The following is a 72,089-nucleotide window of genomic DNA, read 5'->3' on the forward strand; positions in this document are numbered from 1 at the left end:
ATGTCCTCTTTCCTGTCTCTGTTTTGGTGAGGTTCCTGGAGCCTCTGCTAAAAGGCCTAAGGATAAAAAAGTGTACTGGGTGTCTAATCAATGTTTTTTTTCTATTTCACGGTTGCAAATAATGATCTGTGGGTTTCTAAAATCAATGCCTTTCCTGTAATCTATTATTCACAAGGATGCCATATGTTACTCTTTCATGGCTGTTGTTTCTGTTAAGGCTCGGGAGCTCTTATTAAAAAGGCCCTAAGGAAAAATAAGTGTACTGGGTGTCTAATCAATGTTTTTTTTTTTATTTCCCGGTTGCAAACTAATGATCTCTGTGTTTCTGAAATCAATGCCTTTCCTATAATCTTTTTTTCAAAAGGATGCCATATGTCCTCTTTCCTGCTGCTGGTTTTGTTGAGGGTCCCTGGAGCCTCTGCTGAGCATAATAATAAAAAAAAAAAATTATTTAACTTGACTTAATAACTGAAGCATGACTTCAGGAGTCAGCGTGTGGTCATAGGTAGTGGTTGTTAGCCGATTCTTTTAATGCAAATTGCAATTGCCACAGCGTGCATAAAATGTGCGTCACTAGTCACTCTCCAAATCTTACTTTTTTTTTTCATTCTGGATATTTTGGTGACCAACGCCATATTGGAAATGCAAAATGCCAGGTCTCCGTACCCGTTGATATAAGGGGTGACTAGTGCTTTTCCTTCTCTTTGTCAATAGTTGTGATTAACGAGTTGTCCAGTTACTATAGAACTGGTTTGATAACCACAGGGTCCTGGGGGGGTATATTGGCGTCAGCTTTGACAATGACAGCACTATCAGGCCTAGAGAGGCCTCTCAGTGTCGCGGCTAGCTGTAACGCAGTCAGCTGGAGGAACATAGGTAAGCCGATATGAGTATGGTATCTCCAGGCTCCTCTTGGATAGCCCCAGAAAGTGTGACTTTGAAATCCCAAAAAGAAATTAAATAAGGTTGAAACTAACTCCAAAGTAACTTGTAAGACCTGGAGCTCCTCAAAACACACGTCCTACCGCAACAGCTATAGCTCCGCCACCCACAAATCTTAACTTTTTAATGCCAATTGATATTGCCACAGCTGGAACAACAGTAAATAAAATGTGCGTCACCACAGTCTCCGAAGCTGTTGTCGGATGTATACAAAAACACTGATAAAGTATTCCTTTCGGGGCGCTAAAGAGATGGCTACCGGAACACTCCAGGAACTTCACAAGAGTCGCTGTCTTGTGTTTCTGGTGATGTTTGAGACATCTGGGTAGTGTACAGGGAGGCCCAAAATCCTCTCATCTCTGTGCACCAACAGGACAGGACGTCCTTGTCATCCATAAGCACATGAAATTGCTGGCATTTTCGTTGCTTCAAGAAGTTCAGTTTTTGTGGTGATAGTACAGAATCTAAATAAACTTTGGTTTCCTACCCATACTCAAGACAATCTTGTAGTTCAAGCTTCGGACTTGCTGTGGGAAACAGTGGCCTGTACATACCAGGAAGATGATTTAGACAGAAGTAACGAGCTCTGCTTGCAGGTGACACATGTTTATCGTCAATCATCAAAGGGGTTGCGTGCAGAATATGGCTGATGGCCATTCTTACAATGTTTGTCCAGAGCCACAACATTTGCAAACAGCCTAGAAGAAAGGTCGGTTTCTCACCAGCCTTAAGTTGAGCTTCATTTACCAAATGCTGATATTCAAAAAAAATAGACAAACAGTGCCTTAAAATAACACATTTGCGATATGGATTCACCAGAGCAAGGTCATTGCAAGTACTAAGTTCCCACGATAACAAAATTAAAATGCCACAACTACGCAATCTTCACCTTCACATTATTATTGTCACACTCCATTGTACTCCTATGCCCAGCTCCCTGCTCTTGTTTTTGTTGAGGGTCCTGGAGCCTCTGCTAAAAAGGCCTATGGATAATGAAGTGTACTGGGTGTATGTTCAATGTTTTGTTAGATTTCCCGGTTGCAAATAATTATCTCAGTGTTTCTAAAATCAATGCCTTTCCTGTAATCTATTATTCAAAAGGATGACATATGTCCTCTTTCATGCTGTTGTTTCGGTTGAGGCTCCGGGACCCTCTTATTAAAAAGGCCTGAGGATAAATAAGTGTACTGGGTGTCTAATCAATGTTTTTTTCTATTTCACGGTTGCAAATAATGATCAGTGGGTTTCTAAAATCAATGCCTTTCCTGTAATCTATTATTCAAAAGGATGACATATGTCCTCTTTCATGCTGTTGTTTCGGTTGAGGCTCTGGGACCCTCTTATTAAAAAGGCCTGAGGATAAATAAGTGTAACGGGTGTCTAATCAATGTTTTTTTCTATTTCACGGGTCATATAAATGATCTCTGGGATTCTAAAATCAATGTCTTTCCTGTAATCTATTATTCAAAAGGATGACATATCTCCTCTTTCATGCTGTTGTTTCGGTTGAGGCTCCGGGACCCTCTTATTAAAAAGGCCTGAGGATAAATAAGTGTACTGGGTGTCTAATCAATGTTTTTTTCTATTTACGGTTGCAAATAATGATATGTGGGTTTCTAAAATCAATGCCTTTACTGTAATTCTATTATTCAAAAGGATGACATATCTCCTCTTTCATGCTGTTGTTTTCGGTTGAGGCTCCGGGACCTCTTATTAAAAAGGCCTGAGGATAAATAAGTGTACTGGGTGTCTAATCAATGTTTTTTTCTATTTCACGGTTGCAAATAATGATCTGTGGGTTTCTAAAATCAATGCCTTTCTTGTAATCTATTATTCAAAAGGATTTACATCATTTCCTCTTTCATGCTGTTGTTTCGGTTGAGGCTCCGGGACCCTCTTATTAAAAAGGCCTGAGGAAAATAAGTGTACTGGGTGTCTAATCAATGTTTTTTTCTATTTCCCGGTTGCAAATAATGATCTGAGGGTTTCTAAAATCAATGCCTTTCCTGTAATCTATTATCCAAAAGAATGACATATCTCTCCTCTTTCATGCTGTTGTTTTGGTGGAGGCTCCGGGACCCTCTTATTAAAAAGGCCTGAGGATAAATAAGTGTAACGGGTGTCTAATCAATGTTTTTTTCTATTTCACGGGTCATATAAATGATCTCTGGGGTTCTAAAAATCAATGCCTTTCCTGTAATCTATTATTCAAAAGGATGACATATCTCCTCTTTCATGCTGTTGTTTCGGTTGAGGCTCCGGGACCCTCTTATTTAAAAAGGCCTGAGGATAAATAAGTGTAACGGGTGTCTAATCAATGTTTTTTTCTATTTGCCCGGGTCATATAAATGATCTCTGGGATTCTAAAATCAATGCCTTTCCTGTAATCTATTATTCAAAAGGATGACATATCTCCTCTTTCATGCTGTTGTTTCGGTTGAGGCTCCGGGACCCCTCTTATTAAAAGGCCTGAGGATAAATAAGTGTAAGGGGTGTCTAATCAATGTTTTTTTCTATTTCACGGTTGCAAATAATGATCTGTGGGTTTCTAAAATCAATGCCTTTCCTGTAATCTATTATTCAAAAGGATAACATATCTCCTCTTTCATGCTGTTGTTTCGGTTGAGCTCCGGGACCCTCTTATTAAAAAGGCCTGAGGATAAATAAGTGTACTGGGTGTCTAATCAATGATTTTTTCTATTTCACGGTTGCAAATAATGATCTGTGGGTTTCTAAAATCAATGCCTTTACTGTAATCTATTATTCAAAAGGATGACATATCTCCTCTTCATGCTGTTGTTTCGGTTGAGGCTCCGAGACCCTCGTATTAAAAAGGCCTGAGGATAAATAAGTGTAACGGGTGTCTAATCAATGTTTTTTTCTATTTCCCGGGTCATATAAATGATCTCTGGGATTCTAAAATCAATGCCTTTCCTGTAATCTATTATTCAAAAGGATGACATATCTCCTCTTTCATGCTGTTGTTTCGGTTGAGGCTCCGGGACCCTCTTATTAAAAAAGGCCTGAGGATAAATAAGTGTAACGGGTGTCTAATCAATGTTTTTTTCTATTTCACGGGTCATATAAATGATCTCTGGAATTCTAAAATCAATGCCTTTCCTGTAATCTATTATTCAAAGGATGACATATCTCCTCTTTCATGCTGTTGTTTCGGTTGAGGCTCCGGGACCCTCTTATTAAAAAGGCCTGAGGATAAATAAGTGTAACGGGTGTCTAATCAATGTTTTTTTCTATTTCACGGTTGCAAATAATGATCTGTGGGTTTCTAAAATCAATGCCTTTCCTGTAATCTATTATTCAAAAGGATGACATATCTCCTCTTTCATGCTGTTGTTTCGGTTGAGGCTCCGGGGACCCTCGTATTAAAAAGGCCTGAGGATAAATAAGTGTACTGGGTGTCCTAATCAATGTTTTTTTATATTTCCCGGGTCATATAAATGATCTCTGGGATTCTAAAATCAATGCCTTTCCTGTAATCTATTATTCAAAAGGATGACATATGTCCTCTTTCATGCTGTTGTTTCGGTTGAGGCTCCGGGAACCCTCTTATTAAAAAGGGCCTGAGGATAAATAAGTGTACTAGGTGTCTAATCAATGTTTTTTTCTATTTCCCGGGTCATATAAATCATCTCTGGGATTCTAAAATCAATGCCTTAACTGTAACAATTGTTCACAAGGATGCCATATATCCTCTTTCATGCTGTTGTTTCAGTTGAGGCTCCGGGGAGCCTCTTATAAAAAGGCCTAAGGATAAAGAAGTGTTCTGGGTTTCCAATCATGTTTTTTTTTATTTTACAGTTGCAAAAAAATTATCTATGGCTTTGTAAAATCTATGCCTTACCTGTCATCTATTGTTCAAAAGGATGCCATATGTCCTCTTTCCTGCTGTTGTTTTTGTTGGGGGTCCGGAACACTATTCTAAAAAGGCCGAAGGAGAATGACCTGTACTGTACTGGGTGTCCAATTATGTTTTTGTTTTCTATTTCACGGTACATAATAAATATCACCGTATAACTAAAATCAATGCCATACCTGTACTCGGTTTGTTCAAAAGGATGGCATATAAGGTGTTTCATTCTGTTGTGGTTGTTGAGGGTCGTGGCCGTGGGACAGCGTATAAAACGGCTGAAGGAGAACAACCTGTACAGCCTTGCTCCTCTTTTTAGGCAGGCCAGCTCTTTGCATACATGCCCACAGACTCTGTAACGCATGCCTCTTTTAGGGAGAGGTGCAGCCATAATGCAGGGTCAGAAACTCTGCCTGCAACTGTTATACTCTATTTTGCAAAAGGAAGTAAGGCTTACCATGGTTCCCTGCACGCACATATTGTTGTTATATTTTGGTGAGGGTAATCATGATGGCCATGTAGACCACCCACCACTGAGAGTCCTGGAAGTAACAAGGATGAGATGAAAGAGCTAAGAATAGTAGAACTTGAAACAACAGAGTTAGCCATGGGTGTTAGTGCAAAACCGCTTGGCTTTTTTTTGGCTTTGGGTGCGGCTATTCATGCAGGCCATATAGAGCTGCCACCATTCAGTGTCGTATCAGCTATTAAACTAATAAGAACAGTACTACCAAAATACAGCCAATGAAGGGCCTTAGGAAGACTGAGCCAAGGTTGGATTGTAGTATTTGGTTAGGCTAATCATGATGGCCATGTAGACCACCACCACTGAGAGTCCTGGAAGTAACAGGGATGAGATAAAAGAGCTAAGAATAGTAGAACGTGAAACAACAGAGTTAGCCATGGGTGTTAGTGCAAAACCGCTTGGCTTTTTTTTTGGCTTTGGGTGCGGCTATTCATGCAGGCCATATAGAGCTGCCACCATTCGGTGTCGTATCAGCTATTAAATTAATAAGAACATTACTACCAAAATACAGCCAATGAAGGGCCTTAGGAAGACTGAGCCAAGGTTGGATTGTAGTATTTGGTTAGGCTAATCATGATGGCCATGTAGACCACCACCACTGAGAGTCCTGGAAGTAACAGGGATGATGAGATAAAAGAGCTAAGAATAGTAGAACTTGAAACAACAGAGTTAGCCATGGGTGTTAGTGCAAAACCGCTTGCCTTTTTTTTGGCTTTGGGTGCGGCTATTCATGCAGGCCATATAGAGCTGCCACCATTCGGTGTCGTATCAGCTATTAAACTAATAAGAACAGTACTACCAAAATACAGCCAATGAAGGGCCTTAGAAAGACTGAGCCAAGGTTGGATTGTAGTATTTGGTTAGGCTAATCATGGCCATGTAGACCACCACCACTGAGAGTCCTGGAAGTAACAGGGATAAGATGAAAGAGCTAAGAATAGTAGAACTTGAAACAACAGAGTTAGCCATGGGTGTTAGTGCAAAACCGCTTGGCTTTTTTTTTTATTTGGGTGCGGCTATTCATGCAGGCCATATAGAGCTGCCACCATTCAGTGTCTTATCAGCTATTAAACTAATAAGAACAGTACTACCAAATACAGCCAATGAAGGGCCTTAGGAAGACTGAGCCAAGGTTGGATTGTAGTATTTGGTTAGGCTAATCATGATGGCCATGTAGACCACCACCACTGAGAGTCCTGGAAGTAACAGGGATGATGAGATGAAAGTGCTAAGAATAGTACTACTTGAAACAACAGAGTTAGCCATGGGTGTTAATCCAAGAACACTTGGATTTATTTTGTTTTGGGTGCGGCTAATCATGCAGGCCATATAGAGCTGCCACCATTCGGTGTCGTATCAGCTATTAAACTAATAAGAACAGTACTACCAAAATACAGACAATGAAGGGCATTAGGAAGACTGAGCCAAGGTTGGATTGTAGTATTTGGTTAGGCTAATCATGATGGCCATGTAGACCAACACCACTGAGAGTCCTGGAAGTAACAGGGATGATGAGATGAAAGTGCTAAGAATAGTACTACTTGAAACAACAGAGTTAGCCATGGGTGTTAATCCAAGACCGCTTGGATTTATTTTTGTTTTGGGTGCGGCTAATCATGCAGGCCATATAGAGCTGCCACCATTCGGTGTTGTATCAGCTATAAAAATAATAAAAACTGTACTATCAAAATACAGACAATGAAGGGCCTATGAAGACTGAGCAAAGGTTGGATTGTAGTATTTTGTTCGGCCTAATCAATGATGGCCATGTAGACCACCCGTAACAGGGATGAAAGTGCTAAGAATAGTACTAATTGAAACAACCGATTTAGCCATGGGTGTTAGTCTAAGACCACTCGGCTTTTTTTTTGGGTTTGGGTGCAGCTAATCATGAAGGCCAGATAGACCTGCCACCATTTGGTGTTGTAACAGGTATTAAACTGCAAAGAACAGTACTACTTAACACAACCTACTTACCATGGGTCCCAGAGCATATGTTTGGTTATTATATTTTGTAAGGGTAATCATGCAGGCCATATAGACCTCCACCGATAGGGTGAGTAATGAGTAACAGCTATTAAAATGCGAAGGACATTACTAATTAACACAACATAGTTACCATGGGTCGCAGACCAAGAGCAGATGTCTTATTATTATATTTTGTATGGGTAATCATCCAGGCCGTATAGACCTCACCAAATAGGGGGAGTTACAGAGATTAAAGTGCTAAGAATGGTAGTACTTAAAACACAACCTAGTTAAAATTGGTACCAGACCGCATGTCTTATTATTATATTTTTTCAGGGTAAACAGGCAGGCCATATAGAACACCCCCGATAGGGGGGGGGGGAACAGGGATTAAAGTGCTAAGAAAAGTACTACTTAACACAAGCTAGTTGGGTCCAAGAACACATGTTTAATTATTAGACTATATTAGGGTAATTATATATCTAACAAATCTATCTATTTCTCTTCTATCGATTCTATCTAACTATCAATCTATGTATATCTATCTATCCTATCTATCAATCTATCTTCTGTCCGGGATGTTTTAAGACAGCCACTTGGGAATGATAGTTGATTTAGGCCCATTATGGCTTAAAAGCAGACTCTGCATAAACTATGTAATTTTCCATGGGAGTTTTGCCAGGGATCCCCCTCCAGCATGCAACAGTCCAGGTGTTAGTACCCTTGAAACAACTTTTCCATCACTATTGTGGCCAGAAAGAGTCCTTGTAGGTTTTAAAGTTCGCCTGCCTATTGAATTCAATGGCGGTTCGCAAACAGCGCTGTTTATATACTCATATATATATAATATATATATATATATATATATATATATATATATATATATATATATATATATAAGCAAATTGTGGTCACCAAGCACTCACGTTGTACATATGATGCCTAGGTGCAGTACATAAGCATAATATAAACAAAAGCAGAGACCGCACTCATAGGTCTTATTTTTCACCACCACTGTGGACTTTATTCAATCTGTAACGTTTCGGGTTTCCCCCTTTGTCAAACATGACATGTCCACAGTCCACAGTGCTGGTGAAAAATAAGACCTATGAGTGCGGTCTCTGCTTTTGTTTATATATATATATATATATATATATATATATATATATATATTATATATATATATATATATGGGGCATGTGAGTGATGCAGAGGGATCATCTCTATAATATTAAATGTATATATGGTAATGGATGGGGCTGCGTGTGAGGCATTTTCCTTTTGCTCCCATTTCTTTCATTAATTTTATTCCGTACATTTTCCTTCTATACCTTTTAGTTTCATATTTTAATTTATATATATATTATGCTAATTATATGGGTTTGGAAAAGTGGACGGCACTTTAGGGCAGGGGGTGTGTTAAATATTTCCATGCAGGTAATTGATAGGTGCAAAGTGTCCCTGGAATTTTTTTTCAAATGTTGGCAACTATGTGACAGCAACAGAAAAGTGTTGGAATTATCAAAGGGCAAATTGATGAACCACAATGAAGTTTTAATTAAAGGGACAGTGTACCGTAAAATTTCCCATCCTTTATTGTGTTCCCAATGATCTGTTTTAACTACGGAAATGTATTACATTGATAACAAATTGGGGCCTAGTTATCAAGCCGTCAACCTCAAATACGCTGGAATTCCGCAGCGTATTTGTGGCGAGGCTGATTCGCCTTAGTTATCAAAGGCTCGAGACCGGCAAAAGTAGAATTTTGTGACGTAAGCATCGATCCGCCGGACTCAGTCCGACACAGATCGATTCTTACATCACTCCAGATGTTCCGCACACAAGTGCGGCACATTCTCACTACTTTTGCTAGCTATCAAAAAACTAGCAGGTACGCTCGGCACTTTAACGGCCCAGCGTACCTGGTTTTCAATCCGCCACCCCTGGAGGCGGCGGATCCCATAGGAATCAATGGGAGTCTGACCATAGCGAAAGTACAAGTTCGCTGCTGACAGACATCCCATTGATTTCTATGGGAGCTGTCTACACCTAACACCCTAACATGTACCCCGAGTCTAAACACCACTAATCTGACCCCCCCTACACCGCCGCAACTAAATAAAGTTATTACCCCCTAAACCGCCGCTCCCGGAGCCCAACGCAAGCTGCTCTATACATATTAACCCCTAAACCGCCGCTCCCGGAGCCCACCGCAACTATAATAAATGTATTAACCCCTAAACCGCCGCTCCCTGAACCCGCCGCAACCTATATTAAATGTATTAACCCCTATCCTGCCCCCCCTAACACCGTCGCCACCTATAATAAATTTATTAACCCCTAATCTGCCCCCCCTACACCGTCGCCACCTATAATAAATTTATTAACCCCTATCCTGCCCCCCACTACGCCGCCGCCACTGTCATTAAATTATTAACCCCTAAACCTAAGTCTAACCCTAACCCTAACGCCCCCCTAACTTAAATATTAATTAAATTAATCTAAATAAATTAACTCTTATTAACTAAATGAATCCTATTTAAAACTAAATACTTACCTTTAAAATAAACCCTAATATAGCTACAATATAAATAATAATTATATTCTAGCTATCTTAGGATTTATATTTATTTTACAGGTAACTTTGTATTTATTTTAGCTAGTTAGAATAGTTATTAAATAGTTATTAACTATTTAATAACTACATAGCTAAAAGAAATACAAAATTACCTGTAAAATAAATCCTAACTTAAGTTACAATTAAACCTAATACTACACTATCATTAAATTAATTAAATAAACTACCTACAAATAAACTACAATTAAATACAATTACATAAACTAACTAAAGTACAAAAAATAAAAAAAGCTAAGTTACAAAAAATAAAAAAATAAGTTACAAACATGTTACAAATATTACAACAATTTTAAGCTACTTACACCTAATCTAGCCCCCTAATAAAATAACAAACCCCCCCAAATAAAAAAATGCCCTACCCTATTCTAAATTAAATAAATTTCAAAGCTCTTTTACCTTACCAGCCCTTAAAAGGGCCATTTGTGGGGGCATGCCCCAAAGAAAACAGCTCTTTTGCCTGTAAAAGAAAAATACAACCCCCCACCCAACATTAAAACCCACCACCCACATACCCCTAATCTAACCCAAACCCCCCTTACAAAAACCTAACACTAATCCCCTGAAGATCATCCTACCTTGAGTCGTCTTCACTCAGCCGAGCCACGATGGAAACTGAAGAGGACATCCGGAGCGGAAGAAGTTAATCCTCCAAGCGGCGCTGAAGAAATCTTCCATCCGATGAAGTCATCTTCCAAGCCGGGTCTGGAATCTTCCTTCGCCGACGCGGAACCCCCTTCTTCACCGACGGACTACGACGAATGACGGCTCCTTTAAGGGACGTCATCCAAGATGGCGTCCCCCTCAATTCCGATTGGCTGATAGGATTCTATCAGCCAATCGGAATTAAGGTAGGAAAAATCTGATTGGCTGATGGAATCAGCCAATCAGATTGAGCTCGCATTCTATTGGCTGTTCCGATCAGCCAATAGAATGCGAGCTCAATCTGATTGGCTGATTGGATCAGCCAATCGATTGAACTTGAATCTGATTGGCTGATTCCATCAGCCAATCAGATTTTCCTACCTTAATTCCGATTGGCTGATAGAATCCTATCAGCCAATCGTAATTGAGGGGACGCCATCTTGGATGACGTCCCTTAAAGGAGCCGTCATTCGTCGTAGTCCGTCGGTGAAGAAGGTGGTTCCGCGTCGGCGGAAGGAAGATTCAAGACCCGGCTTGGAAGATGACTTCGCCCGGATAGAAGACCTCTTCAGCGCCTCTTTGAAGATGACATCTGACGGATCAAAGACTTTTCTTCAGCGCCGCCTGGATGATGACTTCATCGGATGGAAGATTTCTTCAGCGCCGCTTGGAGGATTAACTTCTTCCGCTCCGGATGTCCTCTTCAGTTCCATCGGTGGCTCGGCTGAGTGAAGACGACTCAAGGTAGGATGATCTTCAGGGGATTAGTGTTAGGTTTTTGTAAGGGGGGTTTGGGTTAGATTAGGGTATGTGGTGGTGGGTTTTAATGTTGGGGGGGGTTGTATTTTTCTTTTACAGGCAAAAGAGCTGTTTTCTTTGGGGCATGCCCCCACAAATGGCCCTTTTAAGGGCTGGTAAGGTAAAAGAGCTTTGAAATTTATTTAATTTAGAATAGGGTAGGGCATTTTTTTATTTTGGGGGGTTTGTTATTTTATTAGGGGGCTTAGATTAGGTGTAAGTAGCTTAAAATTGTTGTAATATTTGTAACATGTTTGTAACTTATTTTTTTATTTTTTGTAACTTAGCTTTTTTTAATTTTTGTACTTTAGTTAGTTTATGTAATTGTATTTAATTGTAGTTATTTGTAGTTAATTTATTGAATTAATTTAATGATAGTGTAGTATTAGGTTTAATTGTAACTTAAGTTAGGATTTATTTTACAGGTAATTTTGTATTTCTTTTAGCTATGTAGTTATTAAATGGTTAATAACTATTTAATAACTATTCTAACTAGCTAAAATAAATACAAAGTTACCTGTAAAATAAATATAAATCCTAAGATAGCTATAATATAATTATTAATTATATTGTAGCTATCTTAGGGTTTATTTTACAGGTAAGTATTTAGTTTTAAATAGGATTCATTTACTTAATAAGAGTTAATTTATTTAGATTTATTTAATTAATATTTAAGTTAGGGGGGCGTTAGGGTTAGACTTAGGTTTAGGGGTTAATAATTTTATGACAGTGGCGGCGTAGTGGGGGGCAGGATAGGGGTTAATAAATTTATTATAGGTGGCGACTGTGTAGGGGGGCAGATTAGGGGTTAATAAATTTATATAGGTGGCGACGGTGTAGGGGGGGCAGGATAGGGGTTAATAGGTTTAATATAGGTTGCGGCGGGTTCATGGAGCGGCGGTTTAGGGGTTAAACTATTTATTTAGTTGCGGAGAGGTGCGGGATCAGCAGGATAGGGGTTAATAATTTTATTATAGAGGGCGACGGTATAGGGGGGGCAGGATAGGGGTTACTAGGTATACTGTAGGTGGTAGCGGTGTCCGGGAGCGGCGGTTTAGGGGTTAATACATTTATAAGAGTTGCGGCAGGGTCTAGGAGCGGCGGTTTAGGGGTTAGTAACTTTATTGAGTTGCGGGAGGCCTCCGGGGGCGCCGGTATAGGGGGGTAGAACAGTGTAGTTTAGTGTGAGTGCTTAGTGACAGGCTAGCAATAAAGCTGGGAAAAAGCCGAAGGGCAGCGAGATCCGATGAGTGATAACTGTCACAGTCCGCTGCTCATCGCCCCGCGGCTTTTTGACAGCTTTATTTGATAACTTAGGCGTATTTTTTCAGGTCCGCGGCGGTGAAGGTAGGCGAGCTTAGGCGGGCGTATTGGGCCGGCGAAGCAAGAAAAGTAGACGGCTTGATAACTACCCCCTATTGTCTTTTTTGCTTTATTTTCTCATTTTAAATAGCTGTTTTTGCCTGCTGTGTCCCCTTAAATACTGAAAACATAAATCTATATACAAATATGTTCTCTCTAATTATACAAACAGAGATTAGATAAGGAGGCTTTGTGTGTGTGTGTGTGTGTGTGTACTAAAAATAATAAGGTAAGGATAATTGATCTCCCTGCAAGCACAGGGACCAAAACCAGCCAGTTCACATACAAAAATAAACGTGAAGCAACAATTTCTCATCCATTTATACTCTCCAGCTGGTTTAAAAAGTCATTGGAAATACATAAATATATATTTATTTCACCCTTTGATGTATTTACGTAATGGATTGCTTGTCTTTTTATACAGTCCTTCCCCTGCTGCCTACAGGACATTTCTCATGTTGCACCCACTCTGCTGAATTCCCTGCTTCGCAAGTTTCAGGGCTTTAATAGTTCCCTAAAAACGCTTTTGTCCTTACTTTAGCCCGTTAATGCCTTTATATGGTATTGCACTACTGCTTCCTCATCTTTTGCTATTACTTCTATCTTCAGCTTGCTCAGCTTCTTTGCTTTAGTCAAGGGAATTAAATTCAAAAATGTTATCCTAGTTATAAAAGATCACTATTTATACAGCTTAAAATATGTGTGTGTGTGTGTGATTTTCCAACTACCAGAAGCTACCAGAGAGTAGGGATGGGCGAATGAAATTTAAAAACGAATTTTGATACATTCATTCGTTCAAATCGAAATATGAATGTTTATATAACATTCTAACATTCTATTTTGAATTTCATTTTCGAATTTTTCAATAATATTAGAAAATATTTGTTTGAATAATAGAATGTTTAGCTATGTATTTTATATCACATTTAATTTTGAAATGTAATATCGAATGTGACATTCGAATTTGAAGCTGACATTCAAATTCGAATGTAACACTCAAATTTGAAATAGTATTTCTAGTCTAAGAGGCCTATTTATCAAGCCGTCAACTATGTTGCATTCGGCGGCACCAATACGCTCGCCAAACATCGCCTAACATCGTGGCTGCGGACCTGAACACGCTCTCCATATTTATTAAAAAAGCCTGCAAAAAGCCACGCACCAAGTATGGGGTGATGAGCAGCGGAATGTTGTTAACTAGCAGTCATCAATCTCGCCACTATACTAAAATGTTTAACCCCTATCCCACCACTCCCCAACCCCGCCACAACTAAATAAAGTTATTAACCCCTATTCCTCCACTCCCGGACCCCGCTGCAACTAAATAAAGTTATTAACCCCTATCCCTCCACTCCCGGACCCCGCCACAACTAAATAAAATGATTAACCCCTAAACCCCTGGCCTCCCACATCACTACCACTAACTAAACCTATTAACCCCTAAACCGTCAGCCCCCCAAATCGCCATAAACGAAATTAAAGCTATTAACCCCTAAACCTAACAACCCCCCTAACTTTACAATAAAATTACCTCATCCCTATCTTATAATAAATTAAAACTTACCTGTAGAATTAAATTAAACTATATTAAACTATTAATTAACTTACCCTAACTATTATACTAAAATTACATTAAACTACCAATTAAATTAACTATATTACATATTAAAAAACCCTAACCTGGGGGCGGAGCCTACAGCTGTTGCGGAAAGACGTGTATATGAAGAGATCCTGACTCCAACTTGGATTTAACTATAGTATTTTCTTTCAAAAATATAATTTTCGTGTCTAGCACCTTATTTAATGTGGCCTGAAATTTGCCCAGTGGAGTTGGTGAGACATTATTATATAAACAGACCTTCCTATGCTCTTCAGCTAGACTGCATAGAAGCTGACTGCGTGGCAAGCAGGCCTGCATTGTGACTCAGTTAATCTGTGCTGTCAAGGCTGCTGCACTTATGACCCCCCCCCCCCCGGGATCCTATTGATTCTGGGTTAATAGCAGCATAATATTGTTGCCCTCACCCTATCCTTTCCTTAACCTTACCTCTAAACATCACCTCAGCATTTTAAACTAGGAGCCTGAGAACGGATCTAGTGTCAGCAATGGCGGCGATGGAGATAGTTTTACAGGAACTCAGCGCACTCCTTGATTCTCACCAGGCAGCCTTCACAGAAATGCTGCATGAAGCCTATAGCTCTGTCCGGAAAGTTATACATAACGGGTGCAACGCATTGGATAAGAAAGTTCATATGAGTGATGACTGCTTGGAGCCCCGCCATTCGCCATCTTTGGCCCCTCACCATTGTGCTGTGAAAGTAGATCAGCAGGTCTCCCAGATTGCGGACGTACTTTGGACTCCCCATAATCAGCCAGAACAGTCCAGTGATAGACCGGAACGAGCGGCCTGGATTATGGAGGGTAAGCACAGTCTCAAAGTTTTGCACCCGACCGAAGCCACAGTATACAGTCATGTCTTACAACATGTAACACATACCGATATGATCGGAGCTGAATCGATACTGCCTTCTGAGTTCCTGATGCCTCAGGGAGGCTGGGGCCCTACTAGCAATGGACAATCACTGACGATCAGCCCACAGACTAAATGTTTCATCTACTCTACAGAGGGTGAGATGCTTACCGCCAATGACAGTTTTGACCCGAAGGGAATGGGACGATCACAGCAACGAGCCACATGTGAGTGGCAATCTCTACATTCAGGTCTACTTGGCCAAGTGAGCGCTCCTCAAGAAGACCGGCATGGAGTGGGCTAAAAAAAAAAAAAAAAAGGTGGCAAGGACTGACTTAAACTTTGGGACTGGGACTACAAACCTAAAGTTTTGTTGTGACAAACATTTATTGCCCTTGAGTGATACTAGTCATCTGTTCCCCTCTCTATCTATATGAAGACATGATTAGTGGATATATAACTTTTCAATCATTCTGCTCCTACATGTGACCTAAGCCTCTTCAACCAGAGCTCCGTCTGCTCTGTTTCATAAGCTAACCTACAGTCCTGACTCTGCTTGTTTGTTACTAAAGAAACCCAAATCCGGGACGCTGCATCCCTCCCTGTCAACCCTGACAGCTTTCACTGTGCAACATTTAAGTTAGTTTCTTGTTATGGAATGACTTCTTAGATAAATGCTATATTCAATGTTTTACCTTCTAAGCAACCTTATTTAGCACTAGTACTGTTCATGGAATTGATGTGTACCAATGTTCTATCTGTCTCCCCTGAGGTCTATATCCCTTCTTTTTCCCACTATATAGCTTAACAATGTCTTATGATCATGCTGTGCCTATTGTGATGACATGCAGGTTTGATAATATGGATGTAGTGGCGTAATGAGAATGATAAGATGACTAGCTAGACATATTATATTTATTATTTAAGGAGTTTAGCTGTACCCTAGATTAGTAAATCAGACCACTCCTGTTACCTGTAGTATAGTATTTAGATGTTTATAATTATCACCCCTAGTTAATGATATATTGGCTACCCGAAAATGAGATCATTAGGCTTAGACATCCTATAGTGCAATCTATATGAGCTACATTGCATTTGTGTATTAAGCTTTAACCTTCGTCCCCATAAGAGTACTAGCTTATAACGGACAAATTGGACGTTGCACTGACAGCGACCGGGTCGGTGTGATGTTCCTAGCAACTACTACTTGGAGCTCCGTTTTAATGTACATAGCGCAGGCTAGCCCTCAAATACTTGACCCACCTCTAGTGCTAGTGACATTCCCGCCCACTACACGCCATCCACCCTAGCCCCCCATGACAGTTTCTATATCCCAACTATATCTCATTACTCTCCAGCAGAGACTATATGCTATGGTTATTGTTTATTAGCTAGAGAATAACAGTATAACCAATTTTGAACACTAGGGAGGTCTAGTTCATCACTCTGGAGCTATGTTGATAAGAGCTTAAGGGGCACCGTACAGATACACCAATGGTCGCTCAATGTTAACCTCTTTAAATGCTAGTTGTCTTTGAGGAGTACTGTATACCACTGACATTGGCATCTATTGATACTTATTATGTATCCGTGTTGGGCAGCTGATATTCCATGTTTGTACAGCAGGTTCCCATTGTTTTGGCTAGTTTTATTCATTTGTCATTCCTACTTTGTTACTCTAGAATGTGGTTTCTCTTACTGTAAGGTTCTATGCTATATCAAGCCCAAAAGTGGCTAGTGATTTAAAATACTTACCTCCAATGTATATGTAGGCTATATCATGGTCCAAGAGTGACCTACTAATCTTAGAGGAGGTCTATATATTCATAAAAATGAGGTTACAGCTATTTTTGCCTTGTTTATTTTGAATCTGTATGTACCTGATTATGTACCCTTTTTTTTGTTTTCTTGTTTGCTGTTTTCTATATGACTGTACATTATATTCCGACATTTGTACTACCCCAGTTTTGGCAATTTTACATATTCTGTACATGTCTGTAATAACCTCAATAAAAAAAATTAAAAATAAAAAAAAAAAAAAAAAAAAACCCTAACCCTACTCAAATTATTTAAATATACTATTAAAAATTACTAAATTACAAAAAATAAAAAAACACTAAGTTACAAAAACAAACAAACCACAGTATCAAAAATAAAAAACAATTACACCTAATTTAATAGCCCTATCAAAATAAAAAGCCCCCGCAAAATAAAAAAAAACCTAGCCTACAATAAACTACCAATGGCCCTTAAAAGGGCCTTTTGCGGGGCATTGCCCCAAAGAAATCAGCTCTTTTACCTGTAAACAAAAATACAAACACCCCCCAACATTAAAACCCACCACCCAACTGACCAAACCCCCCAAATAAAAACCCTATCTAAAAAAACCTAAGCTCCCCATTGCCCTGAAAAGGGCATTTAGCTCTTTTACTGTCCAAAGTCCCTAACCTAAAAATAAAACCCACCCAATAAACCCTTAAAAAACACTAACCCTCGATGATCCACTTACAGTTTTTGAAGGCTGGACATCCATCCTCATACAAGTGCCAGAAGTCCTCATCGAAGCTGGCAGAGGTTTTCATCCAAGCGGGCCGAAGACCTCATCGAAGCCGGCAGAAGTCTTCATCCAGACGGCATCTTCTATTTTCATCCATCTGGCGCAGAGCAGATCCATCTTCAAGACATCCGGCGCGGAGCATCCTCTTCTTCCAATGGTCAACGTAGAATTAAGTTTTCCTTTAAGGTACGTCATCCAAGATGGAATTAAAGGGGGAAAAATCCTATTGGCTGTTGTAATCAGCCAATAGGATTGAGCTTTCATCCTATTGGCTGATCCAATCAGCCAATAGGATTGAGCTTGCATTCTATTGCCTGATTGGAATAGCCAATAGAATGCAAACTCAATCCTATTGGCTGATTGCAACAGCCAATAGGATTTTCTCCCCTTTAATTCCATCTTGGATGGGTAAAGTGTTAACTGACAGAAAGTATAAAAGTTGATTATAGACTAGTCCTTCCAATAGTTTAGGATTAAGGAGACCTGTCAGCTTTCAATATCGTAAACTATCCTTGATGCAAGGAGTAAATAAAACTTGGAAGTTGGAAATACTATATGTAGGAGCATAAAAACCTCAATAAACAATAAAAGACATCAAACTAAGGGGTATATTGCAATCCATTAGAACTGTCAAGTTCTTTTGCATGCCAAGATATTTCCAGTTTATAAGAAATCCTTTAGAAAACCTGTCTGTAGTTTCCAAGGGGCTTGTGCAGATAACTGCATGTTAAAGGGACATTAAACCCATTTTTTTTCTTTAATTAGTCAGATAGAGAATACAATTTTAAACAACATTCCAATTTACTTCTATTATCTAATTTGCTTTATTCTTTAGATATCCGTTGTTGAAGAAATAGCAATGCACATGGGTGAGCCAATCTATGTGCAGCCACCAATCATCAGCTACTGAGCCTATCTACATATATGCATTTCAGCAAAGGATACCAAGAGAATAAAGCAAATTAGATTATAGAAGTAAATAGAAAGTTGTTTAAAATTGTATGTTATTTCTAAATCATGCATAAAAAATTTTTGGGTTTCATGTCCCTTAGTGACCGGACCATTTTTCAATTTTCTTTCCGTTAAGGACCAGGGCTATTTTTACATTTCTGCTGTGTTTGTGTTTAGCTGTAATTTTCCTCTTACTCATTTACTGTACCCACACATATTATATACAGTTTTTCTTGACATTAAATGGACTTTCTAAATATACCATTATTTTCATCATATCTTATAATTTACTATAACAAAATGTAAAATAGGATGGAAAAATCTGTTACACATCTACAACCACCAAAAAACACCCATGCTAAATAGTTTCTAAGCTTTGTCCTGATTTTACAAATACCCAATGTTTACATGTTCTTTGCTTTTTTTTTTTTACAAGTTATAGGGAAATAAGTACAAGTAGCACTTTGCTATTTCCAAACTATTTTTTTTTCTTTTCAAAATTAGTAATAGTTACATTGTAACAGTGATATCTGTCAGGAATCCCTGAATAACCCTTCACATGTATATACTTGGGGTATTTTGACTCTTTTTCATTCAACCATTTTACCACCAATATATGCCAAAAAAAAAAAGAAAGAAAATAAAAATGTGATTTTTTTGACACAAATAGAAATTTAAGAATACATGTACTGAGAACGTTAAGGGTTACTGCCAAAGAACACCCCAATATGTGTTCAGCAACATCTCCTGAGTACAGTGATACCACCCATGTATAGGTGTATCAGGTTCTCAGGGGGCTAAAAGGCCTTATTTTTAGGGGACGCATTCCAGTTTTCCAACTTGGAATTTTCACATCTGTCATCATGCACCCATGTCCTATTTGGGACATTTTTTTAAGCCGGCCAATGTAATTTACCCCCCTCAAACCATATATTTTTGAAAAGTAGACAGCCTAGGGTATTTGAAATGCTGGTATTTTAACATTTTCCATGCACTAATTCAACCACCAGTTTTTGTCAAAGTTTTGGGTAGTCATTTTTTGTGTTATTTTTCACACAGTCTACTTTAGGCATGGATTCCCAGTTCCTGTTGTGTTGCTGCCAAAGAACACCCCAATATGTGTTCAACAACATCTCCTGAGTACAGTGATACCACTCATGTATAGGTGTGTTGGGTTCTCTGGGGGCTAAAGAGCCTTATTTTTAGGGGCTGCATTCCAGTTTTCCAACTTGGAATTTTCACATCCCATGCACTTATGTCCTATTTGGGACATTTTTGAAGCCGGCCAATGTAATTTATCCCCATTAAACCATATATTTTTGAAAAGCACACACCCTAGGGCAGTGATTTTTAACCTTTTTTTGCCGTGGCACACTTTTTTACATTAAAAAATCCTGTGGCACACCACCATCCCAAAATTTAAAAAAAATCACACATTGTAGCCTAATACAGCATATATATATATATATATACATACACACAAACACACACATACTGTATGTATTGTGCTGTTATGCCATGCCTCCTACAAACTACCCCTGCACTGGGAGTAAAAAACAAGCAAAGTTTAAAAAATATGTCACACTGTTGTCAGTCTGCCATGGCACACCTGAGGATCTCTCACGGCACACTGGTTGAAAAACACTGGCCTAGGGTATTTGAAATGCTGGTATTTTAACACTTTTCATGCACTAATTCAACCACCAGTCTTTGTCAAACTTTTGGGTAGTAATGTTTTTGTGTTATTTTTTCACACACATTGTATTTTAGGCATGGATTCTCAGTTCCTGTTATGTGTTACTGCCAAAGAAAACCCCAATATGTGTTCAGCAACATCTCTTGTGTACAGTGATACCACCTATGCATAGGTTTGCTGGCTTGTTTTGGTGGGGGGGTGCAATGCCAAACTTTTGTGATTTTGTTTCATATTCAACATATCTTATTTGCCTATCTTCGTTTTGGGGGCCTTTTTACATACCCCAATTTATTTGCTTGTCATGAACGCACATATATATGAAACTTTGATACCCCAATGTATTGTATATGGAGTGTTTTGATGCTTTGGATGCATCTGTTTTAGCCAAAAAATGGAGAAAGTGTATGGGGGCAATTTTTCAATTTTAATTTTTACACACACATTGCTTTTTTGACTATGATTTAGGAGATGCATAGGTTTGCAAGGATTTTGGGAAGGTTCAGTTACAATTGTATAACTTGTAATTTGAGTTGAAAGTGAGAGTATTTATTCTGATAGGCCTATATTTAGTTTGGGGCCTATTGCATACCCCAGTTTTATTTATTGCCATGAAAGTGTATATATTTGAAACTTTGACACCCCAAGGCATTGTATATGTAATGTTTGATGCAACCATTTTAGGCAAAACAATTGAAGAAAGTGTATGAGGTAATTTTTAATTTTTACACACACATTTCTTTTTAACTATGATTTAGGAGAGCTTATTGTAAGTTATTGCAAGAAAACACTCCAGGTTGTTTTCTGCAAGACCTCCTGAGTACACCCATGCCCCCATGGATAGGTTTGCCAGGATTTTGGGAAAGTTCAGTTACAATTGTATGACTTGTAATTTGAGTTAAAAGTGAGAATATTTCTTTTGATATGCCTATATTTAGTTTGGGGCCTATTGCATTCCCCAGTTTTATTTATTGCCATGAAAGTGTATATATTTGAAACTTTGACACCCCAAGGCATTGTATATGGAGTGCTTTGATGCAACGGTTTTAGGCAAAAAATTGGAGAAAGTGTATGGTGGTAATTTTTCAATTTTCATTTTTACACACACATTGCTTTTTGACTATGCTTTAGGAGAGCCTGAATCATAGTGTGATACCGCTTGAAGCAGTCCCCAATGCAGAGTCCAGGTTGTCCAGAGCATTGAGGACAGTAAAAGGTGGTGTCCTTTCTCTGCCCCCTCTTGGTACAGACTCTGCATTTTTTCCGAGGATTCTGCTTCGCCGCATTAGGGGGGATTTTTAAAATAAAATGGGTAGCCCCAACTCTGCTCTCTCCCATCACCGCCCAGGGAGCAGGTGCATCTTGGTACAAAGTCCCCGAAATGATCTGGAGCATGAACAACAAAAAAGCATTTTGGGTTGCAATCTGCATTAAGTAAATTGCAACCTTTTTGTACCAGGCCCTTGTCTACCACATAATTAGGTAGGGCTGCAGCAGTTGATCTGCCAGATCAACTCCACCCATATGCCAGTTATAAGCCTTGATGCACACTGGCTTTCTTGTGCTCTCAGCTCTGCCATGTATAGAGACCTTCACAGTCCTCTCATTGTGGATGGTGGTAAGAAGGTACACATGCTTCTTATCTCTGTACAACAGCTACTCTTGGCACAGAGCTGAGGTCTCCCCCTTCATAGCCTGGTGCATGCAAGTTGTCTTAGGAAACCTGTGAGGTTCTTTCTAATTGTACCGCAAGCTACTTCATCAAAACAATACAGTAGCTTGAACAAAAGGACACTTGTATATAAATTATCTAAATACAAGTGGTACCCTTTGCTCATCAGGGGTAATATCAGGTCCCAGACAATCTTGCCATTGGTTCCCATATGTTCTGGGCAACCTGAAGGGTCAAGGTGGATATCCTTTCTCTCGTACACCCGAAAGGCCTGAGTATACCCAGTCTCGTTCTCTCACAGAGCTTATACACCTTCACTCCATACCTGGAGCGCTTGGAAGGAATATACTGCTTGAATCCCAGCCTTCCCTTATACTTCATCAGGGATTCATCCACGCATATATTCCTTCCAGGTGTATAAGCCTCTGCAAACCTGGCAGAAAAGTGGGAAATCAGGGGGCGGATTTTATACAGCCTGTCAAACTGGGGATGCTCCCTAGGGGGGCACAGGCTGTTGTCGCTGAATTGCATGAAATGTAGAATCATTTCATACCTCTTCCTCGACATACACTGGGAGAAAATGGGGGTAGAGCAAATAGGTTTACTGCTCCAGTAGGAGCACATGGAGGGTTTCTTTATGATGCCCATCAGCATAGTCAATGCCCAGTTTTTTTTAAATTCTGGCACATCGATGTGGGCCCATTGCTGCTTTGCCAAAAAAGTGTCAGGCTTTGCAGCATGGAACTGAAGGGCATATAAATTAGTTTGGGTGACAATGTTCCCCAATACATCATCGCCCAGAAACACCTCCATAAACTGCTGGGGGCTAAATCCTCTGACATCCACATTGATGCCAGGATTTGCAGTGAAGGGTGGGATATCTGGCCTGAGGCGCAACCTACTTCTCAGCTGCAATGCCAGCTGGAGCAACACGTCTCCTTCTGCCAGGGGGGCTAGCAGCCACAGATACATCACTATCAGTAGGCACTGTATCTAGTGATGTATCCGAGCACCAGGCAGGGTCACTATTATGGTCTGAGTCAGACATAGAGGCATCTGACTCTGACGCAAGGATAGCATACGCCTCCTCAGCACTATATGTTCTCTGTGTCATAATTTATTTTTATCTGTCACGTAAGAAAAAATACTGAAAAAAACACAATTTAAATTAACTAAAACTAGCTAAATGGCTCTGAAAAGAGCCTTTTTGGTCTCACAACACATTAGTAAAAAAAAAAATAACCCCTAAAAAAATGCACATAGAGCAAAAAAGTGCTCTTGTGCTAGTGCCAGTCATTTATCGTGATCACTGGCAAGCTAGGGGTTAATGGCTCTGAAAGGGGCCTTTGGGTCTCACATTTTTTTTACATAAATTAATTAAAACTAGCTAAATGGCTGTGAAAGGGGCCTTTGGGTCTCACATTTTTTTTTACAAAAATCAATTAAAACTAGGTAAATGGCTCTGAAAAAAGTCTTTTGGTATCACAACAAATTACAAAAAAAAATGAACCCCTAAAAAAATGCACAGAGAGCAAAACAGTGCTGCTTTGCTAGTGCCAGTGATTTATAATGATCACTGGCAAGCTAGGGGTTAATGGCTCTGAAAAGGGCCTTTGGGTCTCACAATTGTTTACAAAAAATAATTAAAACTAGCTAAATGGTTTTGAAAAGAGCCTTTGGGTCTCACAAAAAAATTACTAAAAAATAACTCCTAAAAAATGCACAGAGATAAAAAAAACAGTGATCACTGGCAAGCTATGGGTTAATGGCTCTGAAAATAACCTTTGGGTCTCACAATTTTTAACAAATATATAAGCTAAATCTCTCTCTCCTAAACACAGATCTCTCTCTCTCTCTCTCTATCTCACTAAAACACAAGTGAGGAGAGGGAGGCAGATCCACACTGAGCAGAGTCAATATTTACTACTATTGACATGATCAGACAACTTGGATTTTCTTTCCTAAGATATGGTGAGTCCACAGCTTGAGTAATTACTCTTGGGAATATAACTCCTGGCCAGCAGGAGGAGGCAAAGAGCACCACAGTTAAACTGCTAAGTATCACTCTCTTACCCACAACCCCCAGTCATTCTCTTTGCCTTCGGTGCATGGAGGAGGTGAAGTTTAGGTGTCTGAAGAAAAATTTTGATTTCATCTACAAGCAAGTTTTGGGGTATAGCCGTATTCCACGTCATTCCTTGCAGTCGGGTAGTGGTGGCTTTAAAGCAGTTAGGAACTTGTAAAGAGGTACTTACTGCTTTTTCCTAACAATTGCTGCCCTAGTTTAGAAAGCCAGAGTTGGGAACTCTGTTCTTTCTTTTTCAAAGGTCTCTGTGAAGAACTGTGTCTTCTCATACCTTGTAACTGTCTACATGCCGGACAGCGGAGCAGGTAAGTGCTTTTTCTACCAGTTGGGTAGACCATGCACTTAAATTAAAAGACACTTCTTTTTTATTGGGACATGGATAATTCTGTTGTATGGGTTACACTGGGGCATCAAGCAGGCACTGTAGCATGTATGAGACTAACATTTAAACTCTTTAAAAAAGAAAGGGTAAAATGTTTTTATTAGGCTTTATTTTCTAACACATATTTACTTGATAAAGCAATACAAGTTTAAACTGAAAGTAAGGCTGACTTTTCTATTTCAACAGCTTATTAATTTCCACTTTGCTTAAAAATAAAACAATGCAGGGCGCGATCCGATATAGATTGTAGTTTGCGGAGCAAGCGAGGGAACCCCCGCCGCCCGTAGTTTCAGCTTGCAACTCGAGCTATCCAATATACGGCGCCGTCAGATGCTAAAGTGCCGTAAGTCGGATAAACCAGCGATGTCCAGAAATCTGCGTAAGTATAAATTTCTGGAGTCGCCAGTGACTTACGACACTTTAGAAACTGCCGGCGCCTACAAAACCTGACTAAATTATAAAATCTCCCGTACTGTCTAACACGCCTCCCAAACATAGCCAGACACGTATACCCCTCTATCCGCTATCCCCCCTCACTCTCCTAATAATAAAAAAATGTATTAACCCCTAAACCGCCGCTCCCTGACCCCGCCGCACCTAATAAAGTTATTAACCCCTAAACCGCCGCTCCCGGACCCCGCCGCCACCTACATTAACTACCCCCTAATGTGAGCCCCTTATACCGCCACCATCTACATTACCTACCCCCTAATGTGAGCCCCTTACACCGCCGCCATCTACATTACCTACCCCCTAATGTGAGCCCCTTACACCGCCGCCACCTACATTATCTACCCCCTAATGTGAGCTCCTACCCCGCCGCCAGCTATATTAAAATTATTAACCCCTAATTTAATCCCCCTATACCGCCGCCACCTATATTAAATTAACCCCTAATCTAATCCCCCTATACCGCCGCCAGCTATATTAAAATTATTAACCCCTAATCTAATCCCCCTATACAGCCGCCACCTATATTAAATTATTTAACCCCTAAAATACTAAACTATTCCTACCACTAAACCTACAAATAGCCCTGAAAAGGGCATTTTGTGTGGCATTACCCCAAAGTAAACAGCTCTATTGCCAGCCCTTAAAAGGGCTTTTTGCGGGCCATTGCCCTAAAGTAATCAGCTCTTTTACCAGCCCTTAAAAGGGCTTTTTGCGGGCTTTGTCACAAAGTAATCAGCTCTTTTGCATCTAATCTAAATCCCCCTACACCGCCGCCACCTATAATAAATGTATTACCCCCTAATCTAATCCCCCTACACCGCCGCCACCTATATTAAATACATTACCCCCTAATCTAATCCCACTATACCGCCGCCACCTATATTAACTATATTAACCCTAATTATATTAGGGTTAATATAGTTAATATAGTTATTATATTATATATATGTTAAGTATAATAACCCTATCTAACTCTAACACCCCTAACTAAATTCTTATTAAAATAAATCTAATTAATATTAATATTATTAATTAAAATATTCCTATTTAAATCTAAATACTTACCTATAAAATAAACCCATTCGGCTAGATTTAGAGTTTTGTTGGTAACGACCCGCGTAGCTAACGCTGGCTTTTTTCTGGCCGCATCTTTAAAATAACTCTGGTATTGAGAGTCCACAGAATGGCTGCGTTAGGCTCCAAAAAAGGAGCGTAGAGCATATTTAACGCAACTGCAACTCTCGATACCAGAGTTGCTTACGGACGCGGCCAGCCTCAAAAACGTGCTCGTGCACGATTCCCCCATAGGAAACAATGGGGCTGTTTGAGCTGAAAAAAAACCTAACACCTGCAAAAAAGCCGCATTCAGCTCCTAACGCAGCCCCATTGTTTGCTATGGGGAAACACTTCCTACGTCTGCACCTAACACTCTAACATGTACCCCGAGTCTAAACACCCCTAACCTTACACTTATTAACCCCTAATCTGCCGCCCCCGCTATCGCTGACCCCTGCATATTATTATTAACCCCTAATCTGCCGCTCCGTAAACCGCCGCTACTTACATTATCCCTATGTACCCCTAATCTGCTGCCCCTAACACCGCCGACCCCTATATTATATTTATTAACCCCTAATCTGCCCCCACAATGTTGCCTCCACCTGCCTACACTTATTAACCCCTAATCTGCCGACCGGACCGCACCGCTATTATAATAAAGTTATTAACCCCTAATCCGCCTCACTAACCCTATAATAAATAGTATTAACCCCTAATCTGCCCTCCCTAACATCGCCGACACCTAACTTCAAACATTAACCCCTAATCTGCCGACTGGAGCTCACCGCTATTCTAATAAATGTATTAACCCCTAAAGCTAAGTGTAACCCTAACCCTAACACCCCCCTAAATTAAATATAATTTAAATCTAACGAAATTAATTAACTCTTATTAAATAAATTATTCCTATTTAAAGCTAAATACTTACCTGTAAAATAAATCCTAATATAGCTACAATATAAATTATAATTATATTATAGCTATTTTAGGATTTATATTTATTTTACAGGTAACTTTGTATTTATTTTAACCAGGTACAATAGCTATTAAATAGTTAAGAACTATTTAATAGCTAAAATAGTTAAAATAATTACAAAATTACCTGTAAAATAAATCCTAACCTAAGTTACAATTAAACCTAACTCTACACTATCAATAAATTAATTAAATAAAATACCTACAATTACCTACAATTAAACCTAACACTACACTATCAATACATTAATTAAATACAATATCTACAAATAAATACAATGAAATAAACTAGCTAAAGTACAAAAAATAAAAAAGAACTAAGTTACAAAAAATAAAAAAATATTTACAAACATTAGAAATATATTACAACAATTTTAAACTAATTACACCTACTCTAAGCCCCCTAATAAAATAACAAAGCCCCCCAAAATAAAAAAATGCCCTACCCTATTCTAAATTACTAAAGTTCAAAGCTCTTTTACCTTACCAGCCCTGAACAGGGCCCTTTGCGGGGCATGCCCCAAGAAGTTCAGCTCTTTTGCCTGTAAAAAAAATCATACAATACCCCCCCCCCAACATTACAACCCACCACCCACATACCCCTAATCTAACCCAAACCCCCCTTAAATAAACCTAACACTAAGCCCCTGAAGATCTCCCTACCTTGAGTCGTCTTCACCCAGCCGAGCCAAATTCTTCATCCAAGCGGAGCAAGAAGAGGTCCTCCATCCGGTAGAAGTCTTCATCCAAGCGGGGCAGAAGAGGTCTTCCATCCGATTGAAGTCTTCATCCAAGCGGGATCTTCTATCGTCATCCATCCGGAGCGGAGCGGAAGCATCCTGAAGAACTCCGACGCGGAACATCCATCCTGGCCGACGACTGAACGACGAATGACGGTTCCTTTAAATGACGTCATCCAAGATGGCGTCCCTCGAATTCCGATTGGCTGATAGGATTCTATCAGCCAATCGGAATTAAGGTAGGAATATTCTGATTGGCTGATGGAATCAGCCAATCAGAATCAAGTTCAATCCGATTGGCTGATTCTGTCGTCGGCCAGGATGGATGTTCCGCGTCGGAGGTCTTCAGGATGCTGCCGCTCCGCTCCGGATGGATGACGATAGAAGATCCCGCTTGGATGAAGACTTCAATCGGATGGAAGACCTCTTCTGCCCCGCTTGGATGAAGACTTCTACCGGATGGAGGACCTCTTCTTGCTCCGCTTGGATGAAGAATTTGGCTCGGCTGGGGGAAGACGACTCAAGGTAGGGAGATCTTCAGGGGCTTAGTGTTAGGTTTATTTAAGGGGGGTTTGGGTTAGATTAGGGGTATGTGGGTGGTGGGTTGTAATGTTGGGGGGGGTATTGTATGTTTTTTTTTACAGGCAAAAGAGCTGAACTTCTTGGGGCATGCCCCGCAAAGGGCCCTGTTCAGGGCTGGTAAGGTAAAAGAGCTTTGAACTTTAGTAATTTAGAATAGGGTAGGGCATTTTTTTATTTTGGGGGGCTTTGTTATTTTATTAGGGGGCTTAGAGTAGGTGTAATTAGTTTAAAATTGTTGTAATATATTTCTAATGTTTGTAAATATTTTTTTATTTTTTGTAACTTAGTTCTTTTTTATTTTTTGTACTTTAGTTAGTTTATTTCATTGTATTTATTTGTAGGAATTGTATTTAATTTATTTATTGATAGTGTAGTGTTAGGTTTAATTGTAACTTAGGTTAGGATTTATTTTACAGGTAAATTTGTAATTATTTTAACTATTTTAGCTATTAAATAGTTCTTAACTATTTAATAGCTATTGTACCTGGTTAAAATAAATACAAAGTTACCTGTAAAATAAATATTAATCCTAAAATAGCTATAATATCATTATAATTTATATTGTAGCTATATTAGGATTTATTTTACAGGTAAGTATTTAGCTTTAAATAGGAAAAATTTATTTAATAAGAGTTAATTAATTTCGTTAGATTAAAATTATATTTAACTTAGGGGGGTGTTTGTGTTAGACTTAGCTTTAGGGGTTAATACATTTATTAGAATAGCGGTGAGCTCCAGTCGGCAGATTAGGAGTTAATAATTGAAGTTAGGTGTCGGCGATGTTAGGGAGGGCAGATTAGGGGTTAATACTATTTATTATAGGGTTAGTGAGGCGGATTAGAGGTTAATAACTTTATTATAGTAGCGGTGCGGTCCGCTCGGCAGATTAGGGGTTAATAAGTGTAGGCAGGTGGAGGCGACGTTGAGGGGGGCAGATTAGGGGTTAATAAATATAATATAGGGGTCGGCGGTGTTAGGGGCAGCAGATTAGGGGTACATAGCTATAATGTAGGTGGCGGCTCTTTGCGGTCGGCAGATTAGGGGTTAATTATTGTAGGTAGCTGGCTGCGACGTTGTGGGGGGCAGGTTAGGGGTTAATAAATATAATATAGGGGTCGGCGGTGTTAGGGGCAGCAGATTAGGGGTACATAAGTATAACGTAGGTGGCGGTCGGCAGATTAGGGTTTAAAAAAATTTAATTGAGTGTCGGCGATGTGGGGGGACCTCGGTTTAGGGGTACATAGGTAGTTTATGGGTGTTAGTGTACTTTAGAGTACAGTAGTTAAGAGCTTTATGAACCGGCGTTAGCCCAGAAAGCTCTTAACTACTGACTTTTTTCTGCGGCTGGAGTTTTGTCATTAGATTTCTAACGCTCACTTCAGACACGACTCTAAATACCGGAGTTAGAAAGATCCCATTGAAAAGATAGGATACGCAATTGACGTAAGGGGATCTGCGGTATGGAAAAGTCGCGGCTGAAAAGTGAGCGTTAGACCCTTTTTTGAATGACTCCAAATACCGGCGGTAGCCTAAAACCAGCGTTAGGAGCCTCTAACGCTGGTTTTCATGGCTACCGCCAAACTCCAAATCTAGGCCTAAGATTGCTACAATATAATTAATAATTACATTGTAGCTATTTTAAGGTTTATATTTATTTTACAGGTAACTTGGTATTTATTTTAACTAGGTACAATAGCTATTAAATAGTTAATAACTATTTAATAGCTACCTTGTTAAAATAATTACCAATTTACCTGTAAAATAAATCCTAACCTAAGTTACAAATACACCTACACTATCAATAAATTAAATAAACTACAAATATCTAAACTAAAATACAATTAAATAAACTAAACTAAATTACAAAAAACAAAAAAACACTAAATTACAACAAAAAAAAAGATTACAAGAATTTTAAGCTAATTACACCTATTCTAAGCCCCCTAATAAAATAAAAAAGCCCCCCAAAATAAAAAAATGCCCTACCCTATTCTAAATTAAAAATTAACCAGCTCTTTTACCAGCCCTTAAAAGGGCTTTTTGCGGGGAATGCCCCAAAGTAAACAGCTCTTTTGCCTGTAAAAAAAAACACAATACCACCACCCAACATTAAAACCCACCACCCACATACCCCTACTCTAAACCACCCAAACCACCCTTAAAAAAACCTAACACTAAGCCCCAGAAGATCTCCCTACCTTGAGTCGTCTTCACCCAGCCGGACTGAACTCTTCATCAAATCTGGGCGATGTCTTCATCCAAGCGGCAAAGAAGAAGTCTTCCATCCGGTGATGTCTTCATCCAAGCGGCAAAGAAGAAGTCTTCCATCCGGCGATGTCTTCATCCAAGCGGCAAAGAAGAGGTCCTCCATCGGGGCGAAGTCTTCTTCCAAGCTGCATCTTCAATTTTCTTTTTTCGGCCCTCCGACGCGGAACATCCAGCTGGCCCGACGACTGAACGACGAATCCAAGATGGCATCCCTCGAATTCTGATTGGCTGATAGGATTCTATCAGCCAATCGGAATTAAGGTAAGAAAATCTGATTGGCTGATTCAATCAGCCAATCAGATTCAAGTTCAATCCGATTGGCTGATCCAATCAGCCAATCAGATTGAGCTTGCATTCTATTGGCTGATCGGAACAGCCAATAGAATGCGAGCTCAATCTGATTTGCCACTTGGATGAAGACATCGCCCGGATTGGATGAAGAGTTCGGCCCGGCTGGGTGAAGACGACTCAAGGTAGGGAGATCTTCTGGGGCTTAGTGTTAGTTTTTTTTAAGGGGGGGTTTGGTGGGTTTAGAGTAGGGGTATGTGGGTGGTGGGTTGTCATGTTGGGGTGGTATTGTGTTTTTTTTTACAGGCAAAAGAGCTGTTTACTTTTGGGCATGCCCCGCAAAAAGCCCTTTTAAGGGCTGGTAAAAGAGCTGGTTAATTTTTAATTTAGAATAGGGTAGGGCATTTTTTTTGTTTTGGGGGGCTTTATTATTTTATTAGGGGGCTTAGAATAGGTGTAATTATCTTAAAATTCTTGTAATCTTTTTTTTTTTGTAATTTAGTGGGTTTTTTTCTAATTTAGTTTAGTTTATTAATTGTATTTTAGTATAGATATTTGTAGTTTATTTAATTTATTGATAGTGTAGGTGTATTTGTAACTTAGGTTAGGATTTATTTTACAGGTAAATTGGTAATTATTTTAACAAGGTAGCTATTAAATAGTTATTAACTATTTAATAGCTATTGTACCTAGTTAAAATAAATACCAAGTTACCTGTAAAATAAATATAAACCCTAAAATAGCTACAATGTAATTATTAATTATATTGTAGCTATCTTAGGGTTTATTTTATAGGTAAGTATTTAGATTTAAATAGGAATATTTTAATTAATAATATTAATATTAATTAGATTTATTTTAATAAGAATTTAGTTAGAGTTAGATAGGGTTATTATACTTAATATATATATATATATATATATATATATATATATATATATATATATATATATATATATATATATATATATATAATATAATAACTATATTAACTATATTAACCCTAATATAATTAGGGTTAATATAGTTAATATATATAATATAATAACTATATTAACCCTAATATAATTAGGGTTAATATAGTTAATATAGGTGGCGGCGGTATAGTGGGATTAGATTAGGGGGTAATGTATTTAATATAGGTGGCGGAGGTGTAGGGGTATTAGATTAGGGGGTAATACATTTATTATAGGTGACGGCGGTGTAGGGGGATTTAGATTAGATGCAAAAGAGCTGATTACTTTGTGACAAAGCCCCACAAAAACCCCTTTTAAGGGCTGGTAAAAGAGCTGATTACTTTAGGGCAATGGCCCGCAAAAAGCCCTTTTAAGGGCTGGCAATAGAGCTGTTTACTTTGGGGTAATGCCACGCAAAAAGCCCTTTTCAGGGCTATTTGTAGGGTTAGACTTAGGTTTAGTGGTAGGGATAGTTTAGTATTTTAGGGGTTAAATAATTTAATATAGGTGGCAGCTGTATAGGGGGATTAGATTAGGGGTTAATAATTTAATATAGGTGGCAGTGGTATAGGGGGATTAGATTAGGGGTTAATAATTTAATATAGGTGGCGGCGGTATAGTGGGATTAGATTAGGGGTTAATAATTTTAATATAGCTGGCGGCGGGGTAGGAGCTCACATTAGGGGGTAGTTAATGTAGGTGGCGGCGGTGTAAGGGGCTCACATTAGGGGGTAGATAATGTAGATGGCGGCTGTGTAAGGGGCTCACATTAGGGGGTAGATAATGTAGATGGCGGCGGTGTAAGGGGCTCACATTAGGGGGTAGTTAATGTAGATGGCGGCGGTGTAAGGGGCTCACATTAGGGGGTAGTTAATGTAGATGGCGGCGGTGTAAGGGGCTCACATTAGGGGGTAGGTAATGTAGATGGCGGTGGTGTAGGGGCTCACATTATAGGGTTATACATTTAATGTAGGTGGCGGCGGGGTCCGGGAGCGGCGGTTTAGGGGTTAAATACTTTATTAGGGATTGCGGTGGGGGATCGCAGTTGACAGGTAGATAGACAATGCGCATGCGTTAGGTGTTAGGTTTTATTTAGCAGTTTGCGGTTGACAGATAGATAGACATTGCGCATGCGTTAGGTGTTAGGTTTTATTTAGCAGCTAGTTTAGGGAGTTACGGGGCTCCAATAGACAGCGTAAGGCTTACTACGCCTGCAATTTGTGGTGAGGTGAAAATGGAGTAGAATTTCTCCATTTTCACCACGTAAGTCCTTACGCTGTATATTGGATACCAACCTGCGCTGGTTTGGTATACCTGTCTATGGCAAAAAAAACTACGGCCGAAGGCAGAAATATACAAGCATAACTTCTTGTATGTTACGCCGTATATGTGATACCAAACCAGCGCAAAATTTGGCTTTTGCGGGCGATGCTGCATATCGGATCGGGCCCGCAATATTTAAACTGTTAGGTTTGAAAAAACGGTTATTTCTGGTACTCAGTGTACCAGGAAGCTATTTTTAGTGCTTCTCTGTGTCGCAGCAGTAATTTGAAATTCAGACAACATAACGGCAGTAGCGGTCATATGTTGTTTTTTTCTCCATTTCTGGGTGATCCAGTCTTAATTGGTAGCGGTAAGACACCTTAATAATTGAGGTGTGGGGTTGCCTGAGGGGTATTTTAGAAGTTTATTTGATGCTTATTAAATGTTTTTTCTTAACTTTTCTCACATAATTTTAGCTGGGGATCGATCCTAAGTTGGGATACAATTTAAAGTGTATTTTTTCCTTGGCTTATTTTAATTGAATATTAAAATCTTTGAAACTTATCTGTACAAGTTTATTTACTGTTTCACAACATGTATGATATGGAGCAAGATCCCGCTCTCATGAATTCATGCTTATTATGTTTAGATGGACAAATTGCAGCTCCTATGCAATTATTTTCTTCATGTGTCAAGAAAACCTTGCAAAATAAAGGTAACATTTTTGAGCCTAATGTCTCTCAGGATGATACTGTTAAAATAACACCTCACCTTTCTCCTGCTATGTCCCAAGCCTCAATGGCATCACATGTAGTGTCCTGTGGTTCCTCTATAACTCCTAATGGAGTTTATTTAAAAGCAGAAATTGCTGCCCAGGTATCTTCAGCAGTATCTGCGGCATAAGCTGCCATTCCCAGATCACAGGGAAAATACAAGAGGAAATCTAGAAATTCAGAAAGTAAGATGCAGTTCTGTTTCCCAAGTTGCCCTTTCTCATAAGTCTGATGACAAAGATACATCGGGATTTTCTGAGGGTGAAATCTCAGATTTGGATTGTATAATTCCTTCTTCTGAAACGGAAGTGGTATCTTTCAGATTTAAGCTTGAACACCTTGGTGTATTCTTAAAGGTGGTTTTAGCTACTTTAGATGACTCTGATACCCCTGTCGTTGTCATGCCTAAGAAATTTAGTAAACTTAATAGTTTCTTTGATGAACCTTCCACTTCGGAGGTTTTTCCTTTGCCGGACCATGCTAGGGAGATTATCTCACAGGAATAGGAGAAACCAGGGGTGTCTTTTTCCCCGTCTCCCAGTTTTAAGAAAATGTTTCCTGTCGAGGACTCCATTTTAGACCCTTGGTATACTGTACCCAAAGTTAAAGGGGCCATTTCCACTCTGGCTAAGAGAACCACTTTTCCTATTGAGGATAGCTGCTCTTTTAAGGATCTGATGGATAAGAAGCTAGAGGCTTATTTGAAAAAGATATATGTTCATCAAGGTCTCCAATGGCAACCTGCAGTGTGTATTGCCACCGTGACTAGTGCGTCATCTTATTGGTTCAACGCCTTGTCTGATTCTCCTCAAGTAGAGACTTCCTTGGATGAAATTCAAGATAGGATTAAAACTCTTAAGTTGGCTAATTCCTTTATTGCAGATGCCATTTTACAGGTTGTTAGACTAGGAGCTAAAACTTCTAGTTTCGCTGTCCTAGCCTGCAGGACGTTATGGTTGAAATCCTGGTCTGCGGACATTTCCTCTAAAGTCAAGCTTCTGGCGATTCCTTACAAGGGCAAAACCTTGTGTGGACTCGGGTTGGCGGAATTTATCTCTGATATCACGGGTGGAAAAGTGTCTTTTTTACTTCAAGATAAGAAGAATAGGCCTAAAGGACGTCAGAGTAATTTTCATTCCTTTCGTAGCTTCAGAGGAAAGCCTTTCCCTTCTTCTTCCAAGAAGGAACAATCCAAGTCTGATCAGATCAGGTGGGGGGCAGACTTTTTCAGTTCTCTCAAGCCTGGATACGAGATGTCCTAGATCCCTGGACTGTGGACATAGTATCCCAGGGTTACAAGTTGGAATTAAAAACTTTTCTTCCCAGAGGCAGATTCCTTCTCTCAAGATTATCTGCAGACCAGATAAAGAGAGAGGCATTCTTGAAATGTATACAACATCTTTCCTCTCTGGGAGTGATAGTTCCAGTTCCAGTGCATTAACAGGGTCTCAGATTCTACTCCAACCTATTTGTGGTTCCCAAAAAAGAGAGAACATTCCGTCCCATTCTAGACTTGAAGTGTCTAAACAAGTTTCTCAAAGTTCCATCCTTCAAGATGGAGACTATACGCTCCATTCTTCCTTTAGTACAAGAGGGTCAGATCATGACAACCATATACCTAAAGGATGCGTATCTTCATGTTCCTATTCACAGGGACCATCACAGATTCCTGAGATTTGCCTTTCTAGACAAACATTTCCAGTTCTTTGTCCTTCCATTTGGTCTAGCCATGGCTCTCAGAATGTATTTAAAGGTTCAAGGGGCTCTTTTGGCAGTGTTCTGTTCTCATGGAATTGCTGTGGCACCCAACTCGGACGACATATTGGTTCAGGCACCATATTTCCAACAAGTAAAATCTCACACAGAGATATTGTTATCTTAATGTCAAGGTGCCAGGAATCAGACCGAGACGAGAAGTGCAAAAATAATCACACCTTATTAATAGCAAACAATTATAAAAAGTCCACAAGTCAAATAACAAGCCAGGAATCAAAACCAGAGCTGGTAGTCAGACGAGCCGAGTCAGAATCCAAAGCGAATAGTCAGACGAGCCGAATCAGGAGCCAAAGCGAGTAGTCAGACGAGCCGGAATCAGGAACAAGGAGAACAGCAGAGTCAGGAACAAGCCAGGGATCAGGAACCAGGAGGGATGTCAGACAGCCAGGTAATACACAGGAGCTCTCACAAACAGGTCTGAGACAACGCAAGGGCAAAGCATACTGAACAGAGGCCCTTTAAATAATAAGTGATGACATCACAATTCTGAGACTACATCCTGTCTCACTCGGATGATGTACACCAGTCTGGCCATAAAAGGAAGTGCAGGAAATGAGCAGCATCACACAGTATGCACCAGAGTCAGCAAGAGAGGTGAGTAAAATGGCTGCCAGCAGCACATGGCAAACAAAGCAGGGAAAAAACCCTAACACTTTTCTTCGTTTCCACGGATAGAATGTGAATCTGGAAAAAAGCTCCCTTTCCCCTGCTACAAGAGTAGTGTTTTAGGGACCATAATAGATTCTCTATTGATGAAGATTTTTCTGACAGAGGTCAGGAAAAACAAAATTATGTCCTCTTGCCTCTCTCTTCAGACTACTGCTCAACCTTCAGTGGCTCAATGTATGGAGGTAATCGGTCTGATGGTGGCTTCCATGGACATCATTCCTTTTGCTCGATTCCATTTGAGAGCTCTCCAGTTGTGCATACTCAGACAATGGAATTGCGACCATGAGGATCTATCTAAGAGAATAGAGTTAGATCAGTCATCAAGGGATTCTCTCCCGTGGTGGATTTCTCAGGAAAATCTGAATCAGGGCACATGAGGGCAGACAGACTTTTTATCCTAGGGAGTGGGAACTCCATCCGGAGGTGTTTTCCAGCTTAGTCTTCAAATGGAGGGTGCCGGAGTTAGATCTGAGGGCGTCCCATCAGAATGCCAAGCTTCCAAGGTATGGTTCAAGGTCAAAAGATCCGCAGGCCGTTCTGATAGATGCTCTGGTGGTTCCTTGGGTTTTCAGGTTGGCATACCTGTTTCCTCTGTTTGCTCTGCTTCCATGAATCATTGCTCGTATCAAACAGGAGAGGGCATTGGTGATTCTAATAGCCCCTGCATGGCCTTGCAGGATCTGGTTTGCAGACCTAGTGGAGATGTCATCTCTCTCACCTTGGAGACTACCTCTGAGGAAGGACCTCCTGATTCAGGGTCCCTTCCTTCATCCAAATCTCATTTCTATGAAGCTGACTGCTTGGAGATTGAACGCTTAATTCTGTCTAAGCGTGGTTTTTCTGAGTCGGTCATTGAGACCATGATTCAGGCTCGCAAGCAAGTTACTAGAAAGATTTACCATAAGATATGGCGTACATATCTTTATTGGTGTAGAATTGGAATTCCTAGAATTTTATTTTTTCTTCAGGAAGGCCTGGAGAAGGGATTGTCAGTCAGTACCCTGAAGGGTCAGATTTCTGCTTTATCAGTTTTACTACATAAACGTTTGGAGGATGTGCAGTGCCAGATGTGCAATCTTTTTTTCAGGCCTTGGTCAAAAAGGCCTGTCTTTAAGTTTGTTGCTCCTCCTTGGAGCCTTAACCTTGTTCTTTAAGTTTTACAGCTGGCAATGTTTGAGCCATTGCATCCCATAGACATTAAGTTGTTATCTTGAAAGGTTTTGTTTCTTGTTGCTATCTCTTCTGCTCGAAGAGTCTCGGAACTCTCAGCTCTGGAGTGTGATTCTCCTTATCTTATTTTTCATGCCGATAAGGCGGTTCTTCGTACTAAGTTAGGTTTCATTCCTAAGGTTGTTTCTAATAGAAATATCAATCAGGAAATTGTTGTTCCCTCTCTGTGTCCTAATCCTTCTTCTTCCAAAGAACGTTTGTTACACAATTTCGATGTTGTAAATGCTCTTAAATTCTACTTACAGACGACTAAGGATTTTCGCCAGTCCTCTGCCCTTTTTGCCTGTTTCTTTTGGAAATGTAAAGATCAGAAAGTAACTGTTATGTTCTGTAATGTTATGTGTTAGAACAGGTGGTAAATAAGTTCTGGTACCTAGTATCCGCTATAGCAGGACCACTCAGCCTCACACCAAACCTTGGATTCACACAGATTTAACTTACAGGAATCCGGTTTTGCTCATTGAACTGAGGGTCACTACTGCAGGGTACAGAGTGAATACGGAGCTGTCACGCAACCAAGTTACAGGATGTCTGTATTTCAACAGATAGGAGGAGTATCTATAGATTGGATAGATAATTAATCAACTAATTAACTAGTGATTAAATGTGATATAGCTGACACATGTACAGAGAAGATAGATGGTGAAATGGAATGTCAGACAAACAGATGTAGTACAAAGAGATATTGTTATAAGGCCAGATAGTATTATGCCCAAAATGTACTTGTTAGGAATTCAGCACTTGAGGGAATATCTTATGTAGATAGAATGATATGTTAGATTATGTTAACAGATTTTGTTTATGCAAGGATAAGTTAGTAACAAACGATCAGTCACTTAGTCAAGTTCAGGGTGGTCACAGCAAATGATGTTAAGCAAGCAGCAGTTCAAGCAGAGTAGGCAATGTAACAGGCAGTTGAAGTTAATCCTGCAGTTTAGTGATAGTAACAGTCATTGAATACAGTGCTAGTTAGTTTGCTTAGTTGAGAGACATAATGATATCCAAATAGAGTAATAAAATATACAGACCAATTCCTGATGGTTATTTGGAAGGCTAAGTCAGAGCCAGATGAAAGCCTTACTGTATCCTGGATGATTGTTTGTTGAGAGGACACAGCGCGGTACACGCGCTGCAGACACGCTGAGATGCCGGGTGTGACGTCACAGCCACCCGGAGTAACAGTTAGGGAAACTGAATGCTGCTCCTTTGGTTCCTAAGAAACTGCAAGTAACAGAAGAGGCAGACCGGCACACAGCAATAGAGGATTAAGGTAGGCTGCCAAGATTCAAAGCAGCAAGTAAGAAATCCCCACAGCTTGAGGAAAGGGCTAGGTGTCTTCAGAGAGGAGTCACATTAAGTAACTGATTCAAATTACCAAGCGAGGAGCATAGAGAGGAGGGGCCTTAAATAGGGAGAGAGGATTCAGAATTAAAGGGACAGGATTGTAATAGTGAATACCCTGACAGGACACCCCCCTCAAGGAGCCGCTCAGCGGATCAAGGACCAGGACGGTGAGGATTCCTCCTATGGAACAAGGAAACCAGGCGCGGAGCCATAACATTAGTAGCAGGCTCCCAAGAATCTTCTTCAGGTCCATAACCCTTCCAACTGACCAAATACTGAAGGCGGTTTCGAAAGTATCGAGAATCTTGAATAGAATCAATCTCGTACTCCATCTCATCTGTCACATGAGTTAGAGAAGTATCCATCGAAGATGTAGCCCTGATAGAAGCATAGGGTTTAAGGAGTGAGACGTGAAATGTTGGATGAATTCTCATGGAAGAAGGTAGTTGAAGAGTGACTGCATTAACATTAACAACATTCTTAATTTCAAAGGGACCCAAATAAAGTGAAGCAAGCTTTTTGGAAGGAACCTGTAATCTTATATTCTTCGTGCTTAACCAAACTTTATCTCCCACCTTATATTCGGGAGGTTTAGAACGTCGTAGATCGTAGTAACGTTTTTGAGCTTTTTGAGCATCAAGTAGTAGTTGTTTTACAGTGGCGAAACCTTTCACTAAGGTATTGATTTTGTCATTAACAACAGGTATAGGAGAGTTTTTCGGAGTTTGAACGTCATAAGAAGGATGAAAACCGTAGTTAAGGAAAAATGGAGACATTTTAGTGGAGGAATTGAGCATGTTATTATGAGCAAATTCAGCAGTGGAGAGGAGAGAATGCCAGTTATCTTGTTCTAGAGAACAGTAACAGTGGAGATACTGTTCCAGGGCTTGATTTGTTCTCTCAGTCTGCCCATTGGTTTGTGGATGAAAAGCTGTACTTAACCTCCTAGAGATGTTGAGGGATTTACAAAGATGATCCCAAAATCTAGAAGTAAACTGAGAACCTCTGTCAGTAGTAATGGAATTCGGTAGACCATGTAATTTGACAATATGATCTATGAAAAGAGTAGCTGTTTCTGGAGCTGTGGGTAGACCTCTATGTGGCAGGAAATGGGCCATTTTAGAAAAAAGATCAACAACGACCATGATAGTGTTGAAGTTAGCAGAAGGTGGCAGATCGACAATAAAGTCCATGGCAATATCTGCCCAAGGTCTTTCAGGTATTGGAAGAGATAGAAGGTATCCGTAGGGACGTGTATGTTGATGTTTTTTAGTAGTGCAAAGAAAACATGTTTTGATGTATTGCTTGATTGTATCAGACATTTTGGGCCACCAATAATTCCTTGAAAGGATATGAAGGGTCCTATGTACGCCAGGATGACCTGCTAAAGAGGAATCATGAGCTGCTGCCAAAACCTGATTCCTGAGAACCTTGGGTACATATAGTTGGTCATGATGATAGAACAGTTCATCAGAATGTTTATTTAAATTGAGGTGTGTTATTAATGAATCCTCCTTCTGTTGCAGCTTTAGGGTCTCCAAGAAATCATTTGTTAAACAAATGATTCTGTCCGCAGGTATCACTGAGGCAGGTGTCAGATGATCTTGTGGCTTAGGAGGTATACGAGAGAGGGTATCTGCCTTAAGATTCTTAGAACCTGGACGATAGGTGATCACATAATCAAAACGTGAGAAGAAAAGGCTCCAGCGGACTTGACGAGAAGTCAGGGTCTTGTTTGACTTTAAATACTCTAAGTTACGATGGTCTGTGTAAATAGTAATAGGAAATTTTGTACCTTCCAAGATATGCCTCCAGAATTCCAATGCGGATTTAATGGCAAGCAATTCCTTGTCACCAATACCATAGTTTATCTCAGCTGAGCTCATGACGCGAGAATAGAATGCAACAGGATGTAATGGCTGTTCTTGAGAGGCCCTCTGGGACAGAACAGCCCCTATTGCAAATTCAGAAGCATCAACCTCAAGCGTAAAATGACAACTGGGATCTGGGAATTGCAAAATAGGGGCTGAAGTAAATTTATTCTTAAGGGTAGTGAAAGAGTCTTGAGCTCTACTATCCCATGAAAACCTGATATGTTTCTTAGTTAAAGTTGTTAATGGTTTGACAATATGTGAGAAATCTTTAATGAATTTTCTATAAAAATTCGCAAATCCAAGAAACCTCTGGACATCTTTTTTACAAGAGGGTACTGGCCATTTGAGTATAGCTTCTACTTTACTGGTCTCCATAGTAATCCCAGTAGGAGAGATACAGTAACCCAAAAATGAAATAGAGTTAGTATTAAATATACATTTCTCTAGTTTGGCGTAGAGATGATGTTGCCTTAAACGAGATAAAACTAATTTTACATGTTTTAAATGGTTTTCAAAAGTGTCTGAATAGACAAGAATGTCATCTAAATAGATAACAATACATACATCCAAAAGGTCGTGAAAAACATCATTTATGAAGCACTGGAAAGTGGCTGGGGCGTTGCAGAGCCCAAACGGCATTACTGTGTATTCATAAAGTCCGTATCGTGTACGGAAAGCCGTTAACCACTCATCCCCTGCTCTCATCCTGATTAAATTGTATGCGCCCCTAAGATCGAGCTTGGTGTAGATGGTGGCACCCTGAAGACGCTCAATTAGTTCAGGAATGAGAGGCAGGGGATATCTGTTTTTCTTAGTACATTTATTCAGTTGTCTGTAATCTATAATGGGGCGTAAACTGCCATCTTTATTTTTTACAAAAAACATAGCAGCACCTGCAGAGGAAGTGGATGGACGTATAAACCCTTTTTTCAAGTTTTCGTCTAGATATTCCTTAAGGTGGGCTAATTCAGGTTGAGACAAAGGATATATATGACCATAAGGAATGGTGCAGTTAGGAATGAGATCAATAGGGCAGTCATACTTTCTATGTGGTGGAAGTGTAGCTGCCTCAACCTTATCAAAAACATCAGCATATTCTTTATAGCAATCTGGTAATGTGTCTACATTAATATGACAAAGTGTATGAGAATCAGTGCAGAATTGCTTGCAGTACTGAGAATCAAAAACTACAGTAGAGTCTGTCCAAGAAATAGTGGGGTTATGCATAGACAACCACTGAATACCAAGTATCATAGGGTAGACGGAACTTGGTAAAACATCAAAAGACATCAACTCAGTATGCCCTGAGTCTGAGGTGACCTTAAGTGGAACTGTATGGTGTGAGATAGGACCAGAACTAAAAAATGAACCATCAACCAAACGGATGGCTAGTGCAACACTTTTTTTTATTAGTGGTATTTTGTGCTTAACAACAAAAACTAAATCTATGAAATTCCCAGATGCTCCAGAGTCAATTACGGCCTGTACGTCTATCTTCTGCTGATCCCACTGTAACGAGAGAGGGATTGATAAATGAAGCAAATTATTATTAACCATATTTACAGTGTGCTTAAATCTTACTCTGTTACCCTTCTTTTGACGAAGGAGAGATGGGCAATCCCTTACGCCATGATCCTTTTCAGCACAATATAGGCACAAATTAAGCAGTTTGCGTCTGGCTTTCTCTTCAGGCTTTAGAGGGCCTCTAATCACAGCAACATCCATGGGTTCATCAACATTCTTGGTAGCATGGGTAGGAAGATTTGCATGATAAGGAGTGTATTTCTTAGGAGTAATGTCAGTTGTGGATTTTTCATATTTCCTTTCCCTGAGTCTTCGGTCAATACCAATACATAAAGTCATGAGATCCTCAAGGACATCTGGAATGATACCTCTAGCAAGTTCATCTTTTAATGAGTCACTGAGGCCCAAGCGAAATTGATTTTTCAGAGCTGGGTTGTTCCACAAAGTGTCAGGAGCCCATCTTTTAAAGTCCGTTATGTATTCCTCTACCATCCTTTTCCCTTGGCGTAAGGATCTCAAAGCTGTTTCAGCAGTATTCTGCTTGTTATGATCCTCATATAAAAGGGACATCGCAGAAAAAAAAGAATCAAGAGAATTTAATATGGGATCATCAGTCTCATAGAAAGCGTTGGCCCAAGATCTAGCTTCTCCACGCAAAAAAGAAATCACAGTCAAAACTCGGATTCTGTCAGTAGGATAAGACCTAGGTTTCAAAGTGAACATAAGAGTGCAAGAGTTTCTAAAGTCTCTGAACATGGACCTGTCCCCAGAGAATTTCTCTGGCGGACTCACAACAGGCTCAGGTGTAGTCTCAGAAGTAGAAGGTTTAGTTGCCATATGCTCATTGATAAATTTTCTAATATTCTGGTTCTCAATTTGTATCTCTCTTAAACCCTGTAACATATTATCCATACTTTGTGCTAGAGAACCCACTCTATTGGAAAGCTCACTCAACTCCATGATAGTGGATAGAGGTACTTTTATTAGGCTTGGTAATATGTTATGTTCTGTAATGTTATGTGTTAGAACAGGTGGTAAATAAGTTCTGGTACCTAGTATCCGCTATAGCAGGACCACTCAGCCTCACACCAAACCTTGGATTCACACAGATTTAACTTACAGGAATCCGGTTTTGCTCATTGAACTGAGGGTCACTACTGCAGGGTACAGAGTGAATACGGAGCTGTCACGCAACCAAGTTACAGGATGTCTGTATTTCAACAGATAGGAGGAGTATCTATAGATTGGATAGATAATTAATCAACTAATTAACTAGTGATTAAATGTGATATAGCTGACACATGTACAGAGAAGATAGATGGTGAAATGGAATGTCAGACAAACAGATGTAGTACAAAGAGATATTGTTATAAGGCCAGATAGTATTATGCCCAAAATGTACTTGTTAGGAATTCAGCACTTGAGGGAATATCTTATGTAGATAGAATGATATGTTAGATTATGTTAACAGATTTTGTTTATGCAAGGATAAGTTAGTAACAAACGATCAGTCACTTAGTCAAGTTCAGGGTGGTCACAGCAAATGATGTTAAGCAAGCAGCAGTTCAAGCAGAGTAGGCAATGTAACAGGCAGTTGAAGTTAATCCTGCAGTTTAGTGATAGTAACAGTCATTGAATACAGTGCTAGTTAGTTTGCTTAGTTGAGAGACATAATGATATCCAAATAGAGTAATAAAATATACAGACCAATTCCTGATGGTTATTTGGAAGGCTAAGTCAGAGCCAGATGAAAGCCTTACTGTATCCTGGATGATTGTTTGTTGAGAGGACACAGCGCGGTACACGCGCTGCAGACACGCTGAGATGCCGGGTGTGACGTCACAGCCACCCGGAGTAACAGTTAGGGAAACTGAATGCTGCTCCTTTGGTTCCTAAGAAACTGCAAGTAACAGAAGAGGCAGACCGGCACACAGCAATAGAGGATTAAGGTAGGCTGCCAAGATTCAAAGTAGCAAGTAAGAAATCCCCACAGCTTGAGGAAAGGGCTAGGTGTCTTCAGAGAGGAGTCACATTAAGTAACTGATTCAAATTACCAAGCGAGGAGCATAGAGAGGAGGGGCCTTAAATAGGGAGAGAGGATTCAGAATTAAAGGGACAGGATTGTAATAGTGAATACCCTGACAGTAACTGCTACTACTCTTTCTTTTTGGTTGCAAAGTATTATTCGTTTGGCTTATGAGACTGCTGGACAGAAGCCTCCAGAGAGAATTACGGCTCATTCCCCAAGAGCTGTTTCCTCTTCTTGGGCTTTCAAAAATGAAGCTTCTGTGGAACAAATTTGCAAAGCTGCAACTTGGTCTTCTCTACATAATTTTTTCAAAATTTTGATACTTTTGCCTCGGCTGAGGCTTCTTTTGGGAGAAAGGTTCTTCAAGCAGTGGTGCCTTCTGTTTAGGACTGTCTGTCTTGTCCCTCCCAATTTATCCGTGTCCTCTAGCTTGGGAATTGGTTCCCAACAGTAATTACTAAACCCGTGGACTCACCATATCTTAGGAAAGAAAAACAAAATGTATGCTTACCTTATAAATGTATTTCTTTCTGGATATGGTGAGTCCACGGCCCCACCCTTTATTTTACGACAGTTGTTCTTTTGACTATAACCTCAGGCACCTCTACACCTTGTGTTACTGCTTTTTCTCAATTTCCCTTCGGTCAAATGACGGAGGGTTGTGGGTAAGGGAGTGATACTTAACAGTTTAACTGTGGTGCTCTTTGCCTCCTCCTGTTGACCAGGAGTGATATTCCCAACAGTAATTACTCAAGCCTTGGTCTCACCAAATCCGGAAATAAATAAAATTTATCAGGTAAGCATAAATTTTGTTTTTTTATTATTATAAATTTAATTATACGGGCAAGCTCAGAATGGATGACCCTAGCCTGCCCTTATGATGAGGCAGGCTAGGGACAACTCCAAAGCCCCATGATACACTGGGCAGCACCATCTTTGAAGCCACATGAGGGAGGGGGAAGGTGGGCTATATGAGGCACTCAGCACACTGTCAGAGCACCAGAAGCCTGCCCAATGGTTTCTGATGCTCTGCCTGACTGCTGGTCTTCACGTGGAGCAAAACTGGAAGTGATCGCTCCGTGGGAGCGATCAAAACGGAGCCCGGCAGTCAGGAACAGTATTGCAGGATGCCTCAACATTGAGTCATTGCTGCAATACTGTTTGAGCGTCTGGAAGCAATCTTGATCGCTTCCAGTGCTCAGATTACCCGAGGACGTGTCAGGCACGTCCTTGGTCATTAACGGCTGCTTTTTGTAAGATGTGCCTGACACGTCCTCGGTCGTTAAGGGGTTAAGCAACTGAATCCCTTTTTGGGACTGAACAGAAACATCATAAATAGAGACAGATGAAACCTAACATGGTTATCTTGGATACTAGTAAAAACAGATTAAGAGCTGTCATGACTATCATTTGATTTATTTTTGTGTGCCACTATCTCACTTTTTTTTTCTAACTTGTGCCATTTTTTCACTGATTTTACTGTCTCAGTGGTGATGCTGCAAAACCATAAACCAACAGACAAATCTCACTGTAGAAACACAAGCTTGCAGGACTGAGGAACACAAGACTCTTTATGAACTAGGCTATCATGGTCTCCTTGCTGTAGGACCCAAGTAAACAGCTTAAGAAGTTGACCAAAAGTTTTAGAGATAAGGTTCTTATTGGAAATTTGAAGCCTCTCTTACCTGGCTATGCAGTTTGCTCCACCATCAAACAGAATTAAAAATGGATGAGTGGTTGTGTTTTATGTTTTCTTACATATGATCTGTACATACCACAAAGAGGTGCATTCTGAATTTAAGTTAGTAGCACCAGAGATTATTTTGAAGATGTTCCTGATCAGCAGCTTTACTGAGTCTTATAGAACTTCACAGGCCAGCACAGAACTATGTGCCAACTTATGGACATGCAGGTAAAGTAAGTTAGCACCCGAAGATTGCAAGACAGTCATGTACATTCAGAGTTTTTATAGCTCAATTTAAGATAAGCCACAATAAAATTGTGATTTTATTATAGACATATCATTGAATATTAAGCTCCACGCAGGTGAGATGATCTAAGAAATCTTGTCAATATGGTAAGGTCCCTCAAAGAATTTTAGAAAGGCAAATTTTAGCCAGAGAGATGTTTATCTTGCTATACAGTGGTCTGGATGTGAAGGAAAGACACATAGAGGTCAATTTATCATATGTCGGGCAGACATGATTCGCTGTGGGGAATCATGTCCGCCTTACATCGCTAAATGCTGACAGCATACTCTGTCTGCATTTAACATTGCACAAGCATTTCTTGTGAAATGCTTGTGCAATGTCGCCACCAATCATCCCGATCACATCTGATCGGGATGATTGCAGTCCGCCACCTAAAAGGTGGCAGATAAGTTAAGGAGCAGCAGTCTTACGACCGCTGCTTCTTAACTTCTGTTTCCGGCGAGCCGAAAACTTTGTGCAGAGATAGCAGCATCCGCTGCTATTTAAATCTCCCCATACACTGCAATATAAGGTCTAAAAAAAAGTCCTAAAGATTTTGCATGATTTCTCTCCATGACAATGTTTTTTTATTAAGACCATAGTCTTATAATAATCTGCTCATGTGGCCAGCAAAGATGTTTGCCACCCAGAAGCTCTAGTAAATACTAATACATACTATTCACTCTTGCCACCTATTGGTGCCTTATTTCAGAGGGAAGCTCTCCTAGATGTTCAGGTGATACAACTCACTGATCTTAAATTCTACAAAAAGGCTGACCAGGACAGCCAATCAAAACCTGTAAATGGGAATGTATTGGCTCTTCTTAATCAGATGCATGTTTGTGGGCTGCAGCAGAGTTCATGTTGTGGGGCATATTTAACAATGTGCGAGCGGACATGATACAAAGTAGCGTATCATGTCCGCTGCACATCAATAAATGCCGACAACATATGCATCTTGTGAACTACTGGTGCCTTGCCGCCCCCTGCAGATTCGCGGCCAATCAGCAGCTAGCAGGGGGTGTCAATCAACCTGGTCGTATTCGATCGGGTTGATTTCTCTCCGCCGCCTCAGAGCAGGTGGACAAGTTATGGAGCGCTGCTTCATAACTTCTGTTTTGCTCGCCGGAAAAAAGGGGCCTCAGGCTCCATACGGAGCTTGATAAATATGCCCCTGTGTCTTTAAAGGGACAGTCTAGTCCAAAAAAAAACTTTCATAATTCAGATAGGGCATGTAATTTTAAACAATTTTCCAATTTACTTTTATCACCAATTTTTCTTTGTTCTCTTGGTATTCTTAGTTGAAAGCTTAACTTAGGAGGTTCATATGCTAATTTCTTAGACCTTGAAGGCCGCCTCTTAAGAATGCATTTTAACAGGTTTTTCACCACTAGAGGGTGTTAGTTCATGTTTTTCATATAGATAACACTGTGCTCGTGCACGGGAAGTTACCTGGGAGCCATCACTGATTGGCTAAACTGCAAGTCTGTCAAAAGAACAAATAAAGGGGCAGTCTGCAGAGGCTTAGATACAAGATAATCACAGAGGTAAAAAATATATAAATATAACTGTGTTGGTTATGCAAAACTAGGGAATGGGTAAACAAGGGATTATCTATCTTTTAAAACAATAACAATTATGGTGTAGACTGTCCCTTTAATGGGCACTTATGGGTATGAGGTAGACATGTCTAATGCATTTCATAGTACACCTGCTAGCAAATACTGTCACTTTAAATGCAGTTTGTTTTTCTTTTTGTCTTCATAATTTAAGCTTTGAAACATTTAGGCATACATTCTTCTGTAGGCTATTGTTTCACTATTTGCAGAATACTTGAGAAAGGAAAACATTGTGAAAACTGTTCTTGTGACGTTAGTAGCAGAGATTTGCTGAACTTTCCAGGAAGCAGGTCATTATCATGTGGCATCTCATTGCTACCCTTTTTTATATTGAGGTCAGCAAGAAATTCTGCTTCATATCACCATTATAGTTTATCCAATTTATTTTGAGCTTACTGTGATATAATGTGCTGTTAAATAAAGCAAATATATTGACACTTTAATGCACAGACGCACTAATGGAATGCTGCAATGTTTTCCTTAAATTAAAGTTTTGTAAATATCTGAAGCTGTTATTTTAAATTTAAGAACATCCCAGGAAAGTATTCCTTAACAAAGTCTAATGAGTATGTTAAAGGGACATTAAACACTTTGAGATAATAATATAGCATAATAAATTGTATATATATACAAAAACTCTACAATATACTTGCATTGTTTATTTTGTCCCCTTTTCCTGTAATTCCATTCTGAAATTGTGAGCTTTGCAGTTCCTGTTAGAAATAGAAGTGCAGAACACTTATATTTAACACAGCCATTGGCTGCATACGCTAGTGACCTATGTATAACTGTCCCTAATTAGCCACAGCAGAGAAGGTAACCTACATTACAACATGGCAGCTCCCATTGTCTTATAGACACTATGGGGCCGATTTAACACGCTGCGAAGGCTCGCTGGAAACATAAGTTAAAAAGCAGCAGTCGTAAGAGGCGGCGGCAGACAGCAATCATCCCGATCAGATACGATCGGGATGATTAACACCCCCTGCTAGAGGGCGATTGGCCACGAATGTGCAGGGGGCGGCATTGCGAAAGCATTTCACTTGAAATGCTTGTGCAATGTTAAATGCCCGACAGCTTATGCTGTTGGCATTTAGTGATGTTGAGTCAGTGGTCATGATCCGCTACAGTGAATCATGTCCGCCCCCATCATAATAAATCAGCCCCGAAAACTGAAACTTTAAAAATACATCTATATGTTATTCTCAGGCTAATCTTTTCTTTGAATGCATCATTCTATCTAGCATTTATCTTGTTTCCTTTGCTGTGAATACATTATCTCTGTGTAGCATGTAACAGGGTCAGTAAAACGGTAGAAGTTGCTTTAATGTGTTAGACAATTTTATTATTGCACTGTTGCTTACATATAATTAAACTATGTATTTAACCCCTGCAAATGAGGGAACGGTAATGCACTACTGAGACCTAGCTGACCATATCTGGTGATCCAATGACAAGAGGCATGTGTGTAGTGACCAATCAAAAGAAAGCTCCCAGTAGTGTATTGCTGAACTTATCTAGATATGCTTTTCAACAGATAAGAAGATAGCAAACTACATTTTATAATTGAAGTATATTGAAAAGCCTCTTAAAGGGACATTAAAGGGACACTGAACCCACATTTCTCCAACATTGGTGTGTCCGGTCCACGGCGTCATCCATAACTTGTGGGATATTCTCCTCCCCTACAGGGAATGGCAAGGAGAGCACACAGCAAGAGCTGTCCATATAGCCCCTCCCAGGCTCCGCCCCCCCAGTCATTCTCCTTGCCGCTCTGAACAAGTAGCATCTCCACGGGGATAGTGAGGAGTTTGTGGTGTTAGTTGTAGTTTTTTATTTCTTCTATCAAGAGTTTGTTATTTTGAAATAGTACTGGTATGTACTATTTACTCTGAAACAGAAAGAGATGAAGAGTTCTGTTTAAAAGAGGAGTATGATTTTAGCAGCAGTAACTAAAATCAGTTGCAGTTCCCATGCAGGACTGTTGAGCTGAGAGAACTTCAGTTGGGGGGAACAGTTTGCAGACTTTTCTGCTCAAGGTATGACTAGACATTTTTCTAACAAGACTGTGTAATGCTGGAAGGCTGTCATTTTCCCTCATGGGGATCGGTAAGCCATTTTCTTAGACTCAGAAAGAATAAAGGGCTTATTATGGGCTATTAACTGGTGGACACTCTTAAGGGCTAAATCGATTGTTTATTTAAGTTGTTTTTTTAAAGTTTGAAGTAGTTTTCACACTTTTATTGTTTGGGGAACGTTTTTATCGCCAGGCACTAGTTAAGACACCTTTCCAGTCAGGAAGGACCTTTCACTGTAGTAGGCAGAGCCTCATTTTCGCGCCATTATTGCGCAGTTTCTTTTGAGTGCAGGGCATGCAGCTGCATGTGTGAGGGTCTGGTATCCACTGAAAACGTTCCTAGAACCCCCCTGGGATAGATGAAGTCGCAACAAAGGCTGTGGCTGGGACTGTAGTGGGGTTAAAATTGCAAACGGCTCCGGTTTCCACATTTTAAGAGTTAACAGCTTGAAAATTGGGGTGCAATACTTTGAATGTATTAAGACACTGTGGTGAAAATTTGGTAAAGATTGGATAATTCCTTCATAGTTTTTCACATATTCAGTAATAAAGTGTGCCCTGTTTAACATTTAAAGAGACAGTAACGGTTTTGTTTTAAAACGGTTTTTGTGCTTTATTAACCAGTTTAAACCTGTTTAACATGTCTGTACCTTCAGATAGATCATGTTCTGTATGTATGGTAGCCAATGTGGTTCCTCATTCAAATATATGTGATAATTGTGCCATAGCGTCCAAACATAGTAAGGACAGTACTGTCACAAATAGTAAAGTTGCCCAGGATGATTCCTCAGATGAAGGAAGTAGAGATAGTTCTACATCCTCTCCTTCTGTGTCTATACCAGTTATGCCTGCGCAGGCGACCCCTAGTACTTCTAGCGCGCCAATGCTTGTTACTATGCAACAATTGATGGCAGTAATGGATAACTCCATAGCTAATATTTTATCCAAAATGCCAGCATTTCAGAGAAAGCGCGATTGCTCTGTTTTAAACACTGTAGAGCAGGAGGGCGCTGATGATATTTTTTCTGTCATACCCTCACACCAGTCTGAAGTGGCAATGAGGGTTTGTCAGATGGAGAAATTTCTGATACAGGAAGAATTTCTCAGCAGGCAGAACCTGATGTTGTGACGTTTAAATTTAAGTTAGAGCATAGTAGGAGGTACTAACTACGCTGGATGATTGTGACTCTTTGGTCATTCCAGAAAAATTGTGCAAGATGGACAAATTCCTAGAGGTCCCGGTGCACCCTGATGCATTTCCGATACCTAAACGGGTGGCGGACATAGTGAATAAGGAGTGGGAGAAGCCAGGCATACCTTTTGTCCCTCCTCCTATATTTAAGAAATTGTTCCCTATGGTCGACCCCAGGAAGGAAAACAGTCCCTAAGGTCGAGGGGGCGGTTTCTACACTAGCCAAACGCACAACCATTCCCATTGAGGACAATTGTGCTTTCAAAGATCCTATGGATAAAAAGTTGGAGGGTTTGCTTAAAAAGATTTTTGTACAGCAAGGTTACCTCCTTCAACCTATTTCGTGCATTATTCCTGTCATTACAGCGGCGTGGTTCTGGTTCGAGGAACTGGAAAAGTCGCTCAGTAGGGAGACTCCGTATGAGGAAGTCATGGACAGAATTCACGCACTTAAGTTAGCTAATTCCTTTATTTTAGACGCCGCTTTGCAGTTAGCGAGGTTAGCGGCGAAAAATTCAGAGTTTGCAATTGTGGCGCGCAGAGCGCTCTGGCTAAAGTCTTGGTCGGCGGACGTATCTTCCAAGACAAAATTGCTTAATATCCCTTTCAAAGGTAAGACCCTTTTTGGGCCAGAATTGAAAGAGATTATTACAGACATCACTGGGGGAAAGGGCCATGCCCTCCCACAAGATAGCACTTTCAAGGTTAAGAATAAGTCCAATTTTCGTTCCTTTCGCAATTTCAGAAACGGACCGGCTTCCAACTCTGCAGCCTCTAGACAAGAGGGTAACGCTTCCCAGACTAAGCCAGCTTGGAATCCAATGCAAGGCTGGAACAAGGGTAAACAGGCCAAGAAGCCTGCTGCTGTTACCAAAACAGCATGAAGGGGTAGCCCCCGATCCGGGACCGGATCTAGTAGGGGGCAGACTCTCTCTCTTTGCTCAGGCTTGGGCAAGAGATGTTCAGGATCCCTGGGCACTAGAAATAGTCTCTCAGGGTTATCTTCTAGAATTCAAGGAACTACCCCCATGGGGAAGGTTCCACATGTCTCACTTATCTTCAAACTAAATAAAGAGACAGGCATTCTTACATTGTGTAGAAGACCTGTTAAAGATGGGATTGATACACCCAGTTCCATCTGTGGAACAAGGTCAGGGGTTTTACTCAAATCTGTTTGTAGTTCCCAAAAAAGAGGGAATTTTCAGACCAATTCTGGATTTAAGAATTCTAAACAAATTTCTCAGAGTTCCATCGTTCAAAATGGAAACCATTCGAACAATTTTACCTACAATCCAGGAGGGTCAATATATGACTACCGTGGATTTAAAGGATGCGTATCTACATATTCCTATCCACAAAGATCATCATCAGTTCCTAAGGTTCGCCTTCTGGACAAACATTATCAGTTCGTGGCTCTCCCATTCGGGCTAGCCACTGCTCCCAGAATTTACACAAAGGTGCTCGGGGCCCTTCTAGCGGTTCTAAGACCAAGGGGTATTGCAGTGGCACCTTATCTGGACGACATTCTAATTCAAGCGTCGTCTCTTTCCAAGGCAAAGGCTCATACAGACATAGTTCTAGCCTTTCTCAGATCTCACGGGTGGAAGGTGAACGTAGAAAAGAGTTCCCTGTCTCCGTCGACAATAGTTCCCTTTTTGGGAACAATAATAGATTCTTTAGAAATGAAGATCTTCTTGACAGAGGTCAGAAAGTCAAAGCTTCTAAATGCTTGTCAAGTTCTTCTCTCTATTCTGCAGCCTTCCATAGCTCAGTGCATGGAAGTAGTAGGGTTGATGGTTGCAGCAATGGACATAGTTCCTTTTGCTCGAATTCATCTAAGACCATTACAACTGTGCATGCTCAAGCAGTGGAATGGGGACTATACAGACTTGTCTCCAAAGATTCAAGTAGACCAGATGACCAGAGACTAACTCCGTTGGTGGTTGTCCCAGGATCACCTGTCTCAGGGAATGAGTTTCCGCAGGCCAGAGTGGGTCATTGTCACGACCGACGCCAGTCTATTAGGCTGGGGCGTGGTCTGGAATTCCCTGAAAGCTCAGGGTCTATGGTCTCGGGAAGAGTCTCTTCTCCCGATAAACATCCTGGAACTGAGAGCGATATTCAATGCTCTCCGGGCTTGGCCTCAACTAGCGAAGGCCGGATTCATAAGATTCCAGTCAGACAACATGACGACTGTAGCTTACATCAACCATCAGGGGGGAACAAGGAGTTCCTTGGCGATGAGAGAGGTATCCAAAATCATCAAATGGGCGGAGGATCACTCCTGCCACCTATCTGCAATTCACATCCCAGGAGTAGACAACTGGGAGGCGGATTATCTGAGTCGTCAGACTTTCCATCCGGGGGAGTGGGAACTCCACCCGGAGGTTTTTGCCCAGTTGACTCACTTTTGGGGCATTCCAGACATGGATCTTATGGCGTCTCGTCAGAACTTCAAGGTTCCTTGCTACGGGTCCAGATCCAAGGATCCCAAGGCGACTCTAGTGGATGCATTAGTGGCGCCTTGGTCGTTCAACCTAGCTTATGCGTTTCCACCGTTCCCTCTCCTTCCCAGGCTTGTAGCCAGGATCAAACAGGAGAAGGCCTCAGTGATTCTGATAGCTCCTGCGTGGCCGCGCAGGACTTGGTATGCAGACCTGGTGAATATGTCATCGGTGAAAAAGGGTGTGTGTACAAGCGCTAAGGTACACTTCTTACTACTTGTGAATATGTCATCGGCTCCACCATGGAAGCTACCTTTGAGACAGGATCTTCTAGCACAAGGTCCATTCGAACATCCAAATCTAGTTTCTCTGCAGCTGACTGCTTGGAAATTGAACGTTTGATTTTATCCAAATGTGGGTTTTTCAGATTCAGTGATAGACACTCTGGTCCAAGCCAGAAAAACTGTGACTAGAAAGATTTACCATAAAATATGGAAAAGATATATCTGTTGGTGTGAATTCAAAAGATTCTCCTGGAATAAGATTAAAATTCCTAAGATCCTCTCCTTTCTCCAAGAAGGTTTGGATAAGGGATTGTCAGCGAGTTCTTTTAAAGGACAGATTTCTGCTTTATCTGTCTTGTTACACAAACGACTGGCAGCTCTGCCAGATTTACAAGCTTTTGTACAGGCTTTGGTCAGAATCAAGCCTGTTTACAGACTCTTGACTCCTCCCTGGAGTCTAAATTTAGTTCTTTCAGTTCTTCAAGGGGTTCCGTTTGAACCTTTACATTCCATAGATATCAAGTTACTATCTTGGAAAGTTCAGTTTTTGGTTGCCATCTCTTCTGCTAGAAGAGTTTCTGAATTATCTGCTTTGCAGTGTGATTTACCCTATCTGGTGTTCCATTCAGATAAGGTTGTTTTGCGTACCAAACCTGGTTTTCTTCCAAAAGTTGTTTTCAACAAGAATATTAACCAGGAAATAGTTGTTCCTTCCAGTTTCAAAGAAGGAACGTTTGTTACACAATTTAGATGTAGTCCGTGCTTTAAAGTTCTATTTAGAAGCAACAATGGATTTCAGACAAACTTCTTCTTTGTTTGTCGTTTATTCTGGTAAGAGGAGAGGACAAAAAGCTACTGCTACCTCTCTTTCTTTCTGGCTGAAAAGCATCATCCGATTGGCTTATGAGACTGCCGGACGGCAGCCTCCTGAACGTATCACAGCTCACTCTACTAGGGCTGTGGCTTCCACATGGGCCTTCAAGAACGAGGCTTCTGTTGATCAGATATGTAAGGCAGCGACTTGGTCTTCTCTGCACACTTTTGCCAAATTCTACAAATTTGATACTTATGCTTCTTCGGAGGCTATTTTTGGGAGAAAGGTTTTGCAAGCTGTGGTGCCTTCTGTTTAGGTAACCTGATTTGCTCCCTCCCTTCATCCGTGTCCTAAAGCTTTGGTATTGGTTCCCACAAGTTATGGATGATGCCGTGGACCGGACACACCAATGTTGGAGAAAACAGAATTTATGCTTACCTGATAAATTACTTTCTCCAACGGTGTGTCCGGTCCACGGCCCGCCCTGGTTTTTTAATCAGGTTTAAAAATTTCTTTCTCTATACACTACAGTCACCACGGCACCCTATAGTTTCTCCAGTTTTTCTCCTAACCGTCGGTCGAATGACTGGGGGGGCGGAGCCTGGGAGGGGCTATATGGACAGCTCTTGCTGTGTGCTCTCCTTGCCATTCCCTGTAGGGGAGGAGAATATCCCACAAGTTGTGGATGACGCCGTGGACCAGACACACCGTTGGAGAAAGTAATGATTCAGATAGAGCAAGCAATTTTAAGCAACTTTCTAATTTACTCCTATTATCAAATTTTCTTCATTCTCTTGGTATCTTTATTTGAAATGCAAGAATGTAAGTTTAGATGCCGGCCCATTTTTGGTGAATAACCTGGGTTGTTCTTGCTGATTGGTGGATAAATTCATCCACCAATAAACAAGTGGTGTCCAAAAAAAATAGCTTAGATGCCTTTATCAAATAAAGATAGCAAGAGAACGAAGAACAATGTATAATAGGAGTAAACTAGAAAGTTGCTTAAAATTGCATGCTCTGATGGCATTCTCTGCTGTGGTTTCCGGGGGAGGAGCCCAGGTGTGAGGACACACGCTGCACCTGTGCTGATTTATCCACCCTACAAGCTCTTGGCGAGTATCTCTCGCCTAAAACCATTAACCCTGGGCGGCTTGTCTAGCGTGAAAACACACCGCTACTGGAACCCTGCTAGTGCCAAGACATTGCACTATAGCTGCACGTTGCAGCAAATGGAAGCTTCCCTGCGGCACTAAGCACTTCTTTTAAAGTACCTAAGTAACCTGGCAAACAAATTACTGGAAAGGTTCAAAGTGCCTGCATACATTTCAAAGTACTAATAAGCACCTTCAACACTGGCTCGTTATTATCCCTGGTGAGAGACATTCTGCTCCTGGCTACCAGCCTAAGTCTTTCTACACAGACTGAGCTGTTCCTTGAGAATTCTCACAAGTGGTTGCAGATGACTAGGATCGAGGCGGACGGAGGCAGCTGAAATTGTCCGGGACCGGACGCTCCTACCTGATAGTGTCCCTGATACGACTCTACTGTTTCCTGGTCCCTCCTTCCTTACCGTCTGCAGGTGAGACCGGGCGGTGCGTCCCTTGACGGGTTTCATCTCTACCTCGGCTCCCTTAGCCTGTCTTTACTGAGAAGCAGAGAGCCTATTGACCCTTGGTTCAAGGCAGGCAGTACTTTCCGTCCTTCCTGGTGACCCCTCCCACCGATGCTGCGAGAGGGGTAAGGACTTCTCCTACAGGCCTGGCCTTGCTGTGCTCGATGGACGCTCCCCACAATACACCTCACAGTGAGCTCTAGATACCATACCAGCGAGATCATAACCGGTGTCTCATTGTTTAAAGGATGTTCCCCCCTCCACCGGTGCTGCGCAGGGGGGACAGCTCATGAGGAAGATCCTGATTCTACCACCACCTATTCAATGCTCAGAGATGGAGTCGGTAAAGTAGCTAATTAATCTGCTGCTATTTTTTTCTTATTGCTGTCTAAATTTACTGGACATTCTGACTTACCAATATATGGACAAATACTTATTGTGTAAAATATCCTTATATAAAAATGGATGTTCTTTCTTTTTTTTCATTATCTTCTATAATGTTTATATTATCACAAGTTTAAAAGTATTCCTGAAAATAATTACAAGCCTGGTAAATACAGAAGGAATGTATAAAATACGAAAGAAATATATTTATAATTAGCTTTCACATATTGTTTTTACACTCTGTGTTATTAATGGAATACAAACCTATGTCTTATGTTACATAGCACAGTGATTACAAAAGGCCCTTAGTATAACTAGGGTCAAATATAAAGGCAAGATACACTTAGCTATATAAATTGTTAGCTTTAAACTCTCAAACTAGTGCAAGTTAAGATACTCATAGAATAACAATTCTTAGGTTTGCATCTTGCACTTATGTAAGGTCAGAGAAAAAACCTCTTCAAATAAGGTGGTTTCAGAAATACTACCAAAAGTATCAATTGAGTGAATACTAGTACCACTGATTCCTTTTCTTCACATGTTAGAGTAAATCCTGATACTAACTGAAGTTATAACCCCTAGGATTGTATCTTTTAGCTCTCAGGTTATAGAGATAGTTTAAAAAAGGGGAAAAAAAAATAGTAAATAAAAAATACCTTCAGTTCCCCTCCTGAAACTACTATTGTTACAAATAATCTAAGATTGTTGAAATAATATTTCCGTCTACACAAATATTCATGGAAGGTGATACATTCTGAGCATATTAATTTTTATTACAGACAGTGGCTAATGGTTATCTATTTAGTTTAAAAGGCTCAGTTAGACTTAACTAAGCTAAAGAGGTACAGGTTGAAAAAAAAGAAGGAAAAAAAAAAAAGGGAAAAAGAGGGTAAAAAAGATAAAGAATATATAACAGCGCTAAATTACAGATACTGATTCTCACTTCATACTTTACATCCCGCCCATACACTAAACCCACTTTCACCTGTCTGTAGATAATTCACATCCTCACATAATCCTACACACCATACCCTCCCCCCCCCCTTTTTTTTTTTTTTCTTTGTTTTTCCCCACGTAATAGGAGATTTTTTTTTTTTTTTCTCCTCTTCACTCACAGTCATAAATTTCACATTTTTTTAGATTCACAATCACATGGATAAATTTATACATCCACACTCTAAAAACACACCTCCCCCAATGGCGGCCAAACCAAGAGACAAGCGGAACAAGGCTACTGCAGATCCTCCCGCTGAATCGCTATCACACATAAGTAATACTCAATCACTACCTGAATCTATGGATATCCAGTCCTTAGTCCTCAGAATATCAGAAGCTCTCTCACCTAAATTCGAAATGTTAAGAAATGAGATTAAATCAGACATAACACATTTAACATCAGAAGTTAGACATTTCGCAAATAGGCTTACAGAGGCAGAACAAAGGATATCTGACCTAGAGGATAATATGATTGAATATAATGGCAAAACTGATACCTCAAGTAACACCCTTTTAAAATTACAAAATAAAATTGAAGACCTAGAGAATCGGTCACGCAGGAACAATCTCAGAATAATAGGTGTCCCTGAGAAACAACATGAAGACCTATTCAAATTACTAACGGTAACAATCCCACAGCTTTTAAAGATCCCAGAGAACTTCCCTAAAACATTTATTGAAAGAGTACATAGAATTGGCCTTGGTCATCCTTCTAAAAATACCAGACCTAGGCCAATCATTGTTAGATTCCTAAACTACCAAGATAAACTCACATTTTTACAACCTTACCACAAATGTCAGCCCGTATTCCTAGAGGAAGTTAAAATCCTATTTTTTCAGGATTATTCAATTGAGACAGCTAATAAAAGACGGGAAATTACCCCACTGTGTACTAAGTTTATTCAACAGGGAATAAGGGCTAACATCTTGTACCCTGCTAAACTTAAGGTATGTGTAGAAAACCAATCAATTGTTTTTGATACTCCAGCTGAAGCTGGAAAATTCTATGCTGAAAAATTTGCTACAGATCAATAGATCATCATGTAAAGTAACGCCACAGTGATGTTGATTATTGTTTAACCATAAGTATGGATCCTTCCAAGAAGGGTAATGAGAGACTAGAAGGTTCTAGTTCTCTCAAACACGACTCCTTCCTCCCTCTAATCACTTTTTTTTTTTTTTTCTTTCTTTCCTCCTTCTTCTTCTTCTTTTTCTTCTAACAAACAATGAACATGCCTAGTAGAGTTAAAATCACTTCATGGAACATAGGTGGCCTTACCTCCCCCATTAAAAGGAAAACTATATTAACCTACTTGAAAAGAATTAATACATCCATCGCATTCTTGCAAGAAACACACTTGAAAACTGAAGAGGTTCTCAAGCTCAAATCTACATGGGTTCAAGAGGTTTTTTTTTCTCCAAGTATTAGGAGGAAGGGGGGGGTCGCCATCCTAGTAAGTAAAAATATTAAATATCAGGTAATACAAACAGAAAATGATTCTGAAGGGAGATTCATAATTTTAAAAATTAAAATTGATAACACATTATATACACTCTGCAATATTTATGCCCCAAATGTTTTTAATTTACCCTTCTGGGAAGTACTACAAGCTAGCCTCATGACGTGTGCTGAGGGATACCTGATAATGGGCGGAGATTTCAACATGACCCCCAAATGTCCGCTGGACAGGTTAAGACAAGATCGCGCGTTGAAAAAAACTAAAAGAGATAAACTAGAATCAAAACTTTTCTCTAGATTAATGTTAAATTTAAAAGTCCGGGATATATGGAGACTTCAAAATCCTAATTCTTGCGAATACACGTGCCTCTCAAAAGCACATAAATCTCTCTCAAGGATAGATCTCCTCCTATTGGATGAGAGATTATGTAAATTACAGGTGCAGGCTCAAATACTTCCCATAGCTATCTCTGATCATGCTCCAATTTGTTTAGATCTTCAACCACAAAATCGTAGGCAAACAACTAGACGATTCTTTTTTCCAACATTTCTTGCCACAGATCTTAAATTTAAAAATTGGCTAGAAGCTAAATTTAAAGACTACGCTTCTCTGAATTATGAATACATCTCACGACCCCTATTATTCTGGGAGACGGCTAAGGCAGTACTAAGAGGCGAGATTATAGCATATAATGTAAATAGAACTAAAAAACTAAAGCAAAGAGAGGGGGACCTGGCACGAGCAGTTTCTAATGCATACAACCTCCACCTAATTCTAAATTCTCCACAGAGCTGGGCTAAATATACCTCGGCCTTACAAAATAGAGATTCCTTCCTGCTCTACAAAACAACGCAGAATGATGTCAGGATACAGTCAAAATTATATCGATTTGGGAACAAAACGGGAAAAATATTAGCAAAACTTCTTAAAACTGAAAAGGGACCTCAATCGATAGATTATATAAAGACAGGAGCTCAGACAGTCAGTACGACTGAAGAGCTTCTACAACTTTTTGCTAAATATTATTCTGAATTATATTCTTTAAGGAAGTCCAATACACAGGCACGTGATAAATTCTGGAATGAAATTATCTTCCCCACTTTACATCCTGAAAAACTTCAGGACCTATATGCCCCAATCACTGAAATAGAAGTATCTAAAGCAATTCTAAAACTACCTCACAATAAAGCCCCAGGCCCAGACGCATTACCAAACGAATTTTACCAAGCTTTAAACATCACCATTACACCATATTTAACCATGTTATTCAATTCTTTATATATAGAGGGAGAGAACCCAACTCGTGCTTTTGCTGCGTCTTACACTACCCTAATATTAAAACCAGGGAAGGACCCAACAAAAGAGGAATCATATAGACCTATCACATTACTCAATACCGACTATAAAATTTTAACTTCAATATTAGCACATAGACTCCAAACTATACTGCCCTCAATAATCCATATAGATCAAGCTGGGTTTATGCAGAATAGAAACTCTGCCTCAAAAATTCGTGAACTCTTTCTTCTTATTGATTATTTTAGAGAGCAGGGGTCGCGGGGGGAGGGGGGAGGAGAGGACGCCCCTGATAAGGCAATAATTTCAATTGATGCCCAAAAAGCCTTTGATTCAGTTCACCATGATCATCTCATTTATACTTTAAATAATTTTGGACTGAAAGAAAATTTTAGAAAGTTCGTAAGTAATTTATATCAAAATGCTACTACAAAGATAATGGTCAATGGAAATATGTCACAGGACATAGAATTACAATGCGGTACTAGACAGGGGTGCCCTCTCTCCCCCCTCCTCTTTAATCTTGCCATAGAGCCCTTTGCCATTCATATAAGACATCAAATTGAAGGGATAAGGGTAGGCAGGAAGGAATCTAAGATTGCTTTATATGCGGACGATGTCCTCATCTACATGTCTAATACAAAAATAAATATACCTAAACTCTTAAATATAGTGCAACAATTCGGGTCCTTTTCAGGTTATCAGGTCAATAATACAAAATCCGAATTATTCTGGATTACCCAGACAAAAGACTCATTGATAAAAATCCCTTTTCATATAGCTCACAATTCTTTTCGTTATTTGGGAATTAACATCTCTCGCAACTTAGACACTTGGTATTCCCTCAATTTCACTCCAATAATAAATAAAATTAAAGAATCTCTTAAAAATTGGCAAAATTTCCTGCTATCCCTATCAGGACGAATAGCTGCCTATAAAATGATGCTCTTACCCAAACTCCTATATATGATACAGAACATCCCTCTTTTCATCAAGCGCAAAGATATTGATCTTCTTAATTCCACTCTTAGATCATTTATCTGGCAAAATAGAAAACCCAGGGTCTCTCTTCAAAAACTATCTCTCCCCCTGAAATATGGGGGTCTGGCGCTACCAGACATACGAGCATACAATCAAGCTTTCTTAGTCCGCACAGTCATTGACTGGGTACAATTAAAAAATTATGTAACAGATAATGATCTGGAAAAAAACATAGTCTATCCTTTAGACTTAACAGCACTAATACATAATGACGCCAATCAGATCCCGAATCAAATTAAGAAGTTAAAAACTATTTATAATCCTATTTTGGCATGGAAAAAGATTTGTGCTATATTGGAGGTAGAACGTCATGTTTCCCGGTATATTCCATTTCTGGGTAACTCTCAGTTCGGAGATGGAATACAGGAAGGAATATTTAGGAAATGGAAAACAATAGGCCTCAGCAATATATATCAGATTCTTGACTTTGAAAGGAGATGTGTCAAATCATTTGAAACCTTGAGATTAGAATTCAATATACCAAACAAAAATGTTTTTGCTTATCTTCAGGCAAGACATTATGCTTTAGAACTCATTCATAAATATGGATGGAACTGGTCCTTGGAATCTCTTGGAAACTGGCTTGATGTTACCAAACTGGGACGTATGTCAATTGCATTTGGATACCATCTGTTGGTTTCAGTAAAGGGAACAAAAAATGTTGAGGCAACCCAGAATAAGTGGAGTGCACTGATCAAACAACCCCTAGATCCTCCATTACTCCAACTTTCAATACAAGAAACTGCCCGTGCCACTCTCTCCGCTTCTTGGAGGGAATCTCATTTAAAATTGATATATATGACCTATTTCACCCCTGAAAAAGGATATAGATGTGGGAGTAGTGGTTTTAATTCTTGCCCAAAATGCTCATTCCCGATGGCAGATCTCCAGCACATGTTATGGGCTTGCCCAAAAATTAGGAACTTTTGGTTAAAGATTCAATTCTGGTTGAATAAAATAATAGCCCCTTCTCGAATAACACTGTCATTAAAAATGATAGTTTTTTTGTTTCATCTAAATGAAGAAAACATTAAGAAAATTATCAACATGACCATCCTGGCAGCAAGATATCTTCTTTTTAGTAAGTGGAAACAGACAACAATCCCTAGCATAACAGAAACTAAAAACTATCTAAAAAAACAATATATATTGGAACAAATAGATACAGACCCAAATAATGAGCGAGAGATCAGAAAATTATTTTTGAAATGGTCACTGTTCATTAAAGATTTACCACCCAGTGAAGTTGACTTCCTGATCTATCCCTTCAGGAATTCAGAATTAGTTACTCTAGGCATATGGTAGTAATAATTAAATAATTCCCTTCTCTTTTTTTTTTTTTTTTTTTCTTCTTTTTTTTCCCAAGATAACAAGGACTGGGTGCAGGATTAGAGGGGGGAATGGAGGGAGGTGGAGGAAAATCAGAAAAGAATCGTAATACAGAATATGTAAAGCATGTTTTTTTTGAGAATCAAATAGGTTGAGAATGCACACCTTAAACTTCCTGATTTACTATGCATTTTTAAAACTTCTCACAATATTTGTACCTACTTTTATGGTATTTTTTGTTGAATGAAATTGTATTCTGGAACGGATTTAAATAAAATGTTAAAAAAAAAAAATTGCATGCTCTATCTGAATCACGAAAGAAAAAATTTGGGTTCAGTGTCCCTTTAAACTGCTGAGTACAACTAGTGGCACAGCTACTTCCCATCATGCTGTTGTTTTTCCTCCTGTCCCTGCAGCTCTTTCCAAAGATATTCTCTTATATTATATACAGTGGCGTCACTAGGGTTGGTGTCACCTGGTGCGATAAGTTATGGTGTCACCCCCCCAGAAAGCAGACACACAAAAAAACATAGGCACACACACATACAAACACTTGGACACACTCATACACACTTAAAAACATACTCAGATGCACACTCAAACACTCGGAAACACACTCAGACACACACACAAAAACACTTACACACACATAAAAACACTCAGACACACACACAAAAACACTGAGACACAAACACACTACACACACACAAAAACACTCAGACACACACACAAAAACTCAGACACTCACACAAACAAAATATGTAAACTTCACTGCATTAATTATAAAGCTCATGCCTAGAGCTGCTCCCTGGCTCAGCAGAGCATCAAATAAAAGATAAACAGAGCACTGAAGAAAAGGTTTAGGTGCGCAAACTATGAAAATTTTGCTCTCAGTGCACAGCCCTGGGCCGCATGCCTACCGCTTCTTATAGCCAATCACCTCTGCACTCTGCCCAGACCCCTGCCCTCCCCTCCTACCTCTTCAGTGTGCACTTAGTATACCATAACCGTACCGGTCTGGTGGGCATCATACGTGGCTCCTTCACTTTAGAGACAGTGTCAGACAGTCATACGGTCAGGTGCCAGGCATCCCCCTCATGATTTCCCAGTTCCCATTAAGAGAGACAGCACAGCAGTGAGTGACTCCACTGCTCCAGACATCACTGAGCAGTGAGCACATATAGGTAGGCAGGTTTAGGCTAGCAGTGCAACTTCACAAGCCCCACGGCATGCCGACAACATTCATAGTGAAATTGGGCAGGGGAGGAGCAAAGTACAAACAAGCAAAAGCAGCCGGGAAAACTATTTGTGGAAATTACAGCGCTGGCTCAAGGGGCAAAAAAATTAACGGCTAGATTACGAGTTTTGTGTTAGAAGCTGTGCGGTGCTAATGAGCAGTTTATGCTCACCGCTCACTTACAGACAGCACTGGTATTACGGGTTTTTACAAACCCGGCGTTAACCGCAAAAAAGCGCTGCTTACGTTAGTGGTGAGCTGGCTGAACGTGCTCGTGCACGATTTCAACATAGGAATCAATGGGGGAGAGCCGGCTGGAAAAAAAAATAACACCTGCAAAGAAGCAGCGTTTAGCTCCTAACGCAGCCCCATTGATTCCTATGGGGAAACAAAAGTTATGTCTACACCTAACACCCTAACATGAACCCCGAGTCTAAACAACCCTAATCTTACACTTATTAACCCCTAATCTGCCGCCCTGACATCGCCGACACCTACATTATATTATTAACCCCTAATCTGCCGCTCCGGACACCGCCGCCAATTACATTATACTTATGAACCCCTAATCTGCTGCCCCCAACATCGCCGACACCTACATTATATTTATTAACCCCTAATCTGCCACCCCCAATGGTGCCGCAACCTACCTACACTTATTAACCCCTAATCTGCCGCCCCCAACATCGCCGCCACTATATTAAAGTTATTAACCCCTAAGCCTAAGTCTAACCCTAACCCCCCCTAACTTAAATATAATTTAAATAAATATAAATAAAATAACTATCATTAACTAAATTATTCCTATTTAAAACTAAATACTTACCTCTAAAATAAACCCTAAGCTAGCTACAATATAATTAATAGTTACATTGTAGCTAGCTTAGGGTTTATTTTTATTTTACAGGCAAGTTTGTATTTATTTTAACTAGGTACAATAGTTATAAATTGTTATTAACTATTTAATAACTACCTAGCTAAAATAAAGACAAAAGCACCTGTAAAATAAAACCTAACCTAAGTTACAATTACACCTAACACTACACTATAATTAAATAAATTAACTAAATAAAATAAAATTATCTGAAGTACAAAAAACCCCCCACTAAATTACAGAAAATAATAAAAAAAATTACAAGATTTTTAAACTAATTACACCTAATCTAATCCCCCTAATAAAATAAAAAAGCCCCCCCAAAATAAAAAAAAGCCCTACCCTACACTAAATTACAAATAGTCCTTAAAAGGGCCTTTTGCGGGGCATTGCCCCAAAGTAATCAGCTTTTTTACCTGTAAAAAAAAATACAAATCACCCCCAACATTAAAACCCACCACCCACACAACCAACCCTACTCTAAAACCCACCCAATCCCCCCTTAAAAAAACCTAACACTAACCCCCTGAAGATCACCCTACCGGGAGACGTCTTCATCCAACCAGGCAGAAGTGGCCCTCCAGACGGGCAGAAGTCTTCATCCAAGCCGGGCAGAAGTGGTCCTCCAGACGGGCAGAAGTCTTCATCCAGGCGGCATCTCCTATCTTCATCCATCCGGCGCAGAGTGGGTCCATCTTCAAGACATTCGGCGTGGAGCATCCTCATCTTTCCACGCTACGACTGAATGAAGGTTCCTTTAAATGACGTCATCCAAAATGGCGTCCCTTCAATTCCGATTGGCTGATAGAATTCTATCAGCCATTCGGAATTAAGGTAGAAAAAATCCTATTGGCTGATGCAATCAGCAAATAGGATTTAGCTGGCATTCTATTGGCTGTTCCAATCAGCCAATAGAATGCCAGCTCAATCCTATTGGCTGATTGCATAAGCCAATAGGATTTTTTCTACCTTAATTCCGATTGGCTGATAGAATTCTATTAGCCAATCGGAATTGAAGGGACGCCATCTTGGATGATGTCATTTAAAGGAACCTTCATTCAGTCGTAGCCGTGGAAAGAAGAGGATGTTCCGCGTCGGATGTCTTGAAGATGGACCCACTCCGCGCCGGATGGATAGAAGATGCAGTCTGGATGAAGACTTCTGCCCATCTGGAGGGCCACTTCTGCCCAGCTTGGATGAAGACTTCTGCCCATCTGAAGGACCACTTCTGCCCGGTTGGATGAAGATGTCTCCCGGTAGGGTGATCTTCAGGGGGTTAGTGTTAGGGTTGGTTGTGTGGGTGGTGGGTTTTAATGTTGGGGGGCGGGATTTGTATTTTTTTTACAGGTAAAAGAGCTGATTACTTTGGGGCAATGCCCCGCAAAAGTATTTGTAATTTAGTGTAGGGTAGGGCTTTTTTTATTTTGGGGGAGCTTTTTTATTTTGTTAGGGGGATTAGATTAGGTGTAATTAGTTTAAAAATCTTGTAATTTTTTTATTATTTTCTATAATTTAGAGTGTTTTTTTTTTGTACTTTAGATCATTTTATTTAATTTAGGGAATTAATTTATTTATAGTGGTAGTGTTAGGTGTAATTGTAACTTAGGTTAGGTTTTATTTTACAGGTACTTTTGTATTTATTTTAGCTAGGTAGTTATTAAATAGTTAATAACTATTTAATAACTATTCTACCTAGTTAAAATACATTCAAAACAAGCCTGTAAAATAAAAATAAACCCTAAGCTAGATACAATGTAACTATTAGTTATATTGTAGCTAGCTTAGGGTTTATTTTATAGGTAAGTATTTAGTTTTAAATAGGAATAATGTAGTTAATGATAGTTATTTTATTTATTTAAATTATATTTAAATTAGGGGGGTTAGGGTTAGGGTTAGATTTAGGGGTTAATAACTTTAATATAGTGGCGGCGGCGTTGGGGGCGGCAGATTAGGGGTTAATAAATGTAGGTAGGTGGCGGCGATGTTAGGGACGGCAGATTAGAGGTTAATAAAATGTAACTAGTGTTTGCGAGGCGGGAGTGCGGCGGTTTAGGGGTTAATATATTTATTATAGTGGTGGCGATGTCCGGTTCGGCAGATTAGGGGTTAATAATTTTTTTTTAAGTGTTTGCGAAGTGGGGGGGCCTCAGTTTAAGGGTTAATAGGTAGTTTATGGGTGTTAGTGTACTTTTTAGCACTTTAGTTAAGAGTTTTATGCTACAGCATTGTAGTGTAAATCTCTTAACTACTGAATTTTAAATGCAGTACCAGTCTTGACAGGAGAGGGTCTACCGCTCACTTTTTGGCAGACTCGTAATACCGGCTCTATGCAAGTCCCATTGAAAAAATAGGATACGCAATTGACATAAGTGGATTTGCGGTATTTCCGAGTCTGGCCAAAAAAGTGAGCGGTACACCTGTTGGGACCGGCCAACACTGCTTTTTAATAGTGATGTCGCGAACAGTTCGCCGGAGAACAGTTCCCGGTGATCTTAGCTTGTTCGCGTTCGCCGCGGCGGGCGAACATATGCAATGTTCGATCCGCCCCCTATTCGTCATCATTGAGTAAACTTTGACCCTGTATCTCAGTCTGCAGACACATTTCAGCCAATCAGCAGCAGACACTCCCTCCCAGACCCTCCCAGCTCCTGGGCAGCAGCAATTTTAGATTCATTATGATCCTGCATTCTTAGTGAGAGGAGTGATAGTGCAGCTGCTGGTGATTTTATAGGGAATTTGATAGCTAGGCTAGTGTATTCAGTGTCCACTACAGTCCTGAAGGACTCATCTGATCTCTGCTGTAAGGACAGCACCCCAAAAAGCCCTTTTTAGGGCTAGAACTTCAGCCCAAAAAGCCCTTATTAGGGCTAGAACTTCAGTCGTTTTTTTTTTTTTTGTAATCTAATTGCATTTGCCTGCCTGTCAGCCTGTGTGTGAGGCTCACAGCATATACTGTGCCTACTTGCTCACTGCCACCACTCATATCTGGTGTAACATTAGTGTAAATTTAAAAAAAAAAAAACTTTTATACCAGTTTGCTAGTGTAATCTAATTTCATTTTCCATCAGGCCTGTGTGTCAGGCCCACAGCATATACTGTGCCTAATTGCTCTGTTTTCCACCACTCATATCTGGTGTAACATTAGTGTAATTTTTTAAAAAACAAAAAACTTTTACATCAGTCTGCTAGTGTAATCTAATTTCAGTTGCCAGGCCAGCCTGCCACTGCCAGCCTCAGTTCCACCACTCATATCTGGTGTAACATTAGTGTAAATCTTTTTTTAAAAAAAAAACTTTTACATCAGTCTGCTAGTGTTATTTAATTTTAGTTGCCAGGCCAGCCTGCCAATAGTGCCAGCCTGTGTGTCAGGCTCCCAGCATATACTGTGCCTACTTGCATCCTCAGTGCCAGCACTCATATGGTGTAACATTAGTGTAAATTTTTAAAAAAAAAAAACTCTTACATCAGTCTGCTAGTGTTATTTAATTTTAGTTGCCAGGCCAGCCTGCCACTAGTGCCAGCCTGTGTGTCAGGCTCCCAGCATATACTGTGCCTACTTCCATCCTCAGTGCCACCACTCATATCTGTTGTAACATTAGTGTAAATTTTGTAAAAAAAAAAAAACCTTTTACATCAGTCTGCTAGTGTTTATCTATTTATCTATCAAATCTATCTAACTATCAATCATATGTATATCAGTCTGCTAGTGTTATTTAATTTTAGTTGCCAGGCCAAACTGCCATTAGTGCCAGCCTGTGTGTCCGGCTCCCAGCATATACTGTGCCTACTTCCATCCTCAGTGCCACCACTCATATCTGTTGTAACATTAGTGTAAATTTTGTAAAAAAAAACTTTTACATCAGTCTGCTAGTGTTATTTAATTTTAGTTGCCAGGCCAGCGTGCCACTAGTGCCAGCCTGTGTGTCAGGCTCCCAGCATATACTGTGCCTACTTCCATCCTCAGTGCCACCACTCATATCTGTTGTAACATTAGTGTAAATTTTGTAAAAAAAAAAAACTTTTATATCAGTCTGCTAGTGTTTATCTATTTATCTATCAAATCTATCTAACTATCAATCATATTTATATCAGTCTGCTAGTGTTATTTAATTTTAGTTGCCAGGCCAGCCTGCCACTAGTGCCAGCCTGTGTGTCCGGCTCCCAGCATATACTGTGCCTACTTCCATCCTCAGTGCCACCACTCATATCTGTTGTAACATTAGTGTAACTTTTTAAAAAAAAACTTTTACATCAGTCTTCTAGTGTTATTTAATTTTAGTTGCCAGGCCAGCCTGCCACTAGTGCCAGCCTGTGTGTCAGGCTCCCAGAATATACTGTGCCTACTTCCATCCTCAGTGCCACCACTCCTATCTCTTGTAATATTAGTGTAAATTTTGTTAAAAAAAAAACTTTTACATCAGTCTGCTAGTGTTTATCTATTTATCTATCAAATCTATCTAACTATCAATCATATCTATCAAATATATATTGCATCTATTGATCTATGTAATTCGTATCTATCAAATGTATATTGCATCTATTGATCTATGTAATTCGTATCTATCAAATGCATCTATTGATTGATGTAATTCGTATCTATCAAATGTATATTGCATCTATTGATCTATGTAATCTATGTATCTATCTATCAAATCTATCTCGTGGCCGGACTGTTTTGTGACAGCCACTTGTGTTTCAGCCAAATTTGAAGTAGGAGGACCGACCAAGCATCTTTTTCCATCTCCCACTTCCTAAAATCCATGCCATATACACCTCCCCCGATAGGGGGAGTAACAGGTATTAAACTGCTAAGAATAGTACTACTTAACACACCACTCATATCTGGTGGCACAATAGATTGCACGGGCAGTGCCCCGAATTTGAAGCAGGAGGACCGACCGAGCATCTTTTTCCATCTCCCGGTTCCGAAAATCCATGCCATATACACGTCCCCTGGCGCCGCAACTGCCTCTGGGAACCTTACCATGGGTCCCAGACTGCACGTCTTGTAATTCTCTGTCTGGTGAAATTATATATCTATCAAATCTATCTATTTATCTATCAAATCTATCTAACTATCATTCGTATATTGCATCTATTGATCTATGTAATTCGTATCTATCAAATGTATATTGCATCTATTGATCTATGTAATTCGTACCTATCAAATGTATATTGCATCAATTGATCTATGTAATTTGTATATTGCATCTATTGATCTATGTATCTATCTATCTATCAAATCTATCTATCTGGTGGTTGTGCAAATGGACTGTTTGCGGTTGTTTGCGGTGCGTTACACGGGGAGTTTGGTCTGTCACTGTGAAGCGGGCGTAACCCTTACACTACCTGATCGATACAACATCATACCTGATGTTTTAAAGCACGTTATTCCAAACAATTTAGGAATGTTAGGTGATTTATGCCCTTTATGGATTAAAACCAGACTCTGCATCAACTATGTAATTTTCCGTGGGAGTTTTGCCATGGATCCCCCTCCGGCATGCCACAGTCCAGGTGTTAGTCCCCTTGAAACAACTTTGCCATCACTATTGTGGCTAGAAAGAGTCCCTGTTGGTTTTAAAGTTTGCCTGCCTATTGAAGTCTATGGCGGATTGCCCGGTTCGCGAACAGTTGCAGAAGTTCGAGTCCGCCGTTCGCAAACCGAAATTTTTCGGTTCGCGACATCACTACTTTTTAAGCCTAATGCAAGACTCGTAATCTAGCTGCATGTGTCTACAACTTCCCCAGTCCCACTAATGTTCACAAATGCCGGCTCCTCTAATAAAAAAATCTATCCATCTCTACATTGTATTTCTTTGAATTTCAATAAAATGTAAAAAAAAAAAAAAAAAAAAAATGCAGATGCAGCCCGCACCCCCTAGTGACGCCACTGATTATATATGATAAAGAACAAAAAAATGCTTAACTATAGAAGCGAAATAATTCAACCAAATAGGTATTTAAAATATCAATGGCCAGATTGCAAGTGGAGCGCTACCATTTGATTGCAAGCGATGAGAGGTTTATCGTCAGTGTTTGAGAGTGTTGGGTTTATCGCTCTTATTACAAGTTGAAAGTAAGTGGGATCGCTTAAACGCAATTCCATCATCGGGATAGCACGTCCTCAGAGCTCTGGATAACTGTTTCATGGAACAAAAAAGTGTCACAAAACACATCAAAAATACATTACAAAGTACTCCAGTTTTTCCCCTGAGGAAGGGGAGGAGCCCTGAAACGTGTAGTGAGGATTAAAGACCTGGCCAGGCAAGCAGCTTTTCTCTTGTTAAGTGTATCCAGTCCACGGATCATCCATTACTTATGGGATATATTCACCTTCCCAACAGGAAGCTGCAAGAGTCCACCCACAGCAAAGCTGCTATATAGCTCCTCCCCTAACTGCCATTACCAGTCATTCTCTTGCAAGTCTCAACATAGATAGGAGGTCGTGAGAGTCTGTGGTTTTTTATACTTAGTTTATTTCTTCAATCAAAAGTTTGTTATTTTTAAATGGCACCGGAGTGTGCTGTTTATCTCAGGCAGTATTTGGAAGAAGAATCTGCCTGCGTTTTTTCTATGATCTTAGCAGACGTAACTAAGATCCAGTTGCTGTTCTCACACATTCTGAGGAGTAAGGTACTTCAGAGGGGGAATGGCGTGCAGGTTTTCCTGCAAATAAGGTATGTGCAGTAAAATATTTTTCTAAGGAATGGAATTGACTAAGAAAATACTACTGATACCGAAGTAATGTAAGTAAAGCCTTTAAATGCAGTGAAAGCGACTGGTACCAGGCTGATTGATAGAGATATATGCTAAGGTATGTGCAGTAATATATTTTTCTAAGGAATGGAATTGACTAAGAAAATACTGCTGATACCGAAGTAATGTAAGTAAAGCCTTAAATGCAGTGATAGCGACTGGATCAGGCTTATTAATAGACATACATACTCTTATAAGAATGTGTTTTAAAACGTTTGCTGGCATGTTTAATCGTTTTTTAACATATGTTTGGTGATAAAACTTATTGGGGCCTAATTTTTTCACATGGCTGGCTTAAATTTTGCATAGAAACAGTTATAGGGAAGGTAATCCACAGCTCAG

This window comes from Bombina bombina, chromosome 5 (genome assembly GCF_027579735.1).
Source record: "Bombina bombina isolate aBomBom1 chromosome 5, aBomBom1.pri, whole genome shotgun sequence".
Classification (NCBI taxonomy): Eukaryota; Metazoa; Chordata; class Amphibia; order Anura; family Bombinatoridae; genus Bombina; species Bombina bombina.